The sequence below is a fragment of the Hydra vulgaris genome, chromosome 03, assembly GCF_038396675.1.
Source record: "Hydra vulgaris chromosome 03, alternate assembly HydraT2T_AEP".
In the NCBI taxonomy this organism is placed as follows: domain Eukaryota; kingdom Metazoa; phylum Cnidaria; class Hydrozoa; order Anthoathecata; family Hydridae; genus Hydra; species Hydra vulgaris.
The window spans coordinates 11,525,129-11,597,217 of record NC_088922.1 but is presented as its reverse complement, the minus strand read 5'-3'; the positions used below and the strand labels follow the sequence as shown (position 1 = coordinate 11,597,217).

The 72,089-nt window shown below is 27.5% G+C and overlaps 1 protein-coding gene across 1 annotated transcript; it reads left to right on the top strand.

Annotated features, from left to right (window-relative positions):
• The first annotated feature begins 40,410 nt into the window (after nucleotides 1-40,410).
• Nucleotides 40,411-44,023, top strand: LOC101238155 (fibroblast growth factor 1). Its single transcript, XM_065792338.1, has 3 exons — nucleotides 40,411-40,712; nucleotides 43,361-43,461; nucleotides 43,653-44,023. The coding sequence occupies exons 1-3, from the start codon at nucleotides 40,466-40,468 to the stop codon at nucleotides 43,857-43,859; spliced, it is 555 nt and encodes a 184-aa protein (XP_065648410.1). The 5' UTR covers nucleotides 40,411-40,465; the 3' UTR covers nucleotides 43,860-44,023.
• The last annotated feature ends 28,066 nt before the right edge of the window (nucleotides 44,024-72,089 follow it).

Sequence of the window (72,089 nt, the reverse complement as noted above, 5' to 3'; positions counted from 1 at the left end):
TTGCTTTTTTTTTAAAACAAAATAATGTGATAAATATATTAAATAATATTCTAATTCAATAACTTAATAAAATATATTGTACCTTTAAAGTACAATATATTTTATTAAGTTATTGAATTAGAACATTATTTTATATATTTCATAATAGATACAGTTTTGATTGAATAAAAGATGAAGGTAAATGAAATATTTAGGTTGGAATTTTCTATTGGCCCCTATTAAACTACTACATAAGTACAGTCTGGTATATTCGACATACCTCTAATTATGATATACATATACATTTTTTTAAGGAAATGCAATGAACTAATTAGAAAACATCACTATTTTATAGTTATTCATATTTTATAGATAATTTTACAGATATAATTGTCATATTTTCATACTCTTATGTTTTCAATTTTTAAATTTTTTCCTGAAAAATTACAATTTTTCTAGTTATGAAAAAATAATAATGAAAAGCGTTTTTAAAAATCTTTTTTTTTAAAATTATGCTTAGTTGAATAAGCTTTTTTACTGTAAAATAATATAGGTTATTAAGTTGTTGAACTACATTAATATTTTTGCAAATATCATTATAATTACAGTTATGGTCGAATAAAAGATAAATGGGATAATATGGGTGGAGTTTTTCAATTCGCACCTTCAAAATTACTAAATAACAAACCATCGTTATTTATTGTATTTTTTTTAATGTTCTATTTAAACAAGCTAATACTTCTTTATTTGTTATTTTTATATTGTTTTACAAACCAGCGTCTTTATTCCTTAGGCAACAAGTTAAATTAGTTTAATGTACTGCTATAATAGTTAAATTAGGAAGGGTTAATTTAAAAAAAAAATTATCTGTGCTTAAGTAAAAATTTAAAAACAATTATATTCAAATTTTTACTTAAACACATATTTCTCGAAAAAGTAATCTTACTAGTTTAACTAGTAAGATTACTTTTATGTAATCTTCAGTCTTAAAATCAGTCGACAAAACGGATATTAGGCTATCCCACTGGATGTGGTTACGGCGCTAAATAACCTAATGACTACGCTAACCCTCATGCACACGTTCATTCGGAAGCTCCACAATGCACGTCGGATCAGCGCTCGCTGACTATGTGCTCGGATCTAAAATCTCACTCCATAGCACATCATTCCACACTAGCACGGGGCAGTAGCTCTTTTGGCTAAGAGCGATGGCTTGTGGCCTACGGTAACTAATGTGTGCATTCGATCTATTGAAATCCATTTTGTAGGTCTTACGTCTGGCTCTGATGTGCTAGCCCATAAGCACAAGGAGTGAGTGTGTTTAGCTTTCTAGTCACCCGATTTGAAAGTGAACGAAAACATAACGAGACAATACGAGACGACTAGACGGTACATACTAATGCACTACACCATCACACCTGTAGACATCGACAGTCTCTAAAATCAGTTTATCAAATATTTGTTCTTTGTTGCATATGCTCTACACAGAGTGACTAGAGCGTTAGGTGTTTCTCCCCATGCTCCATTATCGTCTATTCTTCGTTTTTCTACTTCAAAAAACTCTTGCCACACAATTTGTATTTTCTTATGATTTTCATTTTTTATTCAATGACACCATCTACAATCTGTTTTTATTTTCACATCTCCCAGGTCTACATAACTGGACGGCTCCGTTGGTCACTTTTTGCGATATTTGTGTCGCATAAACAATTAAAAATACTCTTACTTATTTAACAGTCTAACAATTTAACAACTAATTTAACAATTTATCTTTAAAACACAAATAACTCAATTAAACACCAAAATATAAAGTTCTATTATTAACTAAAACCCAGTTTCTGAATGTAATACTATTAATTCCTATTAATTTCTCACCAAAACCAGCTAATCTAGCCAAGTGTCAAGTAGCTTATTATTCCTTCTAAGTTCCTATTGAAATCTGCTTATACTACTAAGTTACATGCGAGCCCTCGTCGGAAACTTAGTAAGTATTACTAATAGTACGCTAAGTATTGCGCCACGTCGACTAAATTTTGATTTTAATAAAAAAAGGTTGTAAAATAAAAATATCATAAACAATTTTCACAATCAACTTCATAAAATCATGTCTTCTTTATGCTTAATCTAGTAAGCTAAAGTGATTTGAGGAGCACTAAACTTTTTGGCGACATTCTTTTCAGTTTGATTTTTTTCCAAATTTTTCTTTGATTGCCAATACTGTTGACTTTCGCGTTGACGCCATGTTGAAATTTTAATGGCACTACGCTTAATATCTTTGATTTTTTAATATTTTGATAAAGTTGTTTTTTACATAATATTCATATATACAAATATTCATTCATTTTACAAATATTTATATATTTTGATTACTTTCGATAAAGTTATGCCTCGAAATGCAATAACTGACGGGGTGTTGGTCAAGGGGAGCAAAAAATCACTTTGAATAAACAAAATTTCGAATAATTGCAGGTTCGAATAACTGATGGATATTTGCATGAGTTTGATAAAGAAAAATCACGGGGAAAGAAAATTGCTTTAAATAAGCGGAAATTTGTACAAGTGTCAGTTTGAACAACCGGAAGTTTACTGTATTAGGTTATTAACACACACACAAACACAAAATAAAATGATAAAAATATATATATATTTAAATATTCAGGTTATTAAATATTATATATACTTATTTATTTCGTCATTAAAAAAATAATGCAATGCCGTGTTATAAAAATAATCTACATGACTGGAGCTAAAGACAATATTTACCTTATCACTACGCCCCGACCTCTAGATGGCGATAGAAAATTTTGTAACCAAATAGAGCACTTTAGGTTGCTCACAATTTTAATTTGAAAATCTTGTAGGGTACACGTGATTAATTTTATTGAAAAGTGTACTAAATATTATTGGGGTTATTTTATTTGAAGTTTGTACATAAATACAAGATTTTGACAAAGGTTCAACTGAAAAACATTGAGTATGTGATAATTTTTAAATAGTTCTTTAAAAAGTGAGAACCGACCTGCACTTGAAATAATTATGGCAGGGTGTTTTTATCTACTTAGTAGTTTTTTTATTTTAGTTACGTTAGAGCATGCAATATTTGCATAGTTTCTATAACAATGTATGAGTTTATACAACAATATAAAATTTAAAGCAGTTTTGGTTTAATAAATGCTTAGCTTTGTATAGCATGCCAATATTTTTTTGAACTTTATTTTCTATTGTTCTTATATGTTCTCTCGTTGTATGTTCTCTCCATGTCACATTTTCACGTCAATTATCATTCCTAAAAACGTTAATGATGACTCTCTAATTATTCTAGGGTTGCCAATATAAAGATCAGAAAGTTTTGATATTTTCTTTATCGTGAAGTCAATGAAAAAGAGTATACTTAGTTTTACTTAAATTTAAGGACAACTTCTTCGCCTTAAGCCACAAAAAAAAGCCTAAAATAAGAAAAAAATTATTTTTGTTTGAGTTGCTCTTTAAGAAAATCATAATAGTATGCATATTGGTATAAGTCTTGGCTTCTAATTGTAAAAACAAAGAAAAATAAAGAATCTTGCGCGGAAAAGGAAATACCCTGCTTTGTTAATAGAAGGAAGAGAGAGTTTTACTTGTAAATTAAACAAGTTTTATCTTTAACTAAAAATTTTTAATAATAAATTTATTATATAAATAATCAATTAAGCAACTTATCATTTCCTCATTCCCTAATTCTTAGGCAAGCGTGGTTTTATATTCTCGTTACAAGCTGAACGAGCGTTGTTTATTTCGCCTAGAAGTATACTCTACGTTGTGCTTTAAAACAAAAAGGTGATCCTCAAACCCTTGAGGATCACCTTTTTAAACCTCGTTTTGCTCATAGTCAAAACAATTTGAACTTTTGAACAAGTTTCAGATTCTAGACTTTAATGCTTAACAAATGGCAGTTTATCTCATTCAGATTTTCCCCCAGTCTTCACAAGTTTTGGTTACGGTGAGATTTACTGCTACTCTGTCTGACATTCTGTTTGATATATTTAAGATGATCAAACTACGAAGTTTGTCAAAAGAAAGTAAAAGAAAATTAGAATAAACTAAAACCATATGATCAACTACCATACATATATGTTTTTCGTAATTAGTAGCCGTCCCTCTAGGCATTTGGTCCAGACCAATGACATGGCATTCATTCTTTGAAAACTTTTAATTTGTATGGCATGCTTTTTAATTTAGCTTTCACTAAAGCTAAATTAAAATCTTATAAATAAATCTTATTTCTAAATTTTATAGAGGAATTAACTAACATTGAAGACAAATCTGACAACTTATTTTTTAATATTATTTTCTTTGGAGCAAGTTTTTTTGTTAATTTAGGCCAAGTTTTTAAGTTTGCAAACTGCTTGTGGTAAATAGGTATTTACTACTAATCGAATATAACTAGTTAATGTATTCTGATGTCATAACTGAAGAACTTGAAAGAGTGTCAACAGTATTGGTAGAGGTAGACTGTACAGACTGTGCCAGTGCCAACACTGGTTTGCGGAAAGTAAAGGACTCATTACAAATGATAAAAAAATGTTTAGAATTTCTTTTGAAGTTGGCACCTCTTTTTAAAGCTTTGTTACTAGGTTTTGATATTATTGGTAGCTATGTTGAAGCCGAAATTCTCATTAACTTTTTTTAATATACAACTTATTGTACAATTTTTTTTATACAACTTTTATATACAATTCTCCATTGTTAATAAATACAAAAAGTATTTGTCCGTTTCTACACTTTATATTTTAACTACCGAACAATTAGATAACTTACCTTTTTCTAGAAAATGAAAACAGAAAGAGCTACTAGTTTGTGTAAAAAATATCAATAGTACCTTCTACAACAGGTGAATGGGAAATCAATAATAAAGTTTTCAATTTTTATTAAAATTTTATTAACTGTAAATAAAAGGCACAATAAAATTGTTGAACTATTTTTAAAAAGATTTTTTATTTTGAGAAAAACCAATTTGTTTTTGTATATTGTAATCAACATTTTTGAAACTTTTATAAAATGATCACAAAATTAAAGTAAAAAATAAACTAAATGCTCATTAAGAGCTAAATTATCTAAGTGACCTTAAGACTAACACCAGTGGTGGAACGACTGGCATCAAGAAACACTGATACTACCATATGCTCCAACTAGTGTTAGTTATCAAAATTTGATACATTTATATATTTATACAACTTTTTTGTACAATTATACATTTATACAACTTTTTTGTTATATAATTAATAATGTCACATAGCAATTTTTAGTAGTAGACAAATTAACATAGTATTATATGATGAAGTTTTTCATAAATTATTATTAATGTTTACTATTCGCTGATAGTAAATTTTCTCCCCCTCTCACCCATAGAGGACGGGAAAAAAGTTTAGGTAGCAAAAGTGCTTGTAAAAATAGACAATGTGCTTGTAAAAATAACTCAATGAAATTTGGCATGTGCATAGAAAATACATAAGCTTAAGTGAAAGAATAGAATAGAAAAAGAAAAGAGCATATCTTCCACAAACAACAAACACATTTCAACATACTGTACTAAAAAGTGTGTAAATATAATAAAAAATTATATTTTAACAAAGTTTGACTATCCTACTTTTTAAAACAACTCTAAGTGAATATCTAATTCTAAAAAATAAGACAACAAAACACCATCCTACTATACAAGCAATACGCAAAGTTCTGAAAACGTGGAACAGAATTTTAGCATAAAATCGGTTCCGTAAAACGTAGATTTCGGCATGCCAACTAGTTTGCAGTATTCAAAAAATGATTACTTTATGTAGATTGTGGTTTTGTGATTACTTATTGATAGTTCGAACAGTTGTTAAAAATTTATCCAGTCAACTTTTAAGAAAGTAACTTCAATTCCAGCTTTCAAAGGTAACAAACTAAATATCAAAATTTCCTCTTTTCAACGCAAAGGCGCCATTTTGACTTGTCGCTGGAATAATTATACTACAAAGGCTGTACCACAATTTTAAACTATTTTAGGTTTTGTTATCCCTCCAGGGATCAATTTTATAAAACTTTTTACTGGCGTAAAATGCTACCGGTCGAAATTTTATTCTGGGAATTTTTATAGCCGTAAATTTTAGTCATTGAATTGAAAACGTTTTTCAATTCAATATTATAAAACTTTTCTCCATTAACTTTTGTAGATATCTATGCTTTGAGTTTTTTTTTAGAAATCTATTATGCGGATCCTTAACATTCACAAGACATAAAAGATTGTCAAAAACAAAGTTTTTTGAGTTAAAGAATCAAAAACATATGAAAAAACCGCAGGTTTCTTCAACTAAATATTCATATCTTTGGATCTTTAACAAAAAGTTCCGTAAGTCTTTTCTCCAGAACATATTTTGAAGATAAACATTTCGGCTGTAGAAAGTTTATCGTCGGTAATTTTTGAAAATATTTTATAACGTTGACAAAAACCATTTATGCAGGTAAATTTCAGTCTAGTATGATTTTTATTTAAAAAAAAAAAGGTTTCATAACATCGACTCCAGCTAGTCTATTATTACTCCTTAATAGCATCTTAAAGATAAAAATATTTATTTATATAATTATTAAATGTTACCGTTAAAATAATTCATTTTTTGAAAAATAAGATCATTTATTTTAAATAATAAGGTTTTTTCAAATAATTAAATTTTTTGTTTACAAGTTTCTTGAAATTTGTTGTTTGTTTCCCAAAATTTCGTCCGTTGCAAGTCCTGAATTTTTTTAAGCTCATTTTTGCCCCCATGTCATCTATACCAAGTAAACAAAGCCATGATGTATACTATAGCTTTGTTTACTTTTTAATATTTACGTTTGCAATTTTGTTTGCCGTTTAAATAAAGACATGCTTTTATGTTTAAAACTAACGTTTATTGACTTGTTGCCTTGCCTTGGGCATGATTTTACTTTGAGGACTTAGCTTTACCTGAATAATAGTCTAGGCTGGTATTTGAACGCAGATTATATTTGTGAGAAAATTTATAATAATTATCTAAAAAAATATTTGATAACAAGTTGCTTTCAACCTTGTAAATAAATATCTTAAATGAATTAAGTTTGGGTTTATCATTGTTTAATTATTACAAGAGGAAAATGACTTAACCTATTTAAACAGCTTATTTTTTTACATCTGTGGTTTTGGAAGATTTGTAATTTTTAAAAATTTTGTCTTGTAAGCGCGTGCCAATAAGATATTAGCGTATTAAAAATAATTATGAAAAAGAAAGTAGAGCATTTTCCGTGATTTAATATCAAGAAAGGATATACAATTATACAAACACCGATATAATTTCTCCATGGTAGACTTTTATTATATAAAACTTCTAAAAACATGCGATAATTTTCACAAAGCATTTTTTTTTACAGTTACGATCATTTAAACTTACTAAAAGTGCTTCTCTTTTTTAAGAACTTAAAGAGAGTTTATTGGCTTTTATGCAACCTTTTTCGATTCAGTCTTTTTAATGCAATCTTTTCTAATGCAGAATTTTTTTTTGTTTTTTCTGAACAACACTGTTTATACATTCTAATACTTATTTTTTAAGCAAAAAACACTCTTAAATATTTGTATGCGTGTTCTTATCTTAAACATATATTCGTACATTAAAATAAAATAGTAACGTACGTATAAAATAACATGGTAAAGATTAAAAAGAAAATTGTTAAACAATAAGAAATAAACAAAAATAATCTGGTTTTGTTATTCAGAACATCAGTAAACAATTAAAAATATCTCCATAAAAAACATCACCATAAAAAAAAATCTTTTAGAACATATAAACACACGTGTTTTACAAGTGCACTTGAAAATTAAAAATTAAATTTAACAAAATCTTAAGCAAAAACCAATAATTTAAGTAGCCGTGGCGCAGTTATGGCGCAGTGGTTAGAACCAAGGTGTAAGAAGTTAGGTGCCGGCTTTATCTCAATAAATGACATTGATAAGAAAAAAGGCATAAATTTCCTGATTAAATACTTCTCCGCTGTTCTCTGTGATAGGACCGTTGGGTGATTTGAGAGCATCTTAATAATTCAAAAAAAAAAAAAAAATTGCATTAACATTATTAGATTCAATTAGAACAAAACAAATGAACAAAATTTTCATTAGCTAAGCTAACATTCAATCCATAAAACTTTATGGATTGAATGTTAGCACAACTTTATGGATTAAATGTTAGCCTAACTTTATGGATTGAATGTTATCACAACTTTGATTTGTTTATACCTTCAGATTTAATTATAGCAAACTTAAAGGTTGGTTTCCATATAGTCGCACGACAGTCGTGCGACAACTGTCGTGCAACAACATCTGCAATAATTGTCGCACGACCATCTGTTTCCATTAACTTAAGAATCACTTATCACTTCCGTGAAGCCAAACAAATAATTTCCCTTTTATATATATACATATGCACACACACACACACACACACACACACACACACACACACACACACACACACACACACACACACACACACACACACACACACACACACACACACACACACACACACACACACACACACACACACACAAACACACACACACACACACACACACACACACACAAACACACACACACACACACACACACACACACACACACACACACACATATATATATATACATGTATATATATAATAATACTATGAACCTATTTCTAAATTTATGAAATATGTGCTTTAAGCTGACGATTTTTTAAAATTATCTTCACTACAAATTGTTGTAAAAAAAATGTTTTAAAAATATGTCGAGTGTACACAAATTTAAGTATACACAGGTTCTAATGATAATAAAAAACTTTAACACTAACTGGGAATATAACAAAGATTTAAAAAAACAAATGCTCAAGAATCAAATTTTTAAAAATTAAATAATTTTTGTGAAGATTTTTAGTATTTACAAAAATTTATTTCAAAACACCACATTAAAAATATCAACATAAAACTTTAGTTCAACTAATTTTTATTAAGAAATAGTTACCAAGAATAAAAAAATAATAGATGTTGATCATCAGCTTTAGTACTATTGAAAAAATCTTCTCTAACTTTTTTTCTAATGATAAATTTCTAATAATTAATTCTAGTAACAAATAGAGTAATATAAAAAAAAAGTTGATTAATTATATAAACCAATTGATTTTTAGAACAATGGCAAATAATAAAAAATATCTCGTGAAGTGCCAGCTTGCACTTTGCAATACATTACTCTCAGAACATTGCAGAGTAAAAAAAAAAAAGAAAGCACAAATTTTGGATTCGCTCATTGTTTAAAAACCGTTGTGAAAAAGGTGCATTTAACACACTTATTCCTGAGCTACGTCTTCATGACAGAGAACTTTTTCATCGCTTTTACAGAATGTCGCATGAAAGGTATGAACACTTGTTATCAATTATTGCACCTAGCATTACAAAAAAATAACACAAGCATTTTACTTTAGACTGGGCAGAACAACAGTATGCAACATTACAACCATGTTATCTAAAGGCAACAGTACATCAAACGAGTGGGAGAAATTGGCAAACGAATTTGAAAATGAATGAAACTTTCCTAATTGTATAGGGGCCATAGATGGTAAACATGTATGTATAGAAGCTCCTAGTTTGAGTGGATCAGCATATTACAACTAAAAAAATTATCACAGAATGGTTTTGATAGCCATATGTGATGCAAAATACTGCTTTACTTTGGTTGATATAGGTAGCTATGGCAGAGATAACGATGCTTCTATATTCAATGAAAGTAAAATGGGTTAAGCTTTCAAAAACAACTTATTCAAACTTCCTAAAAACCGACAGCTATCAAATGGCACACAAGTATCACCAGTGCTAGTTGGTGATGATATTTTTGCATTGAAATCATGGTTAATGAAGCCTTTTTCTGGAAAAAATTTGATAATCAAAGAACGCATTTTTAACTATCGATTATCTAGGACTAGACGAACAATTGAAAACACATTTGGAATTATGGTAGCTAAATGGAGAGTATTTAGACGTCCAATAAAAGCAACTCCAGAAAATATTGAAAACATTATAAAAGCTGCAATCTGTTTACATAATTATTTAAGGATCAATGACGGCATTAACAATGTGCCATCTGGATTTGTTGATTTGGAAACAAATTCTGGTGAATTTATTCCTGGAGACTGGAGGAAAATAACACGTGAAGGTAATGCTTTACATACCTTACCTCGATATACAAGCAATCGATACACAACAGATGCTAACACTGTAAGATTAACGCTAACAGAGTATTTTAATCATCCAAGTGGATCCTTGTCATGGAAACATAACTATGTAACTAACTGAGGGCACAATCTAGCAGGAAATGAAATTTTTTTGGAACAATGAAAAAAAAAACAATCTTTTGTTTGTATTATTAATATATTGAAATAATGGTTAAAATATGTATAACAAAATGTTAAACAACTGTTAACAAAAACAAACAAATTGTATATCAGTCGACAATATCTGGAAATTCCAGAGCAGCTAAATATTGCTGTATGTTTATTTTAGCAACTGCTTGGGTTTTAGGAGGTAGCCTTTTAGTTGTAGCACAAATAGATTTTCAAAAATGTGTAATATCGTCGCTTTCTTCATGTTCACTAGCTCCTAATGTTGCATTAATATTGTTCATAGTACTAAGTATTGCATCTTGTATTTTTGTATTTTCATCAGATAGAGATCTTTTAAATTGTTTTTTTCTTATATTTACAGGAGATTTTATTTCATTTAACGACTTTTGTTGATTACTGAATGTATTTGATTTGTGTGTATTAGAAGAAAAATTCAACACACTTGTATTTTCACTTAAATTTTCAATTTCTACTTCTGCCTGATTACTAACTTCTTCATCATAGTTTATAGTTTCATAACTTATACAAGACATAGGTGATTTCGTTGTTAATTTTGTTGTTGATGCCTTATCTCCAACATTAGTTGTGGTATCTCTATGGTCAATGTAAACATTTAACCACTGCAAATAATCGTATTCTTTACTGATAAAAATTCCCTGAGCCGGAAAGTGTACTTTTTTTTTTCCTTAAAAAGCGTCCATAAGCCGATCTTATATTTTTGTACTTTATTCACATTCTTGATCAGTTAAACCAAACAAAACACCAATGGCTGTCCAAGCATTTTTTTAAATAATGTTGTTCTTAAATTCGGTATCAAATTTGTTGTACAGCACAGGATACTTCTGCACTTCCTGCATAAAGCTTTCTTTGCTGAATTCTTTGATAGATCTTTCTTGTTCAAGTTCCATTTTATGTTAATATGTGAAATTTTATTTTTTTTAATACTCCGTTTTCGAAATAGTCAACCAATCATATTTTAGGGCGCGATAATTGTCGAAGCGATAGAATTTTTTCTATCTCTGCGACACCTATGGCACGACCATAAAACAGTCTTGCAAGACAAAACTTGTCACACGGCTTGTGTTTCCATAAGGACGCGCGACTGTCTTGCGACAGTCGTACAATTGTCGCACGACCATCTTAGATATATTGAAACCAACCTTAAAATTAAACATCAAAGCGAACATCAATAGTCAATTTAAAAATTTATCAAATGTCTAAAAATTACTAATATTTTCTGTAGTCTCTTTAAATTTATTTCTCTTTGTGTTTAAATTTACATTACAACCCCCGCCCCCCGCCCCTGCCCCCCTCCGCTTTCTTTCCTTGACTTGATGCGAGGGCAATGAGTTAATAAGATATTTTAATTGACTAATTTATAATCATAGCTTATGATATTTAAAACGTAAAGTAGCAATATTCGTTCTCTGGTACCTAAGTTGTGTAACAATGTTTTTTTTTTTTTCTTTTTTATTTTGCCGTTTGTTAAAAATTACAAAAAAGAAATTACAATAATAGAAAATCCTGGCCGGGGCAAAAAGAAGACATACTTGTCTTATCACCGAGCCCCGGATACATAAGTAAATAAGTGATAAATAAAACAGTATAAGTAGATAAAAAAGTTCAGCAATAAAGTAAATATTTGTTAACAATCTTCCAACGCACAGTGTGTCAGATCTCAAAAAACCTGGTCAAACAGGAAAAAAAAAAGTTTTGACACGGTGATTGTGAACTATCTGGTTGGCTACAATGATGTTGGGACTGCTTGATGCCGGCTGTGCAGAATACTTAATGCCGCTATATTGCAGATCGACCGCGGCAGCCCTTTGTTTATCGTGCTTGCAACTGTTAAAACTAAAAAATCGACTTTTCTTGAAAGATAAATATTTGTGATGTGTGCACGTGAAACAAATATTTTTTAATAGAATTCGTTTTACGAGGTATATGCTAATTAAAAAACAAAAACATTGTTATTAAGTCGTTGATTATGAGTGTTTTTTTTTAATTAACTTAATACAGAAAAATGTTTTATAAAATTGTAAAATTTGCTTTAAAAATAGTAATAATAATCGATGTCTAGAAGCATTACAAAGAATATTAAAAGTAGAAAAAAACGGGAACAACGCTTTTTCCGACACAGTAAATAAATAACATTACAAAGAAAAAGACAGTGATCGCCACACAAACCGCACACAGTGATTACCATTTTTCAATCTTCTAGAAATGATTGCATTCCCTTTTTTTTTCTTCTTGTTTCATATTTTAAGCTGAATACTTGGTTATTTTTTTAATGACGTTATTAATATTAAGAAATATTTTTTATTAAAAAAATTATTATTTCATAATATAATTAATAAAAAATTACATATAAATCAAAGCGCAAACATTTTACATACTCTGTACAGATGTTTTACAACGCATTTAAGAATTTAATAAATGAATTAATTAATAAATAAATAGATACATAAAAAATGCAAAAATTGATCATTAAAATAAAAATTGCATTTGTATTGTGCTAAAAGTATTTGTATAGTAATTTAAATTTATTTATACATTAATATAAATGTATTAATACAGTAGTTTATATGTAAATTATACAGTAATTTATATGTAAATTATACAGTAATTTATATGTAAATTATACAGTAATTTATATGTAAATTATACAGTAATTTATATGTAAATTATACAGTAATTTATATGTAAATTATACAGTAATTTATATGTAAATTATACAGTAATTTATATGTAAATTATACAGTAATTTATATGTAAATTATACAGTAATTTATATGTAAATTATACAGTAATTTATATGTAAATTATACAGTAATTTATATGTAAATTATACAGTAATTTATATGTAAATTATACAGTAATTTATATGTAAATTATACAGTAGTTTATATGTAAATTATACAGTAACTTATATGTAAATTATACAGTAATTTTAATCTTTAAGTCTTATTCTTTTTATACGACGATGTATGGATAGAATTCATTTGAATTACTGTATAATACATTATACATTTTTATCAAAATAAAAATTTCAAAATATATAAACTTTGTTTAAAGTTTGGTTGCCGTATACGAACTTTCGAGATAAGACTTATAACAAAATAATATTTTATTGCAAAAGATTTGGAAATGCATATAATTCATTTAAATAACGGTATAAATACATTTTTATATTTTATTAAAATAAAAAATTAAAAACGAATATCGAGTAAATAAATTTTAAATAAGTATAACATAAATTTTTTTAAATTCAGGTTTATCAGATCCACCGGTTGCCCTATATGAACTTTCGAGGAAAGAGATCTTCAATATAACAAAAGAATATTTTGCAAACGATTTGCAAGTGATCATAAAACATTTGGAAAAGTCATTGACAGAAAAGATTGGATATCTAATTTCAATTCCCGACGACATGAGACCTACTATTTCTGTTTTAATGACAGATTTTAGAAGCAAATAAAAGGAAGCAGCTCAACGACAAGATTACTTTTTCAAAAAGAACAAAAATTTGTTTAAAACTTCAGTAAATTTTCAGATTGATGCAAAACATGCAACTGTAAATAAATTGGTAGGTCGGCCCACCGGAAATTTTGAAAATTTGCCTGATAGGCCCAAAAGAAGAAGAACTAAAGAGATGCTTACGATGTTCAGTCCTGCCGAATTTTCGTTTGCTACCCAAATGAGTCTTCAATCTTCAGGGCATTCAGACGCTGCAAAGATTGTGAATGACGTTACACTATCAAGACCATTCAACGCAACAAAATACAAGGAAGGCTTGCAACTATCATTATCATTGCAAGCTTTTTTATGATGCAAATGAAGCTCTAGCACTTCTATTAGACCTAAATTTGTTGAAATATTTGTACCAGTATTTGAGAAACTAGGTAAAAAAAAGGCTAAAATACACTTTATTAACTATACTCAGCTGTATTGGCAGCAGTAACGTGTTGCTACCCTCCAGATGACACCTTAAATTTTACCGAATAAAAGCTGAGGTACAGTTGCAAGCTTTGTTAGACCACACGGTTCAATGTGTTTTACTGCTGAACCAAGACAATATTACATATAAGAGGGATTCAGAAATATTGAATATGACTTTGATTTGTAAGTGGGGCTTTGACGGAACTTCCGGACAGACTTTTGAAGGTCCGAATATATCATATGCAAGTTTATTTTTTACTTCGCTTGTTTTATTGCCACTTGTAAGTATAAATCAAGAAACGAAAGAAGAAAATCTCTTATGGAGTAATCCGAAGCCATCTTCAACCCTCTTTTGCAAACCTCTATTGCAAAAGAGGGTTGAAGATGCAATTGCAAAGGAAACCGAGGAAGCTTTTTTAAATGAGAAAACGCATTTTGACAAACATGCGTTTTCTCATTTAACATTGATTGAACAACTCCAACCATTAAAAACAACCATTCATATGAAAAATGTTTTCATTCAATACAATTTTAGTATGACCATGATAGATGATCTGATAAAAAATCTGCGCAACGGTGTCATCTCTGCCAGGCAACTTCCAAGCAATTTAGTAGCATTGATGAAGTTTTGCAAAAACTGATAACCGCCGATTATCTACAGTAGGGACTGTCAACTCCACACGCCTGGATTTGATGTTTTGAATGCTGTATTCATTTGGGACACATAAAAAGTACGAAAAAATGGCAAGCGCGTAAAGAAGAAGACAAACAGGAAAAAGCAACAATGAAAACTAGCACCCAAAAAGCCTTTAAATAGCAGCAAATGGGGGGGGGGGGGATTTTAGTCAACATGCCAAATGAAAAGTTTGAAAGCATGAATGACGGAAATACCGCACGAAGTTTCTTTAATGTGTCATCCTTGATATCTGGTATTTCCGAAGAACTAATCCACCGTTTTCATATAATTTTGCTAACAATTTCGAGTGGACATGAAATCAACGTTGAAAAGTTTTGAGGTTACGCCTTAGCAACTGTAAAACACTATATCAAAGAATATCCCTTGTACAACATGCCAACATCAGTACATGGGTTGCTCATCCACGTACCAGACATTATTTCTTCGGCCATTTTAATGATTGGTCAACTGTCCAAGGATGATCAAGAATCAACCAATATGTTAATAAAGCAATATTGTTTGGGTTTTTCTCAAAAGTTTTCAAGAGTTAAGACTTTAGATTGTTGGCACAGACCCCTACATGTTATCTCTACTAAAATCAACACCAAAAAAATTGAAGACTTTTTTTCCAGAAGCTGTTGCCCTCTTGGTTCCTGTAACAGAAGATTATAAAGACTCTGATGCAGATCCCGAGGAAACAGACTTTGAATATAATGAGGATTTCAACGAAGAGCCAGATGAAGAAGAACCAGAATGATTGTAATTGAAATAAAATGTTTTTTGTATATTTAACACCATCTTCCATCATTTGATCCATTTTATGTACACATTGGATCCACTATTTTGTTTTTAATTTTTTTTAAGCTTTTTTTTGTCAAATTCTTAATTTGTGGTCTGAAAGAACCTTTAAAACCCATTTATGAACAATTCAAACAATTTTATATTGGATCCGCCAATATTTCAAACATATATGTCCGCCATATTGGATACAACATTTTATTTTTCTTATTTTTTAGTAACTTCAAAAAATATGTTCTATGAAATATCAGGCAAATCATACAACGTTTTCATATTTTAACCAGCTTTTGAGATATCTGATCCACTGTGCAGCGAAATAATAAAAAAAATAAAATCAGACAAAATTGAGATTATCTTGAAAGTTATCAATCACAAAAAATTGCGTTTTATCAAAAATTTTTATCAAAAAAAGTTTTATCAAAAAATATCATAAAAAAAACAAAAAATTTTATCAAAAAATATCATAAAAAAAGTTTTATCAAAAAATAATACAATATAAATAAGTATTTAGGGCTGATTAATAAATATTAAGGAAAACATAAAACAAAAAAGAAAAACAATTAGTAAAAAAAGCTAAAGAAAATGTTATGATTTTAAATGGTTTATTTAATTCAAAACCTTTCGAATTGTTTTTAAAAAAGATATTTGAAATTTATTATATCAAAGTTTATGTTTAGCAAATGGTGTTTTGAATCAGCCTAAAAACTTTTCAAAACGCAGTTTAAATCGAAGTTTTGTTTTTCATTAAAAATATGAAGAAAATTTTTCAAAAGTAAAGGTCCCCGATATAGAATTTGGTACGAGCTTAATTTAAGATGGTTTATGGGAATGTAGCAGATGTTCACTGAAAATTTGGTAGGATATTTATGAGAGATTTCATTAAAGTAAGATTTAAATGTTACTGGAGATGACTCAAACTTTTCTTTCAACATAAAAACTACTAATATTTAAAGCTCCAAGCTGACGTAAGAGAGGTTTGCAATGTTCATTCCAGTTTGCTTAAAATATTATCCTGCAAGCATGTTTTTGCTTGCTATAAATTTTTTTGAGTTTAGTGTGATAAGTGCTACCCCAGGCAACGTTGCAGTAAGAAAGAAAGCTGTGTATAAACGAAAAAAATATATTGTTTAAAGATTTATTATTAAGAAACGGTTATGTTCGATGTAACATGGAAATACTTTTTGAGATATAATTTTCGATATATTTAATATGGAATTTCCATGACAATTTTTCACCTAAAGCAGCCCTAGAAAGTTTTTAGTCAAATCCCTTTTAATTATTATGTTATTGATTAAAAGTTTGGACAACTTAAGAGGAATATTATCGGCTTTACAAGGTTTATGACATAGAATAAACTTTGTTTTATCTACATATAATGAAAGTCGATTACTTATAAACCATTCGTTGATCTTATTTAATTCTTCGCTAAAAGTTTTAAAAAGAATAATAATATCTTTGTGAGAATAAAGTAAACTAGTGTTACCTGCAAATAAGATAGTGTTTAATATTTTTTATGCTAAATATAAATCATTTAAATAAAGTAAAAATAATAATGATCCTAAAATAGAATCCTAGGGTACCACAAGCTGTTAGGTTGTTTTTTGAATCTTTTGATTCTTTAAGTATAAATTGCTTTCTGTTAGTTAGATATGATTTAAACTAAAGTAAAACTTTGTGTTTAACACCATAATTTTCTAGTTTTTTCAAAAGTATCCTATGATTTATTGTGTCGAAAGCTTTGGATAAATCAATGAAAACCCCAATTGTATAGTAACCACTAATAAATCCATTTGATATATGTTTAACTAATTCAATTATTGCATGGTCAGAAGAATGGTTTATTTTTTAAATCATATTGAATGCTGTAGAAAATCTCATTTTCAGCTAAATATTTAAAGTCTGTTATACATAATGCGTTCAATTAGTTTAAAAGCATTATGTTTTTCTTTTCAATTCTTTGACTACGTCTAGCAATAACAAATATGATTCGGTAGAGCATGAATTTTTGTTAAATAAACTGTTGTGCTCAACAAATTTTTGTGTTCACAATAATTTTTTGAGTTGTTTGAGTTTTATTCTATAAAGTCTTTTCAATAACTAAAAAAAGTGCTTATTCAAAACAAAAACAGCCATAAAATTTTTCAATATAACTGTCAATATTACCTGTTATCATAAATTATATCTTGTTAAAAATATAAAACACAATGATGAATAATACGGCCATGATGTCTAACATCTCATTCACGGTTATCACGGCTCTTGATATAGCACTTCAAAACGTTTGTATATTTTGAGATGGTTTGTATGGAACAATTTTCAAAATTAGAACATTTTTGGGCCCGCTGATGATTAACGTTAGAATAACATAGCCGAACAACTTTTCATTAGCAATAATCTCACCTGATTGCTGAAAAGACTTGAAATTGAATTTGAATGAGCCCAGTGTTGGTAAGTTTCCAAATTATGCAGAACAAATTTTTTTGTATCTTTTGCTTAATATTTTTGCTACTATGGTCATAATTATCGTTCTGATTCTGGAAACATTCCCACCAATGGAGTTGCATTTCTCTTAGAAGTATCAATTCTTCGTTAAGAACCTTAAAATTGCTTGGATAGAAGCTGATAAGTGCCCACCAGCCACAATCTTACAGAGCCTATATCTTGGGGACTAGTTTGAGTGAAATAAATCTAGAAAGTTTATTACAATGTGAAAGTTCTAGCTTGTTTAAGCATCAACTTGCTTAAACAAGAATGAGCAGTAAGCATACTTAAAGAACTGCTAGCAGAATCTGAGTTATTAGAGATAAGACATTAGAAAATTATTGCTAATGATTTAGAATGAACGTTTCAACCATATCAATAATTAAAGTGCTATTATCTTAATAATTAAGAATTTAGATTAGTGTTCAAAATAGTATTAGAGATTATTTTTCCTAAAATAGTTTCTTTAGCTATTAATTGAATTTTTTTTTTTTCTTTTGACAGAAAATTATTGTCTTAAAATATATTCAGAGAGTGCTAAAAAGAAATAGAGTTTAAATAATTTTATCTTCACTAAACTTTAAAAATGTATGTATTTCAGCAGGATTCAATAGTCATTGAAAAATATGCTTATAATGAGTGATTACTAAAAATCTGAACAAAACTAAAAATTAAATAACTTTTAATCTAGAAGACCTATTTTATTCTTTTAAAAAGAATAAAATAGCAAATTTATTCTAATTTTAATAAAAACGTTTATCTTAATTCAACAAGACCTTGTCTTCTTATTGTGTCGAGTCTTCTGCTAGTAGACTCTGCCAAGCGTTGTACCAGCTCTTTGTCGAATTTCTTAAAACAGTAAATTATTCTAGAGCGTAATTGATCCAAATTCTCTGCCTGCCAACCATTTTTGTAAACATCTCCTTTGATACAAGACCAAAAATCGTGAATACAACAACATTCAAGCATTTTTTCAGGAGGGTTTTCACTTTTTGTTACAAACTTTATACCATTTTCATTCAAAAACTTAACAGCTTTGTTTGAGTAATGGGCACTTGCTAGATCAGGTCAGAATATGTATTTGGTATTTTTTGGAAGCTGTTTGATGTGTGCTAACAGTTTTTTTAGTCAAACATTCATCAACATAAATATACTGGTTAATAGCTGTTCCAGACTATACAATGTATGGAGTTGATAGGCCAAAAGGCGAAATGACCACGTAAACCAATAATTTTTCTTCAAATTTCTTTTTTTCTTTGAATTTAACATTGTTTGGTGTTAATTCGATGTTACTTGAATAGAAATTATCATTACCATTAATTTGTCTGTTCGAGAGAGTAAAATAAGACTCGTCATCAAGAACCCAAATAAAATCTTTATAATTTTTATAAAGTTGACCACACAAACGTCGGTTTTTTGCTCTCTGGCTCTCAGTTCGACTTGGAATCTTCATTTGTTTTCTTATTTTTATTGATGTTTTTGTTTTCAATGTCTTAGAAATAAGTGACTGAGAACATTTGAACTTTTTTGAAGCTATACGCTAAGAAATGCCATATTTATGGTCAAAAAGCTCGGTAAGTTGACTGATGGCGCGCTTAGACATTATTTTAGGCTTTCTACCACTACCAGTTTGCCTTTCAAATGGTTTATCTTCTTCTATACGTTTAATAATTCCATATATAGTCGATCTTGATAAGTTTTCTGCTTCAAAATGAGAAACAGTGAATGATTTAGGTTTATCTGAATTTTCTTGATAAAACTGGTACACACGTTTTCTCTGGAGCTCTTCGTTTGACGTCATTTTTAAATACTAAATTTAAAATACTTATATAAAAGTTAATATATATTTCAAAAGAAGAATAAATTTGCAACATTTTAAAAATTTTTTGAAAAAATAAGTATTAGTTGCATATAGAAATATGATGTAAGCAATTTTGTTCAGATTTTTAGTAATCACCCGTTAGAGACGTTTTTGTATTTTCCTAACAGGGAAGTTAACAGGTAGTCTTTTGACCAGCTTATTAACTTTATTTGAGTATGTTTATACATTTTCTCACTAGTCTCTACCTTAAGAATTTGCTGAGATTTTAATGTAATGAAAAAGTTAAAATTATGCTTCAAATAGCAAAAATTAATTTGTACTATGCAACCCAGCAAACACTGCACGTACATAAAACGTTAATGTACATTCAGTTTACGTTCTGGACGTCCCAGACCTTTTTGGACCAAAATATATTTTTTTGGTCAGCGTGGAACGTTCAAAAGATGTCTGAATTATATTCGGAAGTGTGCCTTTTCATAATGATACAACATGATCAAACAAACATGTAAACTAAAATTAAAATCTCCTTTTATTAGTATTGGTCAAAAATATTTAGTTTTATGGTTAGCTTTTCGTAGATATTTTTTTCGCAATTATTTATTTTATGTCGAAATAACATTGAAATTTAAATAATAAAAACTAACAGTTTAATAAAGAGTTGTTAGATAGTAAGTAATTAATTTAATTATTATTACATTATTAGATTATTTCTTATGTTTTTTTTCAACAATTTGATTTGTATTTGGTTTTAGTATACATAAAAGAATACATTAAAAAAAAACTTAAACTGTATTTATTTTTTTATATAGATAATTATATCAAAAACCGTATGTATAGTTTTTGATAAAATTATAAATACAGTTTAAATGAACTAAAAATTTCAAAGGTCGTAAAAAACTTAAATAAACTATATTAAAAATTTTGCACTAAGTTTCATGCTGCGTTCCGCACTGTCATTGATAACATTGACAGAAATCGTCTTCATCTTTGATGACAGAAATGCTGGCCAGTTCTAAACGTTATTGTTAAGAGAATCCACAATACTATATATATATATATATATATATATATATATATATATATATATATATATATATATATATATATATATATATATATATATATATATATATATATATATATATATATATATATATATATATATATATATATATATATATATATATATATATATATATATATATATATATATATATATATATATATTATATATATATATATATATATATATATATAGTATTGGACAAAACATTTGCAACCATCGAACAATGCTAAAAAGTATTCCTAATTTTACATGTCTTAAAAACAAAACGAACTATACTACCACAGCAAATAGTTCAGGAGTCTGGAGTCATAGCATGCCATGACATGAGCAATCAGCTGACAGGTGACAGCACACAGGCAAAATTTCGTTGACAAGTGCCATTTTGCAGCGGACAAAACAAATGCAACTTTTTTGGTTTGTTTTATTTTCATAAGTCTGGTCCGTGTCAACGTCACGGAAGTTTTTTAATAATTAAAGGAAGTATCCAGAAGTTTCCAGAAGCATGCAGAAGCTTCCAGGAGTTTCCAGAAGAAGCATCTGGAAGCATCCAGTAGCATCCAGAAGTATACAGAAATATTCAGAAGCATCCAGAAGCTTCCAGAAGCATCAAAAAGAAGCATTTAGAATCTTCCGGAACAGGCTCACACAGGTTCATTTTACTATATAAGAGACATGTAAATCGACATGTAATTCAGTCAATATATGGAAGTCAATCAGTCAGTATTATCAAGACAGTTTATCGAAGTGAGTTTTATCAAAGTGTTTTATCGAAGAACATCAATACAAGAAGTGAAATACAACAAATGTTTCATTACATCAATGCAGTCCACATCCAACCAAGACGTTGTGTTCCACAGAGCATTATTGTATCATCACAAGGTAAATGTAACACGGTAAGCCTTGAGAAGCGTGATTATTTATTTTTATTATTTTTATGACTTCAAGTGCAAAAATGGCTCCCGACAGTCTTGGATTGGAACTAAGAAAAAAATTATCGGCGATTACGTAAGTGGAATGTCACAAAAAAGTATTTGTGATAAATATCGCGTGAAAAAATGGACCGTATCAAGACTATGTTCCAAATATCGTTCTACGGGGAAGTTGGCAGCAGATAACAAAGGTGGAAGACCGCGTTCCACCACTCCTAGAGAGGATTCTATGATCGTCAGATCCGTCAAGAAGGATCCCTGGCTATAATCAGTCGAGATACAAAAGCAATTAGAGCTGCCTGTATCGGACCGAACAACTAGACGACGTACTGTTGAAGCCGGATTGTTTTCTCAACGCCCTGCTAAGGAACCACTGACATCACTAAAAAACCAGAAGAAAAGACTCCTGTTTGCTACATCGCGAACTGTCCTGTTCAGTGATGAATCGAAGTTGAACATCATTGGGAGCAATGGCATTTGCCGTGTACGTCGACCGGCCGGAAAACGCCTCGATTTACGTTACTGCCATAAGAACCTGAAGCATGGTGGAGGCAATGTAATGGTCTGGGGGTTTTTCTGCTAACGATCTAGATCCAATAGATCGAAACGATGGAATAATGGACCGTTTCATGTATAAAAATATCCTGAAAGATGTTATGTTACCTCATGCTGAATGGAATATGCCAATAAAATGGGTTTTTCAGCAAGACAACGATCCGTAACACACTGCAAAAGTAGTCAAGCAGTGGTTTCAAGACAACCACCTATCGGTGATGGATTGGCCGCCTCAATCTCCGGATCTCAACCCTATTGAGAACCTTTGGGAGGTCGTCAACCGCAGAATTAATCGTGAAGGTGTTCGTAATTAGGATTAACTGTTTGAACAAATCCAAAAGGCCTGGGCAGCGATTCCACAAAGTTTCATTGATCACCTGATCGAATTCACCACGAAATACTGATAGCGAAATACAGCTTGGTCAACATTTTGTCGAGTTGCACTTGTTTTTTCCACAAGGAAATCAACTTTTTTTAATACTTTTGATAAATTTATTAATTTTCGTGTACAAATAATGAACTTTTTGATGAATAAAACTTGAAGAACTTTGTCTCTAATCAGTTACATAGTTATTTCTCTAAATTAAAAAAATGCAGCACTTTTATATAAAGAAACTAAATTAGCATTATTTGGTTGCACTCGTTTTGTCTGATACTATATATATATATATATATATATATATATATATATATATATATATATATATATATATATATATATATATATATATATATATATATATATATATATATATATATATATATAAATATATATATATATATATATATATATATATACATATACTTAAATTTTAGAAAAAATAACTTTTAATGAAACTTAAAGTTTCATGCCTATCAGCAATCATCAGCCATGAAGTACCTTCACGGCTAAAATTTAAGTATATGTATATATATATATATATATATATGTATATATATATATATATATATATATATATATATATATATATATATATACATATACTTAATTTCTAAAATTTAAGTATATGTATATATATATATATATATATATATATATATATATATATATATATATATATATATATATATATATATATATATATATATATATATATATATATATATATATATATATATATATATATACACACACACTAAATTACCGCTACATATATATATATATATATATATATATATATATATATATATATATATATATATATATATATATATATATATATATATATATATATATATATATACGTATATACTTTAGAAAAAAAAAACCTTAGCAAACTTGATATTAAAAAGGTTGTTATATGTTTTTCACTAATTACCTTTAGATGCCTAAATATAAAAGTAGTTTCCGGGATATTAGGTTAAATAATGATAGTTACTTCTTGGCTTCAGAAAGATAAATATCCCAGCTTTACAAGATGCAAAGTTTGTTTTAAGTCATTCTCAGTAGCAGCCATCGGTATAAAGGCTTTTTATGTACATGCGAGAGGAGCAAAACACATAGAACGATTGCTTAAAGAGGATTATGTTGTTTTTGTTCAAAGAAACTTTGCAATCAGTTCCACAGAAGCCTACCTCATCAAAGCAATGTATTCTTTCAGATATGCTTGAAAAAGAAGCAGTTTTGAAAGCAGAATTAGTTTGATATTTAGATATTTTTCAAAGTAAATACTCTTTTAGATCAAGTGAGAATAAGTCTAAACAATTTGCTTCGATGTTTCTAGATAGCAAAATTGCTAGTAACTTTTCCTGTGGTCGAACAAAATTTGGCTATATTGTAACTCATGGTCTTGCCCCTTATTTAAAAAAAGTTCTGATAAAAGATCTTAACCTGCTCGATAACTTTGTATGTCTTTTTGATGAGTTTTACAATATGGACATGTGCAATATTAGAATGAAAAGAGGAATGCTGTTTGTACAAGATATTATACTTTAGAGTTCATGGGAAAAGCTGTAGCCCCAGATATTCTAAATATGTTTAAATCCTGCAGATTAATTTGAATAATGAAAAAATGCTTCAAGTTTCTATGGATGGCCCTAATGTAAATAAACTGTTTTTGGAAATGCTCAACAAAGAACGTCATAACAATGAATTAAATACACTCATTAATATTGGTACCTGTGGTTTACATACTATCAATAGATCCTTACAAACTGATGCTAAAGCTATAAATTGGAACTTAAAGAAGTTAATGTAACAAATATTTCATGAATGTTCGTCAAGAGCAAGTGATTATGAAAGAATAGCTAAGGCAATAAGTTCAGATTTTCCTTACATGTTTTGTGGTACTCAGTGGGCTGAAAATCAAAGTGTTGCTAAGAAAGTATTAGAGGTTTGGTCAAAAATAATCTTATTTGTTGACTACTGGAAGTCTTTACCAAATATATTAAAATTTTATATCACTTTTAAACAACCTCGCTAATTTACTTCCGTTTACAAACAATATGTGTGTTAAATATATAAGTTTACAAAAATATTTCTTCTGTAATATATAAGAGAAGGCAACCACCCCATTGCCCTCCCATCCCACCCCTTCCTATGGATTCCCCCTTGTTGATATGTTAGTTGTCACCACTTATAAATCATGGTCTCGGGTCGGTTAGGTTAGTAATATCAGGGTTTGTGATAACCGTGCAAAACCTCAATGCACTATAGTTGCTTAAAGAAATCAGTATCTTTTTGCTTTCTACCACTTTTTTCAATTCAACTGCATGTATAGCTTTTCTGACTTATAAGTTTATGTCGAATTTTTTGATCATTCATAAGATTTTAAAAGTGTGACCATACTGCGATACTTGTCTAGTTAAACAGAACATTTATGAAAACGTCTGTAAAAAGTTTTATTTAATATAGAAATAAAAAGTATTAAAATTTTCAATTTTTACGAATATAAGAAAGATAATTGAACCTCTTTCCCTCGAATATGTCCTGGTATGGCTCTGACGATGTCGGTCATAAAAATAACATTATTTTTATAAATTTTATGTGACCTAAGTTTTTGTTTAATAATTTAAATTATTAATGTGGCTCATATAGAAAATTTTTAATAGAATAAATTGCAACGGTTCATATATATTTTATTGTATTTTTGATGATATATGAAACTCAAATTTCATAAAAAAAAACTGTAAATAAATTATATTTAAGGCAACTTTCAACAAAATCAGAGGTAAAAAGGGCATATTTAAAACAATTCAAAACAATGTTTCTTGATTAATTTTGGTTTAAACTCAAAAAAATTTTGGTTACAGTTTCATGACATTATTTTCATTCATTTCTACTAAAAGAATGAAAAAATAATTAAAATATCAAAAGCGGAACAGAATACTTAAAAAAATCACAAATTTATACATAAGAAAAAACAGGTGTTGTGTTATAAAAATTGATAAAACTATTCTTAGTTGATCATTTTAGTACATCTGAAATCTTAATGATTAATGAGCATACACTAAAAATTTCAGCCAAAAAGTTTTTCTTAATCTCGAGATACCATGTTTTGAAGTTGTAAAAAAAGAATAAAATTAAGTTATGAAAACAATGACCAAAGTTTTCCAATAGATAGAAATTATTAGCAAATAAATGAAACTGACCTATAAAAAAGTTTAAGTATGGTAATATTAATAAGTATTTTATGCGAAATGTACATATTTTCTAAAAGAATTATAAATTTTGCATCAAATAGTATATTTAAATTGCTTATTTTTTCTGAGCCTTATATTATACTTAATCTGAGCCTTACATTATACTTAAGGAGCCTCTTTATGAGCCTCCTTAAGTATAATGTAAAATGGAATTAAATTAAACAAGTTTTGAAACAACGATTTTAAATGCGACGTGTGTGATATTTCATACATTTATTTTACATTCATATATCAGACATAGGATGAGTCGATACGCAAACAAACAAAATTTTGTATAAATTAAGCAGATTTTTTTTTTCTTCAAAATTTGTGGTAATACCATAAGCAAAGATAGTTTTACAAAATTATATTGGAATTTTTGAAAGAAAAGTTCATTCAAAAGCAAAACAGCGATAAGTTCAAGAACTTTTTTTTTGTATAAATTTTATTTTCTATTTATTAGTTTTATTTTACTTAAATGAATAAGTAAAAATTTACCAAATAAAAAATACCGAAGTTAAACCCAATTCAAAAATAAAACCTTATTGGATGTAAAAAAAAAAAAAAAAAAAAAAGATATATATATATATATATATATATATATATATATATATATATATATATGTATATATATATATATATATACACACACATATATATATATTAAGGTGGTTCTAAAAACAACTTTTTCTGAAAATGACTGCTGGCACCCCCTGAATATGTTGTATATAATTAAAAAAATGCTAGATTTAAAAAATTTTTGAATAAAAAATATTTTAAGGGGTTGCTACCGACCCTCGAACATTATATAGGTCCCTAATATTAATAAAAAAAAAGTTTTTCAAAATTATGTCATGTTGGGTCTCAAATGAAGTGAAATTATATAAAAATTTTAAAAATATTAATCATTTTATAATTAAATTTTTATTTTAGATTTTAGTAAACAAAAAGTTAGGTTTTTTAACTAAAAATGAAAAATAGGGAAATTAACAAGATTTTTCGATTATAATTTTTTTTATCTATGTTTTTTTATAAAATGAATATTCTTTTTGAAATTTGTATATGATTTTGCTTCGTTTGAGACCAAACATGACATAATTTTAAAAACTTTTTTTTTATCAATATTAGGGACCTATATAATGTTCGAGGGTCTTAAAAAAATATTTTAAGGGTCAACCCCTTAAAATATTTTTCATTCAAAAATTTCTTAAATCTAGCATTTTTTTAAATTATATACAACGTATTCAGGGGGTGCCAGCAGTCATTTTCAGAAAAAGTTGTTTTTAGAACCACCTTAATATATGTATATATATATATATATATATATATATATATATATATATATATATATATATATATATATATATATATATATATGTATATATATATGTATATATATATATATATATATATATATATATATATATATATATATATATATATATATATATATATGTATATATATATGTATATATATATATATATATATATATATATATATATATATATATATATATATATATAACATCTTTATTAGAACCACGAGGCTAATGTATTGTAAAAATTAAGAATCTCGTTTCAAATATTTTCGTTACCGAAAAACGCAGAAAAATAGTTAATATAAAAAAAGACTATAAAGTTTGAAACTCTTCTTTATTTAGCTGAAAACTAAATTATGTTTAGGAATAAGGAAATACATGCACAATGGTGGCAAACAAACTTTCAATTACATCTTAACTAAACCATACAACTGTTAAAACCGTGTTTTTATTTGCCTAATAAAGCGCTTCATTTAAACAATTTAAAGAGACATTTGAGTTTTAAAACACCACAAATTTAAAAAACTTTAGGCAAAAGTCGTTTAAAGACAAAAGTGCGTTGCTTTACAAAAATCAAAAACCATACATTAAGACAACGAGGAAAAAAAAATTACACGCAACAACTATTAAATTAATTGCTTTTATTTTTTTAGAGAAAATGAACTATATTATTATTATAGTTTCTTTAAAAATTATAATGCCATCGATTTTATATAGTACCCAAATAAACAAAAGCGAATTATTTTGTTCTGCTTGAATCAGTTTTTCTTTCTAAAGAAAACCAGTTGTTAATTTAAATAAATAAGGTTGGTAATTGTTATACTTTTTTTTAAATATAATTTAAAGTTAACTAAATAAAAATTAGTTTTGTTGAACTTAAAAGAATAAGTTACAATTAAAATTACCAAGAAACTTACCAAGATTACCAAGATAGTTATCTTGGTAATTTTAATTACCAAGATAGTTATCTTGGTAATTTTAATTGTAACGTATTTCAATACTTTCTTGACAAGAAAGTATTAAAGGCAACTCCAGAGGCAACTCTACAAATAAAATGAGAAGGGCGGAGGAATGGGAGGGGGGGGGGGAATCCTTAAAAAGTACCAACTTTAGGAAATGGGTGTTACAGCCATCCCACCCTACAATAGCCTCTAAAAACATCCAAAGTAAGCTTAAATAAAAGCTGTCAAAAAAAATGTATATATATATAGTTTTAAGCATATTTCGACGCAAACCATTGGATTACAAGTTACATTTAAAATTTAAAAAAGTTTCCTAAATAACATGAGAACTATTAAAATGCTTTATTCTCATGCGCACTAAAAAAGCAATTTAAATTTATACTAATTTTCTAGTATTAAAATCAGTTAAAAGACGATATTATAAAGAACGGAATACTCAGCAGAGCTAAAAGGGTGTGTGCCAAAAACGTTGAAATTAATGTAGATATTAGTTTTAACATTCCATGCTGGAAATTTGTCATAATAAATTAACACATACTTATTAGCAAAATTATATATATAAAATAAACATTAAGTATTAATAAAACGCTTTTCATTCGTTTATTGACACATGAATTTGGCCAGTATTTTGTAAGAACTTTCATCATTTTTTAGATTATTAACTTTCTTAGACTATGTTGTTTTAATTTAACGATTCTCATTATAAGTAAAAACCTTCTTACTTTAGTGGAGACCATTTTAAGTTATACAATTTGTATTGAAATTGTTTTTTTTAGTTCAGAGACTTTGAAACAGTTCACCGTAAGTGTAATCCTTAGCTTTTATTTATAAATTGCAGGTAGCATTCAACAATTTATATGTATTAATAGAAGTTAGTAATTTTAGGCATCGTATAAACTTTTTCTAACTCACAAAAAAATTTTCATTTTAATAATATATTAACATCTTAAATATCTAGTTTTTCAGTAATCATGAAGAGCTATAAATTATATTTATATTATTTTTTTTGTAAATTTATATGTTTAACAAAGCACGTTGTTTGAAAATCGAATTAAATTAAGGAGGCTGTTTAAGAGTGATAAAAATAACTAATAAATTTGTAAGGCGCAGAAAAATTTGGACAGTTTAGATATCACAATGACCTAATTTCATAGTTACATAGATTAAATAGTGTAAGACTAATATTACAAAAAAACTTAATGAAATTTATTTATGATTTAAACATGGAAATTGCCCCCACCCACCCATCTCTACTTTATTAGAGTCTGTATCCACTGAATCAAAAAATGACCACCCCTTCCTTCCTTCCTTGATGGTCTGGATCCGCTCCTGGCCCCAGGGGTTTAGCTGAACGGAATTCGTAAACATTTTGTCTGGGAATTCCAGTTTAAACACCAAAAAATGTCAAAACTTAAACATAGTTCATTCCACGCCAAACGGTCTATTTTTAGAAATCAGTCTCAATCAGGCCATCTCAGATTTTAATAAAATTTTCTCAGTATTTTGTTAATCATCTTTCATGAAGATTATAAAATCTTTCATGAAGATTATAAAATCTTTCATGAAGATTATAAAATCTTTCATGAAGATTATAAAAGTTTTAGATTACAATGTTTAATATTTCGGGTTTTATAGGACATGTTGTAAGACATGCCCAAACTTTGCTTTAACTCACTAGCCGTAAAACGCATTATTGCGCAATTAATTTTTTGCAATGAAACGCCTAAAAATCTCAAAAACTTATTTTCCAATTAAACTAAGGGTGTATAATACAAAATATTGATTAAAAGATTTGAATTATGCCGAATTTTTAATTTATGGTTCCCAAATTTTATTCAAAAATTAAACACCAGATATTATTATCTTTCTTTTTTTTAGCCGCATCTCCAGAAGAATATTTTTTTGTTATTTTTATTTTTTCTGAATATTCTATATACTAACATAATGATATGAAGCCAAATTCAGCTCATTTGTAAATATACATGCTGGGTTATTATAAAATAAATATGGCGTTATAAATTAAAAACTCGAAAATGATATGTTGTGGGCATTTTTTTTTATTTTTATCTAATTGAATTATTGGAAAAAACTTTTTTTACACTTCTAGAAACAACGAATACAAATTGAGTGAGATTTATAATATGAACAAAAAAAACCGATTTATATGAGTGAAGTTTGGTCTGCAAGGTTTTATCTATATTTTTATTGATACGCAAATATAGAAACGAGAACAAGAACTATTTGCTTACATCCTGTTAAACTGTTGACAATGTTTTTAGTAAGCACGTTCTTTGTTCGAAGTGTAAAGCTTTACTAAAATGGAAATCTCGAGATGGTACAAGTGGTTTGAAAGCTCACATAAAATCGTGTGTGGGGAAAACAGAGTAGCCGAAAATAACCAGGTTTGCTGTGCCAACCTCTGAAGCTGTTAAAAAAATACAGAAAAAAACTGAGCACGTGTGTGCAACTGACGTTCGGCCATTTTCAGCTGTAGAAGGTGTTGGTTTTAGAAAATTTGCAGAGAAATTAATTTCAATTGGAGCTATACATGGAAATGTTTCTGTTAATGATATTCTTCCTTCTGCTCGAACTGTTTCTCGTCATGTTTATACTGAAGCAGAAAAGAAACGAGCTGAGCTTAGAAAAGTGTTTGAGAAGCAGGAATTTTTTGCATTGTTGTCTGGACACACGTCCAGACAACAATGCCATACATCACAATTACAGTACTCTATATCAACGACCAATGGAAATTGTGCTCATACATCATTGCAACAAGATCAATGGAAGAAAAACACACTGGTGAGATTATTATAATTTTTATTGATTTAAATACTTGATGGTTTCCAAAATATTTATTTATTTAAACGAAATGTTTTTAAAAATATTTCTTTAATAATATTAAACCACATGATTTGATTTGTATTTCTTTTTTAAAACCACATGGTTACAAATATGTATTTTTTAAAACCAAATGATTTCATAAATATTTCTTTACTTAAGTTAAACCACATGATTTCATAAATATTTATTTGGCTTGTCGATTCTCTTCTTTTGTCAATTTAAAAAGTAGTTTATTGTAATAACTCTTCACAAAGCTTTCATCAATTAAAATCTTATTTCAATGTTATTGGTAATGTCATTCTTGTATTTTTTTATTTAATTAACGTTTCATAAATATTTCATTATTATTACATTTAGCTGAGAATATTAAATTCGTTACCAAAGAAATTCTAGAAGAAATGGGAGCATGGCGAAGTGACAATTATTATGTAACTGACAATGGCTCAAATGTTAAAGCTGCTTTTAAGATCAAATTTGGATTCCATGCTGTGGACACAACCTAAATTTGGTTTTGGTTTATGGTCTAGAAGTGAAAGATGCCCCTGCTTTGGTTTTGGAAATCATTAGTCTTATTGGCACATGCAAGGAAATAGTGACACATATAAAACGTTCAAAAATTCAACATGAACAACAAACATCGGTTAAGCAATCTGTTTCAACAAGGTGGAATTTTCAACTCACTATGTTGCAATCAGTGTTTACAAATATTGAAGATATAAAAACTTTGTCAGCAAGAGAACAAGATAAAAAACTTCAAAGAAAATTATTTGATTTGAACGAGATTTTATTGAAAAATGTCATCGCAGTGTTAACAGCATTTGATACTGCTACTAAACATCTTTCAACAGACAAAGAATGTTCTTTGCACATAGTTGACGCAACTAAATATCAAATAACAAAACATTTGCAAGTATCGGCTACAGATAGTAATATCATTAAAGACTTTAAAACACATTTAAATGAAATGATAAAGCGCTGTTTTACAATAAATGAAATGCATAGAATTGCAACTCTTTTGGATTCAAAATTTAAAAGAATTACAACTAGCACAGTTAGTGTTGTCAATTCCAGCAACAAGCACATCATCCGAACGTTCATTTTCAATTGCTGGAAGAACACTTGACGATAGAAGAACACAACTTCATCCGGATTGTGTCGATGGACTGTTATTTCTGCATGGTTTGAACAAAGAATAGGTATAGTAGGTATGCATAATAATATATCTGAATCAAGGACAGTTTTCAAGTATTAATAAAAGTATTATTAAACAGTTAAAATACAAGATTTTGATATTTGAATTATTATATTGGATGCGGTGACTGGATGGGGAGAGAAGCGCTAATGATGGGGATGGGATGGAGATGGGGACAAAATTGATGGGGATGGGGTGAGGATGGGGACAAACCTGATGGGGATGGGACGGGGATAGAAAAATGTGTATGCAGATGGGGTGGGGAAAGGGAGACTTTCTGTCCCCGTGTCACTCTCTACTTAAAGGATAGCGAAGTATTGATCAAGAGACTGCAAACTGTCTGTTAAAGCTGACAAAAAAAAGCCATTTGCTCAGGTCAAAAATAAATTTCAAAGCCTATTTTTATTCCATATCATTATGTTAGTTTTAAGAACATTCAGAAAAAAAAAATATCGAAAAATATTTTTTTTTCTTAGATCATACAAATGATCATACAAAAACCAAAAAAAATTTACGGTGTCGAATTTGGAACGTCAGTTGGAGAACCAAAACAAAAAATAGACACGATATAAAACTTGTACAAAGTTTATTGTAATCTATGCCCTTATTTTAATTATAAACTTTGTTTTTGAGATGTTTTGGGGTTTGATTACGAAAATATAAGTGCCTAAAAATGCGATTTTTACAACATAAACTAATTTAAGTTTGGGTATGCCCTACAAAATGTCCAAAGAAGTCCAAAATAATAAACAATATGATTTAAAATTTTTTTGTTGAAAACTGTTTTTATTCGTTGTGTATATTAAACATAAACTATATAAATCTCTAATAAAATAAATCAAGAAAATAGTTTATGCTTAGAAAAAATACAGTTTTCTTTTACTGTGAAACGGTTAGAAGAGTGAACTAGAATGTGAGTTTTGACACGTTTAACTTGTTTGACACCTTTAACTTGTTCGTTCATATTCGGCTTTAAACATTCTATAAACAGATTTTTTCTTAGTTTTTTAGTCATTTTTATTGGAATCGTACAAAAGTAAAAAACAACCATTAAAGTATTTAGAGAAATATGTTAGATAATAGTTGTTTGTGATTTTTTAAATTTTTTGTCCCTCATAATTTTCTATTATTATAGCGAATATTCTCGTCAGTAGTCTTCCATAGTCGTTAATCGTTGTTAATATAACATGTTAAATCATGCACAAACTGTGCGGATTTAAGTCCTGTTATATTTGCTATAAAATAAAGGAAACGTTAACATCTTACAAAAAAAAAAACAATCAAAATTAAAAATAAAAAAAATTAATACAAAGAATACAAACTACTTTTTTACTTTGAGAGAATTAACTTTAGTTAAAGCATGTACGGTTGCTCCTGTCCATACTTATCTCAATCATTAGTGACATAGCATCTAAACCTTTGTCATCAAAAATAGATATCTTTCTCAAAGTAAGTACATAGACAAATTAAAAAAAAATTTTGTTAAATGCAATTTTTAATTCATCTAGGTTCCAAGCACTACATTTAGCACATTTAAAAATTATATTTGTTTGATAATAAAAATATATTCGTTCGAAATAAAAAAATCTCTTGCTATTTTTCCGAAAAACTACTTTGTTCTATTTGATATTTTTAATAACATAATAATAGTGGCTTCTTATTTTTATTAATTGTGCTTTACTATCTGTAATAATAAATGTTAATTTTTTTAAAGTTTTTTTGCGAACGAGGGGTTAGTTTCAGTATTAAGTAGAAAATAAAAAATAAAAACCAATTTATTTACAATATATTTATTAAATAAGTTATTTTATTGTAATGCTACGCGATAGAAGAAGGTTTCGAATGCAATGTATTCGAAACATTCTACTATGGATTTCGGTTATAAGTGTATACAATTATAACAATTCAGTTTTATAAGTTGAATAAATTTTGGTAAATCTATATTTACCAAATTTTGTTTAAGGAATGTGCGTGTTGAATAATTCTCATCATTTAAATTGTCTTTAAAGCAAGATTTTCAAAAACTATAGAATACATATGTAAATGATGAGTTACAACACTATTATTATTAAACTATCTTTTCGTCAAAAAATAACCCACGAGTTTTTATCACTTTTTTTGCGATCCGTGGCATCCTATTTATTAATTTATCTATTATTTCAGGTGTAATTGGTAACCAGGATTCTTCTAATATCTGCCACAGGTGCTCTTTGGATGTTGGGCATTTTTGTCTGACCTTTCTGTCCAATTCTTCCCACAGTAACTCTATTGGGTTCAAATCTGGTGATTGGGCCGGCCAGGTCATGTTTTTGAGAACACCATTATCCTCTTGTTCCTTTATGTAGTTCTTACATAATTTTGAGGTGTGTTTAGGGTCATTGTCCTGCATAAAAACAAAACTACGACCAATAGTTCTTAAGCCAGAAGATATAGCATTGTTTTCTAGAATTGTTATATTGTTCTTTTTTCATAATACCCTCAATTTTAACTAGGTCACCAACACCAGCTGAAGAAAAACATCCCCATACCATAACTGACCCACCACCATGCTTGATTGTCGGCACTAAACACTCTGGGATCATTTTTTCTTTTGTTGTTCTTCTGATGTAAATTCTACGTCTTTGCCCAAACAGTTCAAATTTGGACTCGTCGGCCCATAGTACTTTTCCCCAGTCTCCTTCTGTTTAATTTTGGTGGTCTATAGCCCATTGTAACCTTTTCTTTTTATTTCCAATCCGTAGCAACGGTTTCCTGACCCTATATGACCCTATATGACCCTATATGACCCTAGACTATCTGGCCTATACGGCCAGAAAGTCCTGCTTGTCTAAGACGTCGTTTCGTAGTGGTTAATGAAATAGATTTTGAATGACTCCTATTAAAGCCTGAAGTTATTTCCGGGGCCGTAAGTCTTCAATTCCTTTTACTCATCAATATTATACTATTATCTTCTGCCTTTGTTGTTTTCCGTGGTCTACCAGATCTTTTTTTGTCTTCAAAAATGCCTGTTTCTTTCCATCGTTTGATGGTATCTTGTACAGTACTTCTGGCAACTTTTAATTTTTTGCAAATTTTACGAACTGAATAACTTTCTTTATGTAATGTAATTATTTCAGAACGTTTTGCAACCGTTAAAGAAAGTTTCTTACCCATATTTTTAGTTAAATAGTCGAATTATAAAATTTTAAAATTTTTTTCAAGATTTTTTAATGTAACCATCATTAATACCAAATGAAAACTAAACAAAAGTAAATATTCTTAATCATTTTAGTCGGCTATCATTATATTATAAATATTTACTTCATGTTTCAACAAATAAATAACTTTAACAAGACCAAACTCTTAAGAGTAATGTAACGCTATATATCAAGTTAAAATAAACAATTTTAAAAAAAAACTTACTTATTTAAGTTTGAGGTCAGTAATACCCAATTACTGACCTCAAACTTACATACACACTTAAAATTAGTAAGTTTAAGTATTATAAATTAATTTTATTGGTTAATTTAATGATACAGGATAGATTTTAGCTTTTTATATAAAAATATCAAGGGTCCGGAAACTTTTGGCCTGCAGTGTATATAGCTGATATATTTAAATAAATAGCTGATATATTTAAATAAATTTTTTTATATAAATTAAGTTAAAAAACCTTTGATATTGACAAGACATGCTTATTATTATTAGGATTATGCTTTTTAACATTATACTTTATAAGAAACATTAGTTAATGTTTCTTTTCCTTTTTTTATTTAATTTTTTTTTTTAGCTGCCCCCAAGATGTCCTATCATAAAGCACCGCGGACGAGTATTTGAAAGGAAGTTCACGCCTCCTTCCTTACCAATTTTATAAAACTTGCCAAGAGGGATCTCTAGTTCTAGTGAGGCAAGCACGCTACGGCTGCTCAAGTTAATGTGACAATAAAAGGAATATAATTGAACTATAATATGCTTATTTAAAACTTTTTTTATAATGATCCTATTCTTTTAGAGTGTTCAAATATTTAAAGCGAGGGATTTCGTCAACCAAAAAAATAGACTGATTTATAATTGAAAATTTCCTGGAAAAAAGGAGAGGCGTATCATGTTGAAACATTTCCCCCAAAAATGTGTTGTTATTTTATTTTTTATTGAATAAACTGAAATTTTTTTGATATAATAATATAAACTTTTAATATATTTTTTTAAGTATGTGATGTGAAATATAAAAGATATATATATATGAGAAATAAAGTTTTGGTCAATTCAATATATTTTTCAATAGTTTTAAACCACTAACTTTAATCGTTAAAACTTTAAATTCACAAAATTTAATTCGAATTTTTAAATTAAATCTTAAAATGTGCATAAACCTTAATTATGAAGGTAAAAATGAATTTCCTCATCGTAAAAGGAAAAAGATTATAATGTATTTAAATCTTTATTGTTGCTTTTCCTTCTTCTGTAGCCTTTTTGCAACACGTCACGCCGTTCCTACGCTAAAAAGACTACAAAAATAAACCGTTACCTTACAATTTTGGTAATTACAACATTTTAAATTATTAATTGAACGTATTTGCTCTTTTTGACAAATTTCTTAAAAATCTTTTCCTACATAATATTTTCTAATAAAATATTATATCTTTACACTTATTCTTTCCTGATAAATTTATTTTATTTATCCGAAAATTGTTTATGAAATTGCAAACGACAGCTATCGAACTAACGACGGCTATCGATAACTTTTTTTAAATAACGGTTATTTTATTTTCATAGGCTTTCATTTTAAAGTAAATTAAACTTTGTAAATTACTTTTTTTTTTATTTGTAAATACCCAACAATAACTTTATTTATAAAAGGAAATTGGTTGTTTTCTTGGTTTAAAAAAAGAAGTTTTTATATAATGAGCTCATTATTTTTCTGGGGATAATTTTCCAAATACTTATCAATGAGAAATAACACATCATTTAAAACACAAGAAATCAACCACGTGTTTCTGCCGCTAATAAAATGCTCTTCTTTCGACAATAAGTAATTGTGTCTATGACACACAATCACATAAACCAAATTGAAAAAAACATTAAAAATTAAAACTGTTGACTTGATTGAACAACTGACTAGGTTTTTGTATTTGTTGAACAGCGAGATCCAAACAATGTTTTATAAACGTTGCAGCAGTTATTAGTGGAACAAAAACAATAATACAATGTTTTTGTAATTTGCAGTACACTATCACTTAAATTTTGAAATGCATTTTAATATTTTGGATGATAGATAAATATAGTGTATTACTTTATCTACATAAAATTAAAAATAAATAAAATAAAAAATTAAAGTTGTTATCTTCCTGAAAGAAAAGAAAAAAAAAGATGAAAAATATCTCGCAATAATCTTAACATTACGCTATTATTAATAAAAACTTTTTATTGTTTTTAAATTACCTTGGTAGATAGCGCCTCTCGTTATGTTAAATGTTTTTTAGTTTTTAAATTAATTTTATACACCTTTTCCTTAAAACCAGTTTATAACTAAATCACTGTCAGTTAGCTATTGAGTTTAATCCTAAAGTCAAAAATTATTATTGGAAAAGTTGATGTGCAAGACTTAAACTTTGAACACTATCAGTTTACCACGAAATGAACATTAATAAAAAATAATAGAAATGTTGTTATTCAAAAATAAGAAAGAAAAAAGTCTTGTTAAAAAAACTAAATATTCACTTGAAACAAAATGGCCGAAAAAATTCAAAATGGTTAAAACAAAAACATTCTGTTTGTTTCCTATAGCGTTTTATGACGCAGGTATTACAATTTTGCCAACATTTTTCAAACGTATTAAATTTCAATCCGCCTATAGGATTAAAATACGTTCGTTTGAACATATTATCGTGGTTATTTTTGTTTATGCATAAAGCTATCTCCGCCTTATTCTTCCCCAATTTTCCCCGTCAATATAGTTCTTGCTGTTTGCTTTATTCCAAGTTTGTTTCTATAGCTTTTAAGACGCAAAATTTTTGAAGCAACTGATTAGTGAAAAACTTATACTCGTTAACTTACAATAAGTTTACAGTGGAAAAATTATATTTACACGAAATACATGGTCACTTAAAATATAAGTCTGTTTTAGTAAGTATGCATAAATATTTTATGAGGTTATTACTAATGGGCGCACTTAATAGCATAACTGCAAAGTTTTAAATTTCAGAAGGGTGTAGAAGGGTGTAGAAAACCTGATTTTTGACCAAATATTTCAATTCAATTTAAAAGGTACAAAGTCTTACTTTAACAGGATAACACCGATGCGGACGTACGCAAAAAAAATTTCTTTATTCTAAAAAGTTATGCTGATATACAAGTTCGACCATTAAAGGCTATTATCTAATCTAAAGAGACTGCTATTTTGGCTGACAAATATTTTGTGTGATACTTATTTAGCTTGGCTAGTCCACTAGTGCTTAAATATCTTGTTATTTTATACAATTATGTGTTTTCGATAAGTTTTATTCAATAAACTGATTACTTCAATGTTTTTAAAGTTCTCTTCTCCGATTGCACTACCATTTTTATATATGTTGTAATTATTTATAATTGCGTGTTTTTGATACGTTTTGTTCAATTATACATATTACTTCAATGTTTTCAAAGGTCTCAATTGCACCATGTTTTTCTCGATTGCACCACCTTTTTTATTTAACTTTTTTCCTAAACAGTAACATTTATCATTATGTTACCTTTAGTGCAGAGTTTTTTTGTGCAAAACATTTTTTTATTTTTATTTGCATTTTGAAAATTTCTGTATATAACAACAATTATACATACATATAAGCTGTAAATCCCTAACTGAAAATTACTTATTAGAAAAAAAAATTGTGTATGCGTAAAATTTTAAAAACTTTTATTCTTCAAAAAAACAACTCAAATCAAAGATATAAAATTTCTGTATGGTCACGTAAAAAATGTAACTAAAAAGCGTAAGTCCAAAGAAACTCTATATAATAACTTACAAAAACTCTATTTCTATGTTTATACAAAAATTATTTTATACCTAATAGTTCATATTCTTAACCATAAAATACAACACTAAGAGTTGATAAATTTATTTTTATGTTATAAATACCTTATTTTCAATTTTTATTATTCAAATTATTTATTTTTTTTAGCAATTTTATTAATTTTAGAAAATAATGTGTAAAAAGCGATAAAAATTATACTAGGACAGTATGAAAACATTAAGAAATAAAAAAAAAAGAATAAAAAAAAATATAAAAGCGATTAGTTTAAAACATGATGCGCATAACCTTTTTGCGTTAAATATTGTTTAAATGGTTTTATAATTTATAGAATAAAAAATTAGGCATACATTCAGATTATACTGCGATATAAATTTGGAGAAAACTTGCGCGTGTAAATATTTCGTTTCACTTTGTGGAAAGCGCAACCTTTAAGAAGTTAGATTAATTCTGAGATTAGTCTAATGAAATAAAGTTGTTTTCTTTCATAATATTTCGGTCCTTATTTAATAAAATCTGTGCTGAAATCACTCCAAAGTTTTTTTAAAGCGGACTAAGTAACATTGTTGATATTTTCATTGTCAGGAAATGTTTCGCATTCGGCAAACATTTGTTTATACATGCATTTGTATAAAATTAACTTCCGCTATACGAATTACGTAAGTGAGAATATCACACAACCTGTACCTTCATCATTCTAATCGTTGTTTGCTGATAGCGAATGTGGTTCAATGAAGTTGTTTGTAATTTATTGTTAATTTAGAGAATTCATCTTTTGTAATTAATTGAAAAATTATATTTATAAATATATATATATATATATACTTAATTAATGTCTAAAGAATTACTTTGGGCAATTATATATCTACTTATGTTGCTTTTAGTGAACACTAGTTTTAAAAATGATATTGCTTCAAAGTTTTTTTGAGAAGACAATTTTTATTTTTGTTGTGGTTAAACTATCGCAACCAGTACCAACCTTGATGCCAAGAAATGTAAAACTGTCTTTAATTAAAGATGAAATGGTAAAATACCTAAAACATCCTTCTTATAAAAAAAGCGTATTGCTCTATTCAAAGCAAGGTTATTTTTTATCGATTGCAGACGACGGGAAAATATATGGAACTCATGATGGATTTTCACCTGATGGTACGGTAGCGTTTTTATTTTTAATTTTATTGTTTGAATGAAAAAAATAATAATAAAGTGACATCACCATTCATAAATAAATAAATAAAACAATGAGACGTTTTTGCGGCATCTTGTAAAGCCTTACGAAAACGTTAAGCCTTCATTACTAACTTTCTTATCTATTTTGTTAACTTTAAATTCTAAACGCTGCAAATCCCTAAAGAATTTGATCCTATTATCATATTTTTAACAAAAGACTAGACAGAAAAAAATTAGATATACTTTGAATTGAAGAAAAAAAGCGTCATCAAAATTTCGCTCATACTTTCTTCGTACTAACTTCAAAGTAAAATTTTATTTATTTTAAAACTGAAACACTTCAACTGTTACGACAAAGATATTTAATTTTTTTTTGTTTTATAATTGAATATAGTTATTAGAATTTATAAATTATTATTTTATTAATATTATTTTGTTTATAATTAATTCTTTTAGCAAGTGTTTGATTTTAGTCAATAACTGTTAATAATAAGAACGAATGTTTTCAGTTTGTTTTTCGGGTACTTAGATGAACTGCAAATTGACAAAGTTCAAACTTTCTGCAAGTCATGATCTTATTTGCAGTTGATGATATAATCGTCTTATATTCATTAATATATTCGCTATTGTATTTATAGACTATATTCGTGACTAAACACTGAGCCTCAACCCTCAGTCAATATATGTACATTCAGTCGTAGAATAGTCAGTTGATGTATTTACCCTTAATGATGTATAAAATATTAACATTTATATTTAAATTAAAAAAAATATATGTAGTTCTCAATACATAGTCTTTTGGCCAGCAAAAATATTTGACCAGTTTTTCACCGAGTTATATTAATGCTTATATTAACAAAAATAGAATAAAGTTTAAAGCGAATATTTGAAGTTTAAAGCGAATATTTGATCTGTAGATAACAATATAAGTTTTAAAATAAGAATTGAAAACACTCATGTGATTTTTTGATTTTTTCAAAGGGGTTCTACAGTTACTTTCAAATATAATTTTGATGAGTATAGCCTTCAATATTAAACTATAAACAATTCAATACGGATGTTAATGTCAATATATATATATATATATATATATATATATATATATATATATATATATATATATATATATATATATATATATATATATATATATATATATATATAAACAAATATTGTCTTGTAACTTTTTTTTAGATTTGTAAATTAACTACGTTCTTTACTTAATGTAACAACTTTTTTTACATCTTTGTTAACTACTTGTTTCTTTGTATTTTTATAGTTTATAATAAACATTTTATTATTAGGCCTAATTCTTACGCTTGTAGCTTAACTTAAAGTTTGGTTATTTTTTCAATTCGTTAAAGTTAAGGTTTTTTAATATATTTTAAGATAACTTTGAAATTGAAATCAAAAAACACGTGATAAGCTTGACAAAAAGTTTTGCATTTTGTTTCACAAATTAAAATAAACACAAACCCTTGTTAAATAACATAATAATATTATAACAAAAGACAAAATGCGTCATAATATAACTAAAAATACTTTATACAGTTTTAACTGTCAAAAAAATGTTTTTACATACGAAATCTATTTCAAGCAATTTCCTTTTTAAGACAAAATTTTCCCCGTTTCCTAGGAAACCTGGAAAGCTCCACATGCCAAAAAAAATATGAACAATTTTTTTATATATCCGGGAGATTACTCAGGCCCATATTTTGAAATTTGTAACTAATATAGAAAAGTTGTCATTGGAATTATGACGACGGTTTAATTATATTTTAAATTTAATTTAAATGCGTAATTAAGTTTTATTATTTCAGACTGGTAAAGATTGTACCTTATTACTTGATTGCAGTTCTTGTTTGCAATTGTTAAAAGACAACAATTTGATAAATATAAAATACTTATATATTTATAAAAACGATTTGAAAAAATTTATTTGTTGCACAAATAAGAAATTTTATATAAGCAGATTTTGAAATTTGAATACAAAAATAATAAATTCAAACAAACGTAATATAGTTTAAATAAAAAAAAGCTTTTTAAATAACCAATTAAAGAAGATATTTTAAGTACCCATTTATAATTAAGTAACAACTTTTGGGGAATTATTTATATATAACTTTTTGAATTACAGCTTGAATCTTTAACAACATTTTGAAAAATATCTAAAAAGTTTTAAAAAAACAAGTTAAACAAGCATATTAAGTTTTATTTTCCTCTTTCAAAACAACTGGTATGTGAAAGATTTAAATACCTCTATGACTCTAACATGGTATTTCCCAACTTTGTAATAGTTTTTTATTCAATTTATCGTTATTATAAAATCTTAAAATGTAAAGGATCCTGTTTATTTTTATATTCAAAGTATACAACTTTTTGTTCAAAGTAATTAAAATGAAGGTAACTGTTCATGGCGAGATTCTATATTAACTGCATTCCTTATGTTTATTTAATGACGATAAGCCACAAATCTTGTTTAGCTTATGCAACCTTGTCTTTTTTGAAATTTCTAATTTGATTGTGAACTTTAATGCATTGTTATACCTATAATTCTGGCAATAATTTTTGTAAAATTAAAGATCTAGGTACTACGTATTATAAATTTTTTTTTTTTTAATATTTAGCTCAGCTAGAAGTACAGTCATTTGGAGTGAACTATAAACGTATAAGAAAACCTAACTCATGGTATCTATCAATTGATAAAAACGGCGCAGTAAAAGCTGAGGTTTTCAGAATTTGAAAATTTAAAATAATAATTGTAACAAACGGTTTATTTATAATCTATATTCATTATGCATTTTTTAAATATTATTGATTTTAATATAATTTTTCTAATTTGTAATAATTTATAAAAATATTCTAATTATTCAAATGTTTAACAATATTATTAATATTTTTTATGTTTTTATTTTTCAGAATGATCCAAAAAACGAAACTTTATTCCAAGAAGTAATCGATAAAGAAGGTTGGGCAATATACCGTAATGATTTAACTGGATATCTACTTGCGTTCAATAAAAATGGAAAATTACAACAAAACTTGAAGAGCTCTAAAGTAAAAAATAAAGCAAAGTTTCTACTTCTTTCTTCTTTTTCTAGTGGTGGAAAAAAGCAGAAAGCATAAAAAAAAACTTTGAAAAAGATTCTTTAAATATGATAGGTGTAAATAATGTAAAATAAAAAGACAAAAATTAATTTTATTACCAACCGCTCCGCTTTATATTTTATAGTTCAAAAGCTTTAAGAATTTATATGTCAATAAATTATAATAATTTATGTAAATATTTATATTGTGTTCTTTTTTATTTTTAATAATCTCAGTAATATTTATTTAACTTCAGTAATTTAATTTCTAGAACTCTAAGTATAACTAACAGCTGTTGTGAATTTTACGGAGTCTAAAGCCAATCCGTTTACAGAGTCTAAAGCCAATCCGTTTATGAAATCTAAAACCAATCCGTTTACGGAGTCTTAAGCCAATTCGTTTACGGAGTTTAAAGTCAATCCGTTTACGGAGTCTTAAGCCAATCTGTTTACGGAGTCTAAAGCCAATCCGTTTACGGAGTGTAAAGTCAATCCGTTTACGGAGTCTATAGTGCGCCTTATATTTTGCCTTAAAATTATTTAATATCATATTTTATTAACGTTATTAATAATACTAATAAAACGCCTAATTTTGTTTTTCCTGTCTGAAATTTTTGAATAATTCTTGAGATCATTTTGACCTTTTCAACGAGTTTAACTAGTTTCCAACAAGTTTTTTAATATCTAAATTAACAAACTTCTAATTTTTAAGATTTTTTACATTAATACTCAATCATCTTGTTTAATTGTTAGTTATTAACCGTAATAACAGAGACATTCAATCGTTTATTAAATAGATACGGTGAGGCTAGGACTATTTCTTCTTCAGAAGCTTTAGATTTCTTCATACGATGTATGTGGGAAAATTTCTTTCTAACCTCTGATGAATAAAAGATAGTTTTCTTTATTTCCAGTTATTACTGGGTAGCAATAAATTCCATCTTTGGTTTTATTTTATTTCTAATCTAAATTAATATTCTATCTAACAATTTTACATTTAAAATTGTTTTGTAAAAAGTAAACACTTTATGATTGCTTAGAAAAGTCGATTTAAAATATGATCCTTTTCTGCAACAGCCTGTGGCTCCCAATCCAAAACCTAACAATACCCTTTTCGGCTAATAGTTATGGCAATATATTTTAAAATAAACCATTGTCTCTTGCTCCATTTTTTTTTGTAGCTCAAAATAAACTATTGTCTCTTGCTCCATTTTTATCTCTATTATCTCTTGCTCCATTTTCAAAAATTGAATGACTTGTATGACTTGTTATCAAACACATTTACATTTTTTACTACAACTAATAAATTACTATATTTGAAAACCTTACTGAAGATATTTTGTTTGTTTAACAGTTACATATGGCTATCAAGAAAAATAGAATAAGAAAAAAAATAAAAAATTTATTCTATGGCAATCAACACACTTCTACTTCATCGGAAAATATAGTATTGTAGGAGCTTATGATATAGACCTTTCAAGAATAAAAAACATGAACAAAAAATATAAGGCACCTCAAATTGCTCAGAGGATTAAATTAGGAGCTCGTAAAAAAGATTTCATAGACAACGAAAAAGAAACTGAAGATTCAGAGTTATATTCTGCAGGAAAATATAAAATATTAAATTTCTATCGCATTTTTGACAGTTTTTTGTTTTTTCGCATGTAGTAATCTTAGAACAACGGTATCTCAAGATCCGCATATAGTTAAACTTTGAAATTTTCAGGAGTTGTTTATTATACTTTAAAGGAGTGCCTGAATCAGGATCTTCAACAGAATTTTTTTTAAATTGTAAAACTTGTATTTCCCTATCAATTTGTAGTCAAATTTTTGGATTATTTACTAATATAGCAGCCATTATGAAAGGACAAAAAATTATAAGACTATCCTGCTTCAGGCACTTTATCAATGTGTTTTCTCCAATATGTAAAAATTTCAGTTTGATAGCATGAGTACTCACTAAGCTACAGTTGTTTTACATAACTCACATTTTTTGTATTTTTATGCTGACTCAGCAGTTTAAAATAGTTTTTTTTATTTTTTGAAACAAATTTTTTCTTACAGTTACATTTACTGTTCATATTTTTATTTAAAAAAATAAAAATAAAGAGTATTAAAGATTTTAGTTTTTTTATCATGGATCCACCTTAAAATTACATTTTAAAATCAGATCATTTATCTCAATTTCAATGTTATGTATACGAGTGATATTTTCTTATTATCGACGTATAAAACCCAAAAAACGTATAAAAGCAAGTGCCAATTTGTTTATGAGGCTTATTTCTGATCTAATATGTTTTACAAGTTTTAAATTTCTAATAAAAAAAGCAGTTTTTTCGTCACAAATTTACCCGAATTATTTTAAAAATTTATGTGGCCAACGTGCCCCGGTCGCACCGGGCAAATCTGCACCATTTTCATGTTTAGAGTATGAACAATTTTCTCCTTAAACAATCAATTAATTTTGTGAAACATTATATACTAAAATAATCCTTACACTATATGCTTTGTGGCACTTATAATAATAATGCTGTACTGTCAAACGTTAGTGAGTATAAATACCTTAAACAAGTGGTTCAAAACTTACTTTGATGTATCAAAAATTGTTAACACGGCCCTACACACTCAAATATGTTCCAAAAAGTATGATTATTTTTGGAAAAAGGATTGAGTTAATATCAACTTTCACTTAGATTCCCTGCTTGTTACAGCGTCTAGCCTTTGAATAAACTTGAATGGGCTAACGTGCCCTGGTCTCCCCTAAATAATGCTTATAAAAATTGATATGACTAACTTAAGTTAGAATTTTCTACAACGTTACAAATAACGTTACAATTTTTACGTTGTAACAATTTTTTAGTAATAATAAACTTAAAAATAGAATAAAAAGCTAAAAAACCATACGCAATAAAAAAAAAAAAACACATTTAATTTGCTATATATTTGCTTTTGCTATACACTAATAATTTTTTATACAATAATATGATTATTTACATATTGACATTCTAAATACATTGCATGCATCCGGCTGAGATTTAGGTATTCTGTAGAGGAAAGATTTCTAGAGAGAAAAATGAGACCATTAAAAGTCCTCTAAAAGGTTGCATACAGAGCCGGATTTATTAATAGGCCGACTAAACCGCGGCCTAGGACCTTACAATTTTTGGAAACCCAAATGGGTTTAAAAAGTGTTTTAATTGCTAGAGTGTTTAGAATTTTATAATGAAAAAGTATTACCATCATGATTGCAATAATTACACAACAATACTCTTAGGGCAATTATTAACGAGTTGTAGAGTTCAACTTGAACAATCATTAAGGATTATGCAAATTGAACTCTACAACAGGTGTAATTTTTTGTAATTTGCCTTTTTAATCAAGTATTTTGTTATGGTAATATGATGGAATACAAAATTTTTGGTGTCCGCAAGGACATCGACTGCTAAAACAGTTTTCAAAAAATTATAAGTCATTTAAACTATCTGATATAATTTATATGATTAAAGGAGTGTTTATCTGATATAATCTTTTGTTGCGTTTTATCATATATAATCTATTTGATAAAAAATGGTAAGGAAAGCTGTTCAATCTTCTACCATAGTTTGTAGACACCCTAATAACCTCCTTTTTGTTGCGTTAGTGTCCAACTCGCACAAGAATGATTAGAAAAATAAAATCTTATTCAATTAAAAAAGTGCTTTATAATAAACTTGTATTTTTTTTCAGACGTTCCAGACTATCTTCCAGACTAGCAAGAGCTCTGAAACTTCCAGCATTTGTGTAAATTTAATAAAAGTACATCTTAAAATTGTTTTCAGAGCCAATAGGAGAACTCCACTTTTTTGAATCTCATTTTTTTTTAATTTTACTTGATCTTTCAGACTTCATTTTAGTTTTTTTTTATCTTGACAGTATTTGTGTCGTCCCGATAAACTTGCGCGTTAAATTTTTTTCCTGGGCAAGGGAGGTCGTACCCTTATTTTTTTCCTCCAATATTTTGTTTTTCTTTAAAGTTGGGGTTTATAAATTTTTAGAAAGAAAGATTTTTTGCAAAAAAGCTTTGAAAAGGCATTTTTTTAATTTATTTGTTTTTGTATTAATTTTTTTATCGGGAGCAAATAGGTTAGTGGCCCCGATCTCGAAGAGATCTCTTATTGAGTAAGGTAGGGGAGGGGTGTTGTATGTATTTTTGCCAACTAGAGACACACATACAAATAAAAAAGGGCCCTTGATATTTGACATTTGCCAACTAGACTTCAAAACTTGCCAACTAAAATACTAAGTGTACAAATGTGCTAATTCAAATGCATATATTGCAGTTTGGGGGAAGGGGGAAGGGAATACCCCCTTCACCCCCCGTACGGTTCTGGTCAAAACAACCACTCTAACAGCAATGATAATTAATTTTTTTTTTTTAAATCTATTTATCCATAGCTATTCATAAAACTTTTGTCTGGAATGAACTAATTTCAATTAGTCCATTCCAGACAACAATTATTTCTTTTATTATTCTAATATCTAACAATTATTCTAGTTAGTCCTTTCCAGAAATAACTTTCCATTTGGTTAGATTGGTTTTTAACAACAACCACGCCGAATAAAAGAAGCCAAAATACAAAACTTATAATAAAATTGCAAATTGCAGAGCCATTTTCGAAAGCAAGAACAATAAACCAGACAGTCTTTTAAAAAAACTTTTTAATAACTTTTTAATAACATCAAGATTAATTTAAAAAAAAAAAAAAAATTAAAGTTAAAAAAGTAAAAGTAATTAACTTTAAAAAAATTTATAACTTTTCGTAACCACAACAACCGCTTAATTTAATTTATTTAGTATAACAAATTTAGAAGGATGGTTCAAAAAAGCACTCTTTCAAATTTAAAATTATATGGTCGATTGTGAACAAAAGTGTCTTGATGTTATTTTATCATACAGATGAAATACCTTCAACTTTTTTTATTTAAGTAAATTTATGTTACTTTTTGTACTTTAAATTTGTAAAAATTTAAAGTAACAAAGTTAACAAAAGTGAAAATCGCAATATTTAAACAACCAGATTCCAATCACATATTTAAAATCAGACCCGTAGGAAGCTTTTTGTTTTTGTTTGAGAGTTTAACTTTATGTAACGACATGGAGCAAACTCCAAACATTTATATATTCATGTTTATGTAAAGCTTTTCAAAAGTATTGCGATAATAGGAGTCTGTTAACTATAATCCCCTAAAATGTTAACTTCCCATTTCATCGCTATTTTCATCGTTCTCATACTAATAGCCTTTCATCCCATTAGTGTGAGGGCGATCAGTTTATAACATTTATATATTTTTTATATATTTTTATAGGTATATATTTTTATAGGTATATATTTTTTAGCATTATAAACTAAATTAAAAGTCTCTAATGTCATGCGATAATCTCTTAGTGTTCAAAGACTATGACAATATAAATTTTGAGCAACCTCCCCAATCATTTAGGAGATTTAAAATATGATCTTTTATAAGTGACTTTAGTCTATAAAACCATTTGTATTTTTTAAACAATATTATAATATTATAATATTGTTCAAATTCTTATTTTTATTGTTATTAATTTGACAACTATTGAGTTATACTTTTTTTTCAAATTTAATTTCGTCATTAATTTTTTTTTTTTAATTACAAAAGACATTCTTTAATGCAGTGGTTGATTTTTAATTGTTTATTTTTCTAAGTTTGCCGTTACAAGTTATTACTTTCCTTTTGTAAATGGAAAATAACGGGGGCAAGAAGAAGACAAAAACAGTCTTATTGCCGAGCCCCTAAATATCCGTACATAATAAAGTCATTAAAAATTTGTCATTAAAAATGGATGATCATGTGTTTTTCTGAAGTTTGAGTTTAATAAGTTTATTTTAGTTGACAAATATAGTTTTGCAATTTTTTGGGAATATATCTAAAAAGTTAATATATGTGTCGCTGAAATACCAAATTCTCCTGTTTTAGTATGCTATTTTAGAATAAGAGAAATCATTTTCTAAAAAAAGAACATCCTAAAACAGAAGAAATGTTGCATATATAACAGAAATTTTAAATAATTTTATTTTTTTAACTTATAGATAAAATGGTTTAACAAATATTATCCATGAAAATATAAATTAAACAAAATACAAGATTTAATTTTAAATTGATTTAAATAGAAGTATCGCGTGTTATTATACCACGTGAAAAGCAATGTAAAAACCTTTTCATAATTTGAAAAGGCGGTAATTCCTTTTATCACCAAACCGATTAGAATTACTTAATCAACAGCATCTTTAACTAATAGTATTATTAATAGTTACGTACAAATGAAGTCTTTTAATGTATTGTTAAAAACCATATTAAACTCATTTAAAAACTTTATGGTAACCAATAATATAATGGTGTCTACTTGCGTAAATTTTGATATGTAATATTTTTATAATTATGAAAAACCAATGATTTTGGTTAATAAATATACTTTTGGTAAATAAAACACACTTAAGTGCCATACTTAAGTATGTTCTTGTTTACATCACATCAGAATGTTTAGGAAAATGGTGAAACAACCACCTTATTCGGTTTGTGTGTAAACTTTACATTATCATGACCTTTGAATTTCGAATTTTAAAACCTGTCGACTTAAATTTAGTGTAAGAAAATATAAAATAAAAGTTACTAATTTATTGCCCTCACATTTGGGGTAAAGATGGTAAATGTTTTAGGGTATGTTTTTTTCAAGGCTCCAATCACTGGATTCGTAGATTAAGATTATTTCTTAATCTACGTATAAATCATTGCTTATACGTAGATATCGGGTTATAAGTATATTACACAGTGGCGTAGCAAAGTATTTTTGGTCAGTAGACATACGTGGCCAAGGTGCCCAATTTCTGTTTCTCTGGAACAATAAATTTTATAAAAAAAAAACAAAAAAAAAACTCTTTAAATATATCTAAGTTCATTTGCTTGTGGGACCTTAAGTTTTACTAATAATGTCCTTACGGTATCTAGGCCATTGATACTACACGCAGATAAAGATATTTACGTGAAAAGTTCAAAATTTTTCATCCCCATATAAAAGTACCGTAATAATATAAACCAAGACTTTTAGAGTCAAAGAATATTCTTGAGCAGGTGGACATTTTTCGTATCAAAGTGGCAAAAAATCTTTACAAAAGATAACTTTTAATTAAAAAGTTTGGGGCGCTTTAATCTTCAGGGCATGGTGTTTTAGTCCCCATATTTCAGGACAGGTTTAAACTTTCTCTCCTTATTTTTTAAATAATAAATACATTTACGCAAAAAACTTGTTAAAAAAAACTAACTATTATGCCAATTTTTTTTTTTTCAAATAAACTGCCCTTTCTGAGTCTCCCATGGGTGTATGCGCCTTCTGCTAACTGCCTTATTTCAGCATTGTCTAAATTCCAGACCTTTCGAATGATTGGCCAGAGAGTGAGCATTTTTAAGACGATTTGATTCAGAGAATGTTTATTATAACTAAAACCATCATGGACTGGAACTAGAGAGGGTTTTAATCATGGGCGGAAACCTATTATTGGTATCTTCAAACTTTACAGGGAAGAAATGCCTTAAACCTCGCAAATCAAATGTTGCGGCAAACTAAATGTTAGTGAATAAGTTTTACTTTTTTGCATTACTTTTGTACAAGATCCTGTCAAAGTTATTGTAAAATATAAATAAATTTATTTCCTTACTTATATAAATTACTTCTAATTTACTTTACAAATTATATAAAATGTAAGCTTATGTAATTTAAATTTTATTTCATATAATTTGTTTTTAATAAAGATTTGTTATTAGTTTTAATATAAAAGTTCCTACTTAAAAAATAATATTTTTTTTGTAAATTTAATTTACTTTTGGTAGCATATTACTTTTATGTAATTTACTTTCATATGCAAGTTACTTTTTAATATAATTTTTAAATTACTTATGTATTACTTGTGTATTACTTATGTATTACTTATGTATTACTATAATTTTTAAATAACTTAAAGTTAAAAACTACTTATGTAATTTACTTTTTGATAAAAATTAACTTTCTCGTGTAAGTAAAAAAAAAGTAAGCAAGAGAGTAGATCATTTTTAAATCATTCCTCTCTTATGTTTTTTTTCTTTTCAAAAAATACTTAACAAGTAAATATTACTTAGTAATGGATCCGTTCTTGCCTACTAAGGGCTCCTTTAAATTGCCTTAACAAATAACATTAAAAGCGAACAACAAAAAATTAAATACAAAAGATAAAAAAAAACATCAACAATAGTGATACTAAGATAATTAAAGCAAATTTAAAAGTAATAAAAATAATTAAATTTAATGAAAATTAAATTTTATTTTCTGTTTTTTTTTCAATTTAGTCTTGAAAAAGAAAAAGGAAGAAAAATTCATGTAAACTAATTTATCAAACTTAAACTGTCTTGCAAAGACAGTTTAAGTTTGATAAATTAGTTTACATGAGTTCTTTTAAAGCTGACTTGATAAACTTTTGTTAACGGTTGTTAAACTATAAATATTTAAACTTTATGATCCGCGGCAATAGCCGTTACAGCAGATTGTGTTAATATTACTATAAGCAAAAATTAAAATCTTTATTTATTTAGATTAGTTAATAAAAAAGTTGTTGCAAAATGGTGCAGCCCCCCGGTGTCGTTGACCCTGTAAAATGGTGCCGAATACTTTAATTGAAGAAGTGTACAATAGGGGAGGTCGAATAACAACTTCTTTTTGGATTTAAGTGTTTGGCATTATGGAGATATTTTCTAAATAGTCCAAAAACACATCCTGGAAAATTTTATGAAGTTAAAATAATTTCTTTGTGAGCAATTTTAGATTTGTTTTAGAAGTTGGGTCCAAAGCATGGACGTGGTGGCCTAGTACGAGGGTACGAGGACTTGTACTGGGTCCTTATTCTAGCTCAGGAAACTGGGCCTTAAAAAGAAACTGGGCCCCCAATCGTAAAGATAAAAAATTTATTTTAGTTTTTAACACAAAAGACTCGGTCAGCGGTAATAATAAAGCAAAGACCAGGTCAGCGGTTATAATAAAATAAACGCTAAACTTTACGCTAAACTTTAGTTTAGCGTAAATAAAAGAAATCGTTAAAAAAGTAAATAAAACAAACGAAAGACTGCATACTTTGTTTAGCGTAAATAAATAAAATCGCTGTTGAATAATAATAACAAAAACGTTGTTGACCTGAAATTGATAGATTTTATACTGTAAAAAAGTAAGAAATGCTTCAATACTTTACTTATAAATAGTAATTAAAAATAATAATTAAAGTTTTTTAAGTGAATAAGTAAAAAAAAATAAAAAAAAATAAAAGAGTTCTTAAAGTTAAAAAAAAAATTCTTATCAAAGTAGAAATATAAAGAAGAAAGCTAAATATAAAAAAGGAAACTGGAAATTGATCGGTTTGCTTGTCTTGCTCGAGAAAGAGAACGGAAATTTCGAGCTAGAGAAAATGAATCAGCTGAACAACGAGCCTCTCAGCTGAAAAAACAAAGAGAATTAAATGTTAAGGCAAGGGCGGCTGAAACAGAAGAAGTTAGAGGCAGACGTATTGCTAAACGAAAAGAATACCGTAAACAAGCATTGTAGGGACGAACGATTAAACGATATCTCCTCTTTATCTGATGAAAATAATTATCCCATCAACAGAAAAAAGAGCAAATTGTTATTGAAAAGTTTAAAACAATAGATATATAAAATGCATGAACTCATTTGCTTTGCATTGATAAATATGGATAATATATGTTTTATAAATAAAATTGTGTGTTTAAATAATTTTTGTTATTACTTTCATTTACTACTACTTAATATGTTCCAGTCCACTCCCTATTGGTCGATGGAATTTATAAATAGTACTACTATTTATAAATTCCATGGATCGATAGTAGTTATAACTCAAACAAAAGAAACCAATGCCCTGGTTTCTACCATAGGACATATTTTTAATTTTATAGTTATTTATGTTTCAGGTGAAATGTAGGAAAAAAAAGAAAGAGACAACATGGAAATACAAATCTGGTGCTGAAAAAAAGCTCAAAATTGACAACATGAATTGAAAGCAGCTAGTAATGATCCAGAACAATTAAAGTTAACGGCAAGTCTCGCGTCAGTGCAAGTGCCACAAATACAAAGAAAAGCTGGGACATTCTTTACAGCAACAGACAATGTAGAATTAATATCAACATCCATTGTGAATATCACAAGTAAGCCTATTATTGAAACAGAGCCAACAACAGAGATTAGTGACCAATCATCTATACAAGACACTAAGAATAATCAAGATGGCATAACTGCAGTAGATAAAGGAGCAGAACTACAATATTTAGTAACTGAAACATTACTGAAACTAAGAGAGTGACTGTAGAAATGGGTATTTTTGAAGTGCCTGTAACTGCAGCGGCGGACCTAATTCTAGCAGAAAAGATTATTCAGAAGCAGCCAGACAACTTTGTAAATGTCAATGAAAATGATCCAGCTAAATTTCTAGAGCTAAAAAATGAAAAGATGATTGATAAAAAAACAATTTATTTTATTAGGGTCAAATCAGCCAACAAAATATTCAAGGTTATCTAAGTATTACACTGAATCAGTTAAAGTTAATGACATTAAAGTTGTGCAAAAAAGGTCATGGCTAACCTACTCTCTAACACTAGACGATATTTTTTGCATTGTTTGTTTATGCTTTGAATCAAGAGAGGACAAAAATTTTTTACGTGATGGATTTGATAATTGGTCAAACTTAAGTCACATCATAACAAAGAATTGCACCCAGAAAAACTATCGAAATGCTGCTGAAGCTATGGTTCGTGCATTATCAGGCTCCACAATTGATAAAATATTAAATATTGAAACCATGAGACATCTTTACAAAAAGCGTAAAGAAGCGGAGAAATTACATCAATACCTAATACGAGTTATTAATGCTATTCGGTGTTAGATCGCAGAAAGTATTTCTTTACGTGGAAATGAGGAAGCCAACTTTTAAAATGACTCTGAAAAAAGTGAAGTCTTTCAATGTGGTGCGGGTAAATTTTTAAACTTGTTAAATTTACTCAGTCAGTATGATGAGGTGCTGAATGAAAAACTTTTCAATATTCGCAGTACTCAAAAGTAATCTGCCGGAAGGAAGGCTAGAATTACATTTCTTTCTAATTATACAGAAAACATGCTAATTCATACTATGACACAGATGGTCAAGAAGGATATTTCAGAAGAGGTAAATAATTCAGTATTCTTTTCACTATCAGCTGATGGCACCACTGATATTACACTCTGTGAGCAAACTTCTATTGTATTATGCTATGTTACGCTTGCTGCAGAAGAGGTAGTTTTAAAGGAGCATCTGATTTCAATGGTTGAAACTGAAAAAACTACTGGTGAAGGAATAAGTGAAAAAATCAAAGATGAACTTAAATCAATTAACGTAGATATTTAAAAATGTGTGGGTATGTCTTTTGATGGTGCGAGCAATATGCAAGGAATTAACAAAGGAGTTGCAACACATTTGAACCAGTGTTCTCCCATGGCAATAAATATTTATTGTGGATCTCATGGAACATATCTGGTTATGGAAGCTTGTGTAAAATCTTCTGTTATTTCTGTTAACCTTTTTGGAACAGAAAACAAACCCGATGATGTGTAGAAATTAAATATTTTTCTATACGGAAACTCAAGGAAATGAAATAATGTATTTGAGAAGTGCAAATCTATTTTTGAGGATGTGAATCAGTCTCTTGAACTGGCTGCTACCTACAGTTTTTGTTTCAGTGCCTTTTAAAATGGTACGAACCGACTTCTAACAATATACTCTGCAGTAATCGATTACCTTGAACAAATTTCAAATGACATGGAATTTAAAATGAATATTCGAAGTAAAGCACAAGGTCTTTCATCCCGATTTCGGTCATATGAAACAATTGTGACTAAAAAAAAATATTTACTATCTTGGGTTCCTAAATAAAATTCTTCAAGGAGAGACACTTGATTTTACCATTGCTATAATGTCTGTCGATGTATCGCTGGAAAAGCTTCAAGTGCTAAGGGAAATATTTAGAAAGCATAGACATTTTTTTATTAAAGAATATGAGTGAAGATATTAGTCATAACTTTCATAAGTCTAATTCACAAGAAAATATCAATTAGTGCTTGAAAAATTCAAAATTGGTATCAGTTTAAATGAATTCACTACTGAAATGGTTGATTTTGTGGAGATCTACAGAAAGGCTGCTGAGAAGGATAACAAAACTTTGCCTTCTTTCCTCACCATTTCCAATTTTATGCTCAGGACTATTTTAGATGCTGTATTCCCTTCTGTTGCAGTTCAACACAAGATATTTAGTACAACTCCAACAAATTCAGCAGAGTGTGAGAGAGTATTCAGCAAACTGAAACTTGTCAAAACTCTTCTAGCAAATCGGTTGACATCAGAGCATGTTGGGGATCGTGTTCTCTTGTCAGTGGAACATGAGAAAATGTGGAATTTGACGCATTGAGACATAATAAAAAACTATGGCAATACAAATGAGTTATGTAATATTTTGTATCCATAAAAAACTTTTTTTAGTATAAATATAATTTTCCTTAAAAGCTTATTTGTCTCTCGTTAAAAGTACTTCACCGGGCCCCTTTTCTCTATTATTGTACCTGCTTTTCAGGTGCCACCACATCCCTGGTCCAAAGGCTTTCTGCGCAACATTTACTGCGGCATTGTATTATAAATTCAGGAGCTAACTAATTTATATATAAAATAAATAAAAAGCAAAAGGACAGACAGTTACTTAGAAATAAAGAAAAACAAAATAAAGTACTCTAAATCAAAAAAGTATTTTTTTTCTAAGTTAGATATTATTACTTTAATATAATTCTTTTGTAAATTCTGGTCCGGATTTTATAAAAAAACGCATGTTTAAAAGTAGAAAATTTGTTTAATGGTTATATCAGGGGTCAGTATCAAGCGGGTCGCGAGTCTCTAATCAGCTATTTAATACTAATCAGCTATTTAAAATCCGTCTCTCCAGTCTGTCCAAATTACATAATATTTTGATTTAAAACTATGTTTAAAACATCATGCGGCTCTTTTTTTAAAATTATTTAAGGAAGATTTATTTTAATTATTTTAGGAAAAACTTCTCTACTTAAAATAGGTTGCCGACGCCTGGGTTATATAATAAAATATTTGTAAAATAGAAAACTATCCTAATTATTTCAGATAAGTTAAATTTATCCAATAGGTTAAATTTTGATAAAGATTATCAAAAACCTTTGAAATAACTGTCAAAAGTTGAAATTATATAAATGAAAGATTCCATTAAAAATTAATATTGCATTAGAAATAAAATCTTTTTATTTATTTAAAAATTTTTTTAACAATGTTCAACCGCGCGAGGTAATGATTAACTCAAAAATTATTATACATTTTTATTAAATTTTATTTTTACATGTACAAGTAGCAATAAATTAGTTTTTAAATTAACAAAAAATATACTCTAAAAGACATAAAACTCTACTTTCTATGCTTTCTGCTTAGAATTTTTGCTAAAATATGCTTATGACGTGCTTCTTTTCCAAAACCGGTATGAGAAGCCATCGAGACAAGTTGTACAGATCTCTCATCACTCTGTGAATGTAAAGGAAGATCTGGGAGGTCAATTTTTTCTACAGATAATAACTTTTCTACAATCTCTTCATCAGTAAAATCTTGAGTTGTTGCTGGTTCTTTTATGTCTTCATCAAAAATATTTATGCGCTCATAACATATATGAGCATCAATGTTAATTTCTGGAATTTTATTAATTCTGTTTATAACTTGGCCATCTTTTTTACGATTTCTAATATCAAGTAATCTCTGCATTGCTATTGATCTTATATATATTTCCTCTGACTTTAACATTGAGTACAAAATATTCTCAGGAAGTAGGCAAAGGTATTGAACCTAAACTTTGCTAAGCAAATATCTTGCACCTCTTTTCTATGGAGCTTGATTTAGTTAATCATAAAATATATAATTGACGGAGCTTCGTGTAAGTTATTGCTCTTTTTATGGACGAACCATGTAGGAACATAGACTTGGACAATATAGGTTACCAAAATAATCAGTTCAAAATCAGGAACTAGTACTTCCTCATATAAATACATCAACTGTATAGCCAATGTTAACCAACGAGAATGATTAAGGGGACCAATTTTCCAACTTTAATAAGTAACATTCATATTTGCAGTGGCAGTTTTCGTCCAAGTTTTTTCTCTAACTCCATAACTTCTGCTTCAACAGAGTTTTGATTGATCGCATTAAACTAAAACTACAAGAAATTGATTTAAACTTTTTACAGTCGCATATAAAAGGCGTCAAAAATTGAGATCAATTGCAGATGGCGGTGTTTTTTCATATAAAAAATAATATATTTTTATTAAAAGATAATTGCTTTATTTAAAAAAATTTAATAGTAGTAGTTTGTCTTTTTATTTAAAAATAAGTTATTGACGTTTTTATTTTGTCCGATAACTTCCGCGTCACACGTTAGATGTAAATACCATTAAAATCTGCTCATTAAAACTCAAAAAATAATTTAAATTGACATCATTTTGGCCTCTACATATATATATATATATATATATATATATATATATATATATATATATATATATATATATATATATATATATATATATATATATATATATATATATATATATATATATATATATATATATATATAGAACCCTTAGATGTTGTCCGAAAGTTTTTTCGATATTTTGTTGACAAAAAGTAAAAATTAAAATGCAAGACCGGAATTTTTTTTTTTTAATAATGATAGACTGCCTGCCCCAACCAAACCCTCAGTCGATGTAGCAGCACGCCCTTGCGGGTCAGGCTATTTGTCAGTCGATGTAGCAGCACTCCCTTGCGAGTCAGGCTATTTGTCAGTCGATGTAGCAGCACTCCCTTGCGGGTCAGGCTATTTGTCAGTCGATGTAGCAGCACTCCCTCGCGAGTCAGGCTATAAGATAGTCGATGTAGCAACACTCCGCGCATGATTTACAGTAAAAAAAATAAAAATAAAATCATTTTATTAAAAAATATAAAGATTAAAACATTTTATTAAAAAAAATAAAAATAAAAACATTGTTTATATTGATAAAAACATTTAAAATGTTATAAAAACATTTAGAATGTTTTTAAAAACATTCTGGTCAATTAAATTAGCGTTTTTGTGGTTTTTTTAAGAAACGAATAATTTGTAATTAAATTAATGGTTTTTACTTTCGTCCAACACGGAAATATTAAACGAAAGTCAAAAGTAATTAAAAGTGACGAATGTGTTGGCGTAAGAATCACTTTTTTCCTTCCGCTCTTCCTAAAGCCAACAAACTATAGAACTATATATATATATATATATATATTTATATATATATTTACATATATAAAAGTATTTATTTATATATATATTTATATATATATATATATATGTATATATATGTAAGTCTATATATATATATATATATATACCCACACTCCATAATACCCACACTCCTCTATAACGGTTTACGAGAGCAATTTATGGTTCTCGCTAAAGTGTAATATTTTCTCTCAAAAGTATAATTATCATGCAACTAAAATAAAAAATGCGATTTAATAATCATTGAAATTAAAAAAAAAAAAAACAGCTAAATGAACGTTTTTATAGTTTTGCTAATACAAACATTGCTTAAAATTTTTTAAAACACACGCATTACTTGGGCAATTTTTTTCAAATAAGTATATGATTGATAGTTTTTTATTTATTAAAAAAAAAAAACACATATTTATAATAATTAGTTACTTAAATTTTAAACACATTTTAAAGGCTTTAAAAAAAACTGTTAGTTACTAAAATATTAAACACATTTTTAAGACTTAAAAAAACCGTTAGTTACTAAAATTTTAAACACATTATAAAAGACTTTAAAAAAAACCGTTAGTTACTAACCTTTTAAACAAATTTTAAAGACTTAAAAAAGAACCGTGCTAAAGACATGGTTTTTTCTTTAAATAGCGTTTCTTTAAGTAAAATAGTTATTTTACTTAAAAGAAGTCCGCTATTAACTAAAGTAGTAATGTTTTAGCATGGTTTTTGCATCCGTTAACTAGAGCATCCAAAATTTTGTTTAATATGAATGCATTTGCAATAACTTGAAAGAAACTGTGCTTAAACATTGCGATAGGCTTTTTCTATAGCGAGCTCTTTTTTTAATTTTACTTATTTTTCATAAAGTGAAGTAATATCTATTTGCATATATAAAAATACTTTTAAAATGTTTGAAAAGAATTTTTAAGTTTTTCTGAAATGTATACAACCTAATAGAATATATCGAATTATTAGGTTTAATATAGATTTTATTTTTTACCGTGCATTTAACAACGCCAATAATAGGATATTTTTATTATTTAAATACGATATAAATATGATATTATTTTTAAAAGTTTTATAGAAGAAATGTCAAAATAACTTTTGTTTTGTTTTTAGCTCTTTTTATTTTAGTTTCTTCAAGTTTTTTATTTATAAATAAATTTAGCGAATTAAATTGAGAAAAATTTATTATTTAGTATCAATATTTAGGTTATTGCATAATAACCTATCATTAGTTTGCTCGCACTTTGCAAATGCGTAAAAATTTGTTTTGAAGAAATAAAAATTTATTAAATTCAATAAGCATCATTGATATATCTAATAACTTATTAACAAGAATAAAAGTTATTTGAAAATAAAACTTCCTTAAATGACATATATCTCTTCAATTAGACGTTCGTCATTAAATAAAGACACCAAAGTCAACGTTCATAAAAAAAAGAAAGATTTTTCACACCCAGGGCTTGTTACAAGAATTCAACAAAAAATTTGTATTTAATAAGCAACTTTTTTAATAAATAAACAGTGAGCACGCGCAAAAACCAAAAGCTCTCCTTAGAAGTTGTTTGGAGGAGCAGCTAACATTAGGGAATCCAATTACGATTATCGATTACCCGAGTAATTGATACTTTATAAGCAAGTTCCGAGTAGTCGACTACTCGGAATATTTTTTTCGAGTATCGAGTATAATATTTAAACAAAAAAATGTAAATATTGCACATTCATTTAACTATTATTCAATCGAGTATCGGTATTCTACCGTTTTTTCTTCTTTTACTTCTATAATAAAGTTGCTTGGCAACCGTTGATTTTTAACTAAGTTTCAAAAGTTTTTTTTTAACTAAGTTACATAAAACATTTGTAATTTGAAGTTGTACGACGTAAAATTTGCAAGAAAGTGAAATATTTAAAAAATAATTTGTGAAATAAATAAAATAAATACTTAATTTTCTAATATATATAGCTGCCTTTGGTAAGTGAAGTGTTTTGAGTAAAATGTACTAAATTTCAAGTTATAAATGCATATTTAAATACGTATAAATTTCAATTTTCAATTTTTATGTTGTGATTTTTTATTTTAGTGATTTATTTACATATACCCAGAAATGTCTTCGAAAAAATCAGAGATATGGAAATATTTTACAAAAAAAGAGAAATCGGAATCAGTTTGTAACATATGCAAATCTATAATTCAACGTCCGGGATCTAATACTACTGGAATGATTAATCATTTAAAATTAGCATTATCTTTACAAAAAAGAAATTTGGGCGACACAAATGAAATTAATGCGTCTTCTTCGAAAAACACAAAATCAGTTGGAAATGGAATAATAAATTTCATAAGTCGAGAATCATTGAATGAAATATTGGCGAAATGTGCGACAAAAGATGGATTTAGCATCAAAGGAATTACTTTATCTGAAGCCATTAGGGGTTTCGTAGCAAATCGTAATTATAAAATGCCAAAAAGTGTAATGAAATATATAATGGATTTTTATAAAGAAAAAAAAGGAAAATTAATGGCGTCGTTATTAGAGCAAAAAAAATCTGGAGAGAGATTCAGTATTACTGTCGATGAATGGAGTGATATAAACGTTAGAAGGTTCATGAATATCACTCTTCATTCAGCAACAAAGCCACCTGTAGTCTTGGGTCTATCTGCAATAATAGGTTCTTGTGATTCAAATGCCACTATCGATTTGGTAAAAGCAAAACTTAAAGATTATGGAATTGAAATGGATAATGATATCGTCGGATCCACACATGATGGAGCATCAGTCATGGTAAAATATGGAAAAAATGTTTTACCATTTTCTCAGTTATGCTACAACCATGCTATACATCTTGCTGTACTTGATGTATTTTATAAAAAAAGTGGGAGTTTAATTACGAATGATGATGCGGTAATTGATACAAATTTCCAAGATGATGAGAATTTAGAATATGATGAAAATTTAGCAGATGATGATTGTGTTGAAACTACCTGACAAAATGATGAGGTAGCTGATGCATTTGCTTTTGATGGTAACTTAAATTTCCAAAATGATTTAGTTAGACAATTACCAATCTTTCGTGAAGACATTGGCAAAATTCTTGATGAAACACGAAAAATTATTAAATTTTTCAAATATTCTTCAGTTCGAAGCAGTGTTCTTGAAAAGCATATAATAGATCAAGAAGGCAAAAAGTTACGATTGCTACTCGATTGCAAAACAAGATGGAACTCAATAATACCAATGGTAAATCGTTTCATAAAAATATACGATTGTATACAAAAGGCTCTAATGGAATTAGGTCAGCAAAAATGTTCACAAAAAAATATCAAAGAAGAAATATCACATGTTTTACAACCGGTTGAGCTTGCTGTTAAAGAGCTCAGTAAAGATAATAATAATCTTTTAAAAGCTGAAGGAGTATGCATTTTTTTGCTAAACAAACTAAAAGAAACAAATATGCAGTTAGCCATGGAAATGTTCACTGCTTTGAAGAAAAGAATTGAAGAAAGACGAAATGAGGATGTTGTATCACTCTTGCGTTTTTTACAATCTGGAAATTATCCTAAACCAGAGATTACCTGCCATTTTACTTATTTAAAAAAAAGTTCTATTCATTTATTGGCTAAAGAAACCTTCAAAAGGCTGTTCAATGAAGATCCTGCAAACACACAGATGGATACAGAGTTAACAATTGAAAATGAAGAAATAATTTCAAATAATGGTTTGGTTTCAAATTATGATGAACTCCAAAAAACAATTGAATTAAATATGACTGTTCCAAAAGAAAATAATGAGAGAAAATCCACATTGGAAAAAGAAATGAAGTTGTGGGAGAATGATTGTTCAAAACGAGGTGACTCTATTGGAAAACTTTTTACAGCATTATTGACAATACAACCAACGTCAACAGTAAGTGAAAGAGTGTTTTCGGTAGCTTCAGCTTTTGTCACAAAAACCCGAAATCAGTTGAAAATGGAAACGGTTGACAAACTTGTATTTTTAAAGTATTATTTTTTAAATAAAAAATAGATTTAAAACTAAAGTTGTTCCATTTTATTTTAAATTTAATTAACACAATATGGTGTAGGTAAATTTTTTTTCCTTTACCCGGGTAATTAAAAAAATAAATACTCGATTACCCGGATAACGTAAAAATACGATTATTTGGACTCACTAGCTAACATGGCTTAACATGTTCGTTTTTCGGAGAGCTTTTTGCCGTTCTTGCACTCATTTACTCCCGCCGAGGCATATATATATCTATATATATCTAAATATATATATATATATATATATATATATATATATATATATATATATATATATATATATATATATATATATATATATATATATATATATATATATATATATATATACATATATATATAGAGAGAGAGAGAGCAACATAGTAAAATATTTTAGCTTTCTAAAATTATAACCATATAAAGTTTTAACCCCTCTCAATTTGAGGGGGTTATAAATTTTATATAGTCATTATTTTTGAACGCTGAAAGATAATACTATGAAACTTAAAATTTATCGATGAATATATCTATATATATATATATATATATATATATATATATATATATATATATATATATATATATATATATATATATATATATATATATATATATATATATATATATATATATATATGTAAAAAACGCTTATCTAGTTTTTTTCTTTTATTTGATGTTTCCTAATGGTCCTACTGCAGTTCTTTTATTATAATTTATGTTTGATTTTATAGAGATGTGATATTGATGTTATTCAGGAGTATGATCCTGAATAACACGTGGAACAAATTCTTGAAAGTTAATATTAATAAACAACACAAATACACCATCTCCTGTTTATATACCATTCAATTTGACAGTATGAAAAAGTTATATAGTATAAATAATTTAACTGTAAAAGAAAAAAGGAAACTTATACCTTTGATATTATAAATGTAAAAATACTATTAAATGCTCTGCATATATTTATAATTTCATTCAAATATTTGTTATTAACAATACTAGCAATTGAATTTTCAGAAAAATTTATTGATCTAGTACAATAATAAACAATATAGTACAATGTTAATAAACACTTTTAAATTACGTGCAAAGTGCGTTTTATAGGTAGTTTTTTTTTACGCATTATTTAATAATACGTATTTAAAAAACAGGTATTTTGATTGAAATGTTACTTTTGATGCTAGTAAAAGTTCTTTTGCGAGCTATAAGTCAGGTGTGTATAATGAGCCAACTTGTGGTAATGCTCTAGAAAATCTTACCCATGCTGTTTTAGTCGTTGGTTATGGTACCGAAGAAGGTAATTATTTGGCTTGTAAAAAACAGGTATAAATCATTATTCGTGTTTTGGGTGTTATTTAAAAAATGGTAAAATGATTTAAATGCTTATCGTTAATTATGATTTTTTCTTAGTTAGGGCATAAACTGGGGAGATCAAGGTTATATTAAAATGTCAAGAAAAATGTCGAACCAATGTGGCATTGCAACCCATTCCAGTTTTCCGTTAGTTTAAGTTTTAAAATGATTTTAATTGTTCATATTTATTTGGACACCTTTAAACAACTATATCAACAATTATAAATATTAGGAGAAAAAACTGGAAAAAAAACAAACAAAGCCAAACAACGTTTAGAATTACAAACCAGCACATTTTTTCATAAAGTATTTTACAAAGCACAATACGCAATGCACAAACATTTAAAAATGGTATTTAAATTATTCTTAAAGTGATCCTAGAAAAAGACCCCAGAACATTATTTAATGGTGTACGCAATATAATGTTTTTTATATTATTTTATATTACCATTTTATATAATAAAAATTTTTATATGCAATGTTTCTTGTATGACATAATATATAAATAAAACAAAAGAGTTTGATCGGAAGTTAGCACTAAGGAAATTATTGTTTTAATCGTTCTCTGGTGTTCGTGATCGTAGTTGACATTCACGTTGACGTATGATCGTAGTTGACGTAACTGTTCTTCAATAGAGTTTTTCTCAAAATCAATATTTAGTCAGAGTGTTTTGTCTTTAGATTTCTTGACGGCCATTTCTTTCTAAAGATTGCGTTAGCCACGTGCTCAGCCTCTAAATAAACTTACGTTTTAGCATTTTTTATTTGTTGCTAAATCCACATCATACTCGACTTCTACTCCAATAATTCTATTTTTGATAAAAATCTAACGCCTTACTTTTGACTTCAATAGAAAGATTTAGACTTCTACTATAAAACTAGTGTTGTATTTTTATTGTAAGATATTGAATTACGTTGTAAGATTTGTAATTTTTGTAAAAAACTAGCATTTGAGTTTTAATGTGAGCACTTTTGAGTTCTAATGTGAGATTTGTATTTTTAGTAAAAAATTAGCGTTAGACTTTGGATAACTATTGTACTATTTGTGCTTTTGGTATAAAATTAGCGTTGTACTTTTAACATCTGATAAATTAATTGAAAAAAAAAATTTTAATAAAACTATTTTGAGGAGTACAAACTTACACCGGCAGTCTGTAATGTACAGTGCCACTGCATAACCCAGCTTTAAGATTAAATTTGAAATAAAACTCTGCTATAGAAAATATTCATTGTCTGGTTTTGTTCTTGTACATACAATATGATATATAAAAGCAATAAAAAAGACTCGAGAATCCTTACCATTTGACTGCTGTTACACTGGTAGTACACAAATAGATAGATTGCGCCCTAAAACAAGACTTTGTCCAATAAAAGAGACTTAATGGTCATTTACTTTTTTGAATTCGTTCATCAAGTTTTGAAAGAAATATTTAACATTGTCAGATAACCATTTATTATTTAATATATCTGAAAAGTTTATTTTACCTTCCCAAGATTTATATACAGTGATATATAAGATATATATACAGTGCTCGAAGAGAGGTGGGATGCCATCCCGTCACCTTTTTATAAAATATAAACCATCGCGCCACCTCATTAAATTATAAATCTCTCTATATAACAAAGATTAGGCAGGATGGTATTTTTAATTTACTAAATACCATCCCGTTAATTTTTTTTCTCCAATTCGAGCACTGTGTATTATGGGTTTGGTTAGGGTCAGCATCAGAGTGAGGCTTAGGGTTGGGGTATTACTGTAATTAATCGTTTTTATTAAATTGATGAAAATAAAAATGAAATATAATATATTATAATTAAGTAAAAATAACAAAAGTAAACTTAAAAAATATATTTTTATTATAAAATAATAAATTTCAATATGTATTAATAAAAATAGAAATAAAATTAAGACTTTAAAAACTATATAAATATGATAAAAATAGTTGAAAAAAAGTAAAAAAAAAAATACGTTATGGGAACAAATTAGCATGTTCCCGCAAACGCCGACTAGGAGTGTGTGTGTGTCTATATATATATATATATATATATATATATATATATATATATATATATATATATATATATATATATATATATATATATATATATATATATATATATATATATATATATATATATATATATATATATATATATATATATATATATATATATATATATATATATATATATATATATATATATATTATATATATATATATATATAACCAAAATTTTTTTTGAGCGCCAAAAATGTAAATATTTTTATAAACAAGACAAATTTTTTAATTTGTAAAACCATTTTGATAATAAAAAACGATACATGATTCTATTAACACTAGTCATCTTCAGTTGAAATTAAGTATTTAAAATTTGTCAAAATACCTATAAAGATGTAAACAAAAACAAAAAATAATAATAACACAAAATAGAATTATTCTTGTACAAACTAATAATAATATAATTATAAAAATACAATAAAATCAATTAAAAAGTTTGTCATGTCATACTAAAGAAATTAGGTTAAAAAGTTACGCAATAAGTATGGAAAGTAGTATCTAAATAGAAAGTGTCACTTAGACATGGATAACCTGTTTATTCATACCAGTTTTTAACCATTCAATGAACATACTTTCTTTAATTTTAACTTGAACTTTTTAGATGCTGATTCTAAAATCGAAAAACACTTATCACTTAATTGTTTGAAACAATTTTCATGAACATGGAAATGTTTAAAGATATGAGACTTTTTGTCTCTCTCGTAATGTTCAGATATCCACGTAATGAGAAAAAGGAAGAAATTTAAATAAAAATAAAAAAATAAAGTATGTTCATAAAATGGTTAAAACCTGGTATGAATAAACAGGTTAACCGTGTCGAAATGACACTTTCTGTTTAGCTACTACTTTCTATACATATTGCGTAGCCCATCCCATTTTGATCCTCATGAACAAATTTTAATACGTGGAGTGTCATAAAATATTCCCAAGGTATTGTTTTCTTGATAAAACTTTTTTATTTTTGATGACTGTTTATACTCGCGCCACTCTTTTAAAGTTTAAAATTTTTACATTTTTTTAGTTTTGAAGGGCATTTTCAAACAATCGGCGCGAATGGAAATTTACAAATCATTAACTATATGATAACGTCATTACAAATAATGAAAGGTTTTTTATCTGTACCGATTGTGCGCATTTTCATTACTATTATTTTTGTTAAATGAAGGTATTTTAAAAACGTACAAACTCATTATGAAATTAAAAAAAAAACGTGGTAATTAAACACAGTAGCGTTTAGGCCTAATACACAGCAATTACAAATTTGTTAGTTGCTTTTGATCTCATTCAGTTTACCCACTTCAAACTCTGGCTATTTAAAAGGGGTTTGTACAAGATTAGCTAAGTTTCCTGGCCGATAATTATTCTTGATAACCTCCTGCCATCATGTCGCAGAGCTTCTCATAGTCGTAGCCGTAAATAAAATTGTTAAGCCGGTGAATATATTATTTATATCATAAAACCATAAAAGGTTAAAAAATAGTAAGGTAAAGATAGAAATACTTCCCTTTAAAATACTTTTTTGCAAAAAAAAAAATTATATGGGGTCGTCCATAAATTACGTCACGCTTTGAGGAAGGAGGGGGGAGGGGGTTGGTGGTTTTGTGACGACTCAAACAAAACTTCCTTCTTAAGTGTTACGGTTTTACATGCAGAGATTATTGTGAACTTGCCGAAAAAAATCAGGCTATTAGGTGAAAATTATAAAATATGGACCTGTTTCACACTCTAAATTTATTAAACACTCTGAATTTCTCTAAAATTAGGAAAGTTTTTATTCTGAGTAATAAAATACTCATACAGATCAATAAAATAGCTGACTAAATTTCTCTCTCCGGGGCATCGTGGTTTTTGACCTGCAATTTTCCAAGTAAAACTTAATTTCATAGATTTTGATATTTTAGTCTTATTATTTAACAATAATATGTCATAAAAATAACAAATACTGATTTTAAACCGTTTGCAAACTTTGGTTTGCTAAACGGTTTAAAATCAGATGTAAAATACAAAGAAAATAACTCTAAACCAGTTTTTTTTTCCACTGACATACTTTTCTTAAAAAAGTAGAAATATAGTAAAAATGAAAATAATAGAAGTAGCCCTTTGATTTTATCTTGTCAAAATTAAGTGTAACAAGTTTATCAGTAGTGTCATTTTAAACCTTATTTAATTTACATTGCATTTTTTTAATTTACACTTTTAAAATCAAAAAGACTTTTGGCAGATTTATTGAATATGAGTCTGCAAAAAATCATACGAGGTGTTTTGTGCGGGCGTTAGCATCTTTTGACAGAGGTCACAATATAAACATGGTAAAAGTTCTTTATTAAAAACAAAGGAAGGTTCGAAAAGATGTAAGAACGGATTGAATCAAAACTGAAATCTTTTTAAAAGCAATTTTTGTTGATAAAGACCAGCCACTAGGTCTTCAGTTGTACATTTCACCAGACTACTGGTTAATTTTTGATATTCTAAGCAATAGCTTGAAAAAATGACTACGGATGAGACTCCCTCAGACATTTTGGATTTACAATACAATGAATTCCAAAATTTTTTTAAATCTTTCAAAGTTGCTAACAACTCATCAGAACTCACATCAATATCGTAAATCTATTGATCATAGAGAAATTTATTTCTCAAAACAAGAAATATATTTCTTGTTTTTAAAAAGAAATTGCAAAGTAGAATATTTATGTCTTAAAACAAGAAACGTTTTTCTTGTTTTAAGAAAAATATTTCGTAATAAAAAATTCAATTTTGTTATGCTTACAGTAAAGTATATTCAATATAATGTAGAGCGTGTGATGAGCTTGGAGAAGCTTCAGAAGCTACTTCAAAAAAAGAGTTCTTGTAAAGAACCATTAAAAAAGAAGAAGTGTGGATTCAAGAAGCTAGCTACGGCGACTGCTTTCTCACTTTCTAGTTATTGAATGGTTCTAATAATTATAATTTTGATCCAATACCTAGTTGCAAACTCTGAACCTTAAAAGTACAATTAAAAGTTATTTAATTTTCGTATTTTCTTGAGATATTTATAAGCTGAAAATTTATATGTATTTAAATATTTATTGTACATTTAAGCAAACATTTTAAGCAAGTATTGTTTTATTTTTTATCTATATGTATATTTTCTCTTAAAAAAAATAATAAGGAATAGACAAAGTAAAAAAAAATGCTACTGGAAGTTTTCAAAATAATGTTGTGTTATGCTTCATTTTAAGGTATCTGAATATGTATTTATTAGAAATTTTTAGTTTTGTTCTAAAATGGTTTCATCTTTTTCATTACTTTAGATAAATATATACTGACTAACATAACTTCGTTTTTATTAAAAATGTTGTTCATTGTAGTCTGCATTCTTTGTTACGTTAAAAATAATTGATACTAATTAAATTTTGTTACATATATTAAATAAATTTAAGTTCATTTCATAATCAGTTTTTATTGTTTTTTATTTAGTAAATTATATATACATATATATCTATATGAAGTAATTGCATTTGATATATAGGGTTATATTATATATATATATATATATATATATATATATATATATATATATATATATATATATATATATATATATATATATATATATATATATATATATATATATATATATAATTGTTTTAAATAAAGCATTTTAATTTGTTTATTTTTGCTCTTTTTAATAGTTTTGTTTAATAGTTTTTGTTGATATTTACTTGAACATTATTATTTATCTCTTTTTAGATATCTTTTTAAAATTTTAGACAATAATTTGATTTTTTATTTGATTTCTTTTCTTTTTTTCTTTTTTTTTAAATAACAGTAATCTATCAAAGTTGTTTATTTTATTCTTATGTTCACTTAAAATAGTAGTAAATAATTTTAATGTAAATAATAGAAAAGATCTTAATTCATAAGATTCTTTTTTTTTGAACATCATGGTCAGGCGAATTTGATGAAACACCTTTTATTTTATATGTAAATTTTAAAAAACAATAACGCAACGATCAACTTTGTTTACATTTAATATTTTATTTGCAAACAAAAGTTAGTTAAGTTGCAGTTGTATTTGTTGGAGGTGGTGCTCCATCTGCTTCCAGGGAAGTTATTTACCTAAAAGATCATTTAGAAGTTATATTGAGTATGTCAGCTAGCTTAGATCCAATGGTTTGTTCACTTTTTTTTCCATGAGATGGAATAATTGGTGCAAAACCCTTAACATGCAACATTGGTTAGAAACCATGTTAAATTATCTCAGTTTTACAATTATGGTCCTTCAGTAAGACAAAACTTATGTTAAATAATTTATGGCAAGAAACTATTTTAGCAATATGTTGCTGATGCATATGTTAAAACTGATGAGTAGTGTCTTGCTTTCATAGAATTAACCAAAGCAAACTGAGAAGCATGCAATATGATACCTTACTTGAAGATGTAAGCAACCTAGGTAACAATCATAACGTTAGACCATGGTGTTTTATAGTTTCCTATTTACTTAGGAAGTCATAAAAAACTATAAAAATGCTATAACTATTCTAGAAATTAAAAAGTTGTTAATTAATAGTTTATAATAAGCATGTTTTTATGTGTAATAAAGTAAATGTTAATAGTTTATAAAATTTTAAGAAATGTTTTACGAGTCACTAATTCATGAACACAATAATAAATATGTAAAATAATGCTTCCCTTTATTAATAAACTTACTTATTCTAAAACACAATAATAAATATGTAAAATAATGCTTTGTAATTTAAAATTATCTTTTTTTTTTTTTAGGTATTGGTAAGTTGTACTTGGCTTTCCTTCTCTGATGCTTGCTGTTATTAAAAAGAGCCTAATATCTTAAGTTTTGTAGTCTTTACTAAATGCCAAGACCAATAAAAGTTGAATTAGTATTTTATATTTTTCAGATAATATATCAAGTTAAATTGTCATTTATTCATTACTAACTCATATAAGTTGAAACAGCAGTCTCAATTGCAAACCAAATGCTTAATTGTCTCAAAAAAGCTTTTCGTAGCCGTAGACAAGTTTTATGTAAAACACTGTATCTTGCATACATTTGTCCACATCTAGATTTTGCAGTACAGGTTTGACCTCCTCACCTAAAAAAGATATTGCGATGAGAAATTCCAAAGACGTGTAACAAAAACAATATCTGAGATAAAACATCTACCATATTAAAAAAGATTACAAAGGTTGAATCTAACATCACTTGAGGATCGCAGGAAAAGAATCTCAATCCAACAGTTCTAATTTACTCACCAGATTGATGAGGTCAACTTTCATTTCCCTCAAACCCTACTAAATTTAATAATAAATCACAATCTCTGTGAACACAACCAGGATGTTTTTTGTTATTTTTATATTTAAATTTTGATTTAGAACTTAAAAAAAGTAGTTTAAAAAAGAGTAGTTTTAT

Excerpts from the sequence above, each read along its gene's own strand:
- LOC101238155 (XM_065792338.1), top strand. The coding sequence starts at position 40,466 with ATGATATTGCTTCAAAGTTTTTTTGAGAAGACAATTTTTATTTTTGTT. Across the intron at positions 40,713-43,360 it reads TGATGGATTTTCACCTGATG|CTCAGCTAGAAGTACAGTCA; the intron begins GTACGGTAGCGT and ends TTTAATATTTAG. Across the intron at positions 43,462-43,652 it reads ACGGCGCAGTAAAAGCTGAG|AATGATCCAAAAAACGAAAC; the intron begins GTTTTCAGAATT and ends TTTATTTTTCAG.